This window comes from Quercus suber, unplaced genomic scaffold (assembly GCF_002906115.3).
Source record: "Quercus suber isolate HL8 unplaced genomic scaffold, Cork oak 2.0 scaffold_221, whole genome shotgun sequence".
NCBI lineage: Eukaryota > Viridiplantae > Streptophyta > Magnoliopsida > Fagales > Fagaceae > Quercus > Quercus suber.
The window spans coordinates 1,004,008-1,076,096 of NW_027069679.1; the positions used below are offsets into that span (position 1 = coordinate 1,004,008).

General features: G+C 35.2%; 5 protein-coding genes and 1 pseudogene across 8 annotated transcripts; 1 reads left to right on the forward strand and 5 right to left on the reverse strand.

Annotated features, from left to right (window-relative positions):
• Nucleotides 1-2,277: 2,277 nt before the first annotated feature.
• Nucleotides 2,278-2,982, reverse strand: LOC112035743 (putative L-type lectin-domain containing receptor kinase I.1). Its single transcript, XM_024068575.1, has one exon. It carries the CDS (start codon nucleotides 2,980-2,982, stop codon nucleotides 2,278-2,280), a length of 705 nt encoding a protein of 234 aa, XP_023924343.1.
• Nucleotides 2,983-15,283: 12,301 nt separating this feature from the next.
• Nucleotides 15,284-17,332, reverse strand: LOC112035742 (L-type lectin-domain containing receptor kinase IV.1). Its single transcript, XM_024068574.2, has one exon. The coding sequence runs from the start codon at nucleotides 17,241-17,243 to the stop codon at nucleotides 15,507-15,509; it is 1,737 nt and encodes a 578-aa protein (XP_023924342.2). The 5' UTR covers nucleotides 17,244-17,332; the 3' UTR covers nucleotides 15,284-15,506.
• A 6,861-nt stretch (nucleotides 17,333-24,193) lies between these two features.
• Nucleotides 24,194-40,465, forward strand: LOC112035750 (transcription initiation factor TFIID subunit 10). 4 transcript variants are annotated; one of them, XR_010631544.1, is made up of 8 exons: nucleotides 24,196-24,373; nucleotides 24,462-24,526; nucleotides 24,935-24,997; nucleotides 25,775-25,832; nucleotides 25,914-25,964; nucleotides 29,058-29,215; nucleotides 39,375-39,554; nucleotides 40,017-40,465. XR_010631544.1 is itself a non-coding variant. In XM_065779960.1 (6 exons), exons 1-6 carry the CDS (start codon nucleotides 24,275-24,277, stop codon nucleotides 29,048-29,050), a joined length of 357 nt encoding a protein of 118 aa, XP_065636032.1. In that variant the 5' UTR covers nucleotides 24,194-24,274; the 3' UTR covers nucleotides 29,051-29,287. The 4 variants fall into 4 exon arrangements, 2 of the variants coding, with proteins under 2 accessions (XP_065636032.1, XP_023924351.1); XR_010631543.1 differs by lacking the exons at nucleotides 39,375-39,554; nucleotides 40,017-40,465 and adding an exon at nucleotides 30,081-31,632; XM_065779960.1 differs by lacking the exons at nucleotides 39,375-39,554; nucleotides 40,017-40,465 and having other exon boundaries at nucleotides 24,194-24,373; nucleotides 29,030-29,287.
• On the reverse strand, nucleotides 30,166-32,184 carry LOC112033803 (L-type lectin-domain containing receptor kinase SIT2). The gene has a single exon (XM_024066576.2). The coding sequence runs from the start codon at nucleotides 32,182-32,184 to the stop codon at nucleotides 30,166-30,168; it is 2,019 nt and encodes a 672-aa protein (XP_023922344.2).
• A 5,595-nt stretch (nucleotides 40,466-46,060) lies between the features above and the next one.
• Nucleotides 46,061-48,073, reverse strand: LOC112033812 (L-type lectin-domain containing receptor kinase IV.1-like; annotated as a pseudogene).
• Nucleotides 48,074-55,821: 7,748 nt separating this feature from the next.
• On the reverse strand, nucleotides 55,822-58,084 carry LOC112033788 (L-type lectin-domain containing receptor kinase IV.1). Its single transcript, XM_024066561.2, has one exon. It carries the CDS (start codon nucleotides 58,046-58,048, stop codon nucleotides 56,045-56,047), a length of 2,004 nt encoding a protein of 667 aa, XP_023922329.1. The 5' UTR covers nucleotides 58,049-58,084; the 3' UTR covers nucleotides 55,822-56,044.
• Nucleotides 58,085-72,089: the final 14,005 nt, after the last annotated feature.

A 72,089-nucleotide genomic window follows, 5' to 3' on the forward strand; every position in this document is an offset into this window, starting at 1 on the left:
TTTTCTAAATGAGAATTTCCAGCCATTTTTTTATTGTATGGAAGAATGCTGGTTGACTTGTAGTTGTACTGTCAATAAGAATAGGACCAAGAGTAGTAGAAGTAGAACCAACACCAGATCGAGGGAGCAAATGTACTAGCCTACACTTTCTTATCTGAATAGCCGTATCTTCTAATTGTTGCATCTCTGCAATATACTCATTTGAAACCATAGAGAATGCTTTTATCTCTTTGCTGGGAAATCTCAACAAATGTGCTTTCACCCTAGAATAAGACCCCTGGAAATTCTCCAAATGGTAATTACATCTAAAACATTTTTTTCCACCAAAAATAGTAAAATATTTCAACAATGGAGGAACATTCAGACCATTATCTGGTTGGCTAGTGACGAATTTTTTGGTCAATTTTCGGTACTCATTTAACCTACAAATAATTCGATAACAATTTGTACATTATATTTATGTCATTATCAAATAATAAAATTCATTTACAAACCAAAAAAAAAAAAAAAGAGCCAGAAATTAAGACCCACTTATATCAAATAATATTATATTAATATAGACATATACCAACCATAAGACAAAACAAATAATAACCAAAACAAACCCAGATCCACCCAAGTCATATACTAACCAAAAGACAACAATCTAGAGAGATCCACAGTTCGTGTAGATCACAGTCACTGGCCCATTTGGAGAGACCGACATTGATCCACCCAAAAACGTAAACTATAGTTACAAACTTACAATACACTGACCCACACAACAAAGTAAACAATAGTTACAATACACATAAAAAACAAAAGTTAAATAGGGTCGAAAGTGGCAAGAAAAAGTGAGAAATTGAGAAAGCAGCTCAGTTAGTGTGAGAGAGAAAGCGAGAAACTGAGACCGAGATAGACTTAGGAGGTGTTTGGTAGAGTAGTTTGAGTGCATGAGGTCTTGTCAAGTGACGCTTTAATTTTGCATTTAGTATTTTTTTTTTTTCCTCTTTCATTAAGTTTTATTTACTGTTACTCAAAGGTTTACATTAACTTATTTTACTATTATCTCGTTAATCTCTTATTAATTGCCTAAGCTTACATCACACATTTCTCTCTTTTTCATGTCTTTTAGCATACCCACCATTTAAAATTTTTTTTTAAAAAAAAGAAAAAAAATAATAATTAAGGACTAATTAATATCAATATATATATATATATAAAAGTAGAGATCTTATGCAGAAGTGCATGAGGTTTTGCCATGTGGCACTTTATATGAGTACTTTTTCGTTGCGCCTTTCACCTCCCATCTTCTTATCAATGATTAGTTTAAGCCATATATGCAGAATATTAAAAAATTTGGTTCTACTCTCTTTTCCAACTTCTTGAACTCTTCCATTTTTAATTTCATTAATTTAAAAAAATGAAAGATTTTCTCCATTCAATGTTAATTTTCATGTTCATTTATATATTCCAGTTTCACAAAATATCAAAAGGCCAAAAGAAAAATAGGAATAGAGAGATAGAGAGACAAAGAGTGAGAAATTAGTGTCAAAAAGAGTATGAAATTGGCTTTGGTTTCAGGTGCATATGATCTAAACTTCTTAACAAAACTATCAAAGCTTGATACAATGCTTTAACAACATATGGGGTTTCTAAAAGATGTGTTTTTTGTATTTGTTTATATGTTTGGAAAATGTTTAATCTTTGTAAGTGATAAAGGTACTCAGATGTAAGTAAAATTAAACGTAAGATATGAAATTGTATAAGTTTATATTTCCCTATTCAATTATTGTTTTATTTTTAATCTCTTGGAATGTATATTTAGTTTTGCAAATTAGAAATTATAAACCTTAAATCTTAGATGTCTAGCCTTCAAAAGTTCATGTGTTTTCTTTAAATAAAAAAAAATACTTCTAAAAAAAAAATAAAAGGAAATAATAAAAATTTTTATATTGGAAATGGTCCAACGTAAGAACTAAATATACATGTACACCTGATCAAACAAAAAATGGCATATAGTGGCATTTTTAGAGTCTAATTAATTATGGTTACTTATAAATATATTGTGTTACAATTTTTTTTTATTCATTATTTTAGTGATGTATAATACATAATCGAAATTAATTTTCCAAACATTATAACACACATGAGTATTATAAAATAACTAATAATGAACACGTGCATCGTGCTATACATCTACTAGTTTCTATTAAAGCTCCATCCAAGAATATAGTGGTCGCTACCAACTGCACCAGTAGATGCAGAGAAACCAACATACATAGATTCCGAAAGATATTAAGACCGATCAATGTGTGTTGACAAGAGAGGCTGGTTTGGTTTTGGGATGTTGGTCGGGGCTAGTGTGCCATTCAGTAACTTTTCTGTTCCATTGTAGTCTATCCAAAGATGCATTGGGTTTCCACTTAAAAGCTCCAAGCTTATGTTCTTCCCTTCTTGATCAGAAAAGTAGGTTGCAGTAGCTGATTCAGTTGAGTTTACGCCGTTCACATCAATACCAACATGGTTTTTGTGTATATCGTTTACATCAGTACTTTTAACAGTATCAAGCTTAATAGCCAATACGTGGTTTGTTGGGAGGCCATTATTGGAGGCATTGAAGAGCCCTAGAAACTGGATGCCAATAGCAAGGACAAGTTCCCACAAGGGGGAAAAGGTTAAGGCAAGGCCATGGCCACCCAACATTGGCAGTTGAGGAACTATTGCAAGTACAAAGTTTGTGGAAAATGAAAGAGACCCAAAGGAAGAGGAAGTGTTGAATTTTAATGGAAATTGGTAGAAAGCATAACCAAGTTGTTGGTTTGAAATGTTGGTCAGTTGCAACAGACCATTGGGGTGGATTTCAGCTATTCCATTTAGATGCAGATTGGCTTGATTGAATCCATTGTAGATGAACTGGTCATCTTGAGCAAACATCAAAGGAATCTTAAGGATGAAGTAGAGAGTTATCAGAAAAGGAAGTGATGCAAGCCCGGTCGCCATTTGAGGGTCTATTTGAATACCACATATTGCTGAAAATTGAAAACTAAAAACTAAAAATACTGTAACAAAATAATTTTTAAATGTGTGAATAGTACCGTAGGGCCTAGTTTTAAAGTTAGTTTTGTTGAAAAAAGTACTTGTGGGTCCTGTAAACAGTGCACGGGACCCACATATCAAAACGCAAACGCGCAATTCATTTCATTTTAGCAACATCCAATTGGATACTGAGAAAAATGTACATCCATATTAGCAGAAGGGCTTTGTTTATATTGTCAAAACTCCTAGAAAATGGTGGTTTTCCTTCTTTGCCCCCAAATAGTTCATGTCAAAATTGTTGTGACGAGAGAACAAGGGAACAACTGTCCAAGTCCAACTTTTTAGCAAAAAAAAAAAAAAAAGGAGAAAGGGTCCAAAGTCCAACTAAATGTTAGAGGGATGAACTATGGAGGACTCTGCGGAACAGTCATAATAATCTTTCTAAACTACAAACTAAGAAAAATGGTTATTTGACGAGATGTCATTCTCATCATTTAAAGCACAATAGAGAAATTGTTTTTGGTTTTGGTTGTTTTTTTATGAATAACATTTTACTCAAAACATTACACGCGGCTAAGAAGTTGCACCCAGGCCTCGACCTTGCAAACCTCTATATATTAACATAACCAACAACAACAAAAAAGTACTAATTGTCATAAACTAGTCGAACTCAAGCATCAAAGATACTTGGAGGAATCTCTTAAGAGGGAAATTTTGATGCATCTTCTCATTACATTAGTACCTGTGAATTTTAATGCATAATGATACACTCTAAGAGGGAAATTTTATGGGAAAGCAAGAGAACAATATCGTGAAATTCTAGGTATCAATTTCTTTCTAGGGTCAAACGTTGAAAATGGAGGAAGAAAGAACCTAGGCAATGATACCTAGAGTCTACTGTCAAGGACAATAGGAACCTCAGAATAAGCACTAGGCTTTGCCTGGAATTGACAAACATTGGAACAAAGGTAGAAGACTCTCAACCTAAATTTATAATGGTAAATCCATAGGGCCAAAATGGGCAAATGCCCTTTTCACACAAACAATTTAGCATTTTGTCCCTTTTTCTCAAATTAATTAAAGAAATGTCTTTATTTTGAAACTCGATTTTCTTAAAATCAAGTTAAGCCCTATAATGACATTTTTAAGGAGTTTATAATGATGTTTTAAGGACCTATAGTGGCGTTTTGGAACTCGAGCTCCAGGAAATCGAGTTATAGGTATTAAAAAAAAAAAAATTGCCTATAACTTGAGTTCATGGAACTTAAGTTCCAAAACACCACTATAGATCCTTAAAACGTCACTATAGACTCCTTAAAACGTCACTATAGGCTCCTTAAAACGCCACTATAGGGCTTCAAATTTTTTTTTTTTAACTCAATTTTAGAAAAATCGAGTTACAAAAGAGGGACATTTCCTTAATTAGTTTGCGAAAGAGAGTAAAACGCCACTTTTTTTGCACGAAAAGGGCATATGCCCATTTTGGCCATATCCATTGTAAACTGCTAACATTAGTGAAAATTTGGGTCCTTTAAATAAAGTCCCCAAATTATGATCATTTAAATAAAGTTCTCAAATTACATCAAACATGGAAAGAAAATAAATTCATAGTGAGATTACAACATCAATGGAATTAAATTCAAACAAACATTATCTATCTAATTCTAGCATAAACATTAACTTTACAAATCCAATCATTTGGTTTTAGAAACTATTCTGTTTCTACCTTTACAAACACAACCATAAGCAATAATAATATGTTAACAATCCATTCATTTAATTTTATTTATTCATTACCCTTATAATTTTTTTACTCTTATTTTCTCCATTATTTCTTATCTAACCTTTAGTCTTTCTCCAACTCTTCTCCACCTTTTTTTTTTGGGTCTCCTCTTCTTCTTCTTCTCAATTCTATCACCCACTTTACCATTACTCTTTCTCTAACCCTTCCTCTCTCTCTCTCTCTCTCTCTTTCTCCTTTTTTTTTTTTTTTTTTTCCAAAGCCATTATCATTGCTCTTGACCACATAGGATAGTTGTTCTCAGTTAATGGCTGAGTAACCAAAATTGCACCTGGTGTTTCACCATGATGTAAGAAGAATGGACTCCGTGGATCTTCCATTGGAGTCAGCTCTCGCTGAGAAGAGGAAGATGGAGCAGTTTGAGTGTCTTGAGCATTTGACGCCATTGGAGAAGACTCAAGCTCTGATACCATATAACAAAACAGAGAAAAGAATAACAGAATTCTATGAGTGCACAAAGAGGGAATTGGAGAAAGGAATTGAGAAACTTTCTCTTAATCTTTGTGATAAATGAATCTGTACATTATTTGAGGTTATATACACCTCTGTGCCCAAAACCCCAAAACAGAGAGTAACAAACTTAACAAACTAAACAACCCGTTTGTAATTCAGTTACAACACGTGTGAGAGACGGTTATAGCACGTGAGATGAAAGTGAATAAAAGTTACAAACAAGAACTACAAGTCGTTTAGTTTCTAACTTAAATACTCTTGTATCTGGTAGATGTCGTTTAGTTCTTTTCTTCTTCTTGCTTCAGTTCTTTCTCAGCTTGCTTCTTATTCTTCGATACTTTCTTCTTAACTGGTTTCTTCTCAATTATCTGATAAATCGGCCACCATTAAACTCTATTTTTCCCTTTTACCCCTAAGCTAATTTTCATGTGTAACATTTGACGTAAACAAGTTTATTTTAATCTATTTATATTATGCTTTATATACAATGGATGTGAATATTTTTACTTGTTGACTTGATTTTAAGTGAATTTATTTTTGCCAAGAGCCTTGTAGCTCAATGACATTGTTTTTCCTCATTTATTTGCAGACCCACACAAGCCCAGACATCGTATATGAATATATAATTATTTTGTAATGTGTTATAATTTATAATTTATTCTCCAAGATTTATTGAAAATATATTATGATTAAATTTTTTTAAGAAGAATATTATGGCTAACTATTTTTAAAATAAATATACTCACTTAGCAAATAAAATAAGTATTTTAACAATTAATAATTTCACTTAGCCAAAGTCATACGAGCTGCAAAGTAGAGTTGTCAAAAAAAAAAAAAACCCTCATCAACCCAAAGCAAAGCCGCAAGAAATAATATATATATATATATATATAAAGTCCATTAAAAGAAAGAAAAAAAAAAATGCAAGAGATAGGGAGAAATTAATCACATTTTTTGGCAAACATGAACTAAATAAAGAAAAATTTACAAAGAGAGTAGTAGCAAATTTATAGAAAAGAAGATGGGGAGAAGAAAAGTAAAAAAAAGGAGAGGAATGGTTGGAAGAAAAGTATAGGTAAAGTGGGGAAATAATAATAGGAAGAAGCAGAGCCAAAAATTGAGGTGAAGGGTTGGAGGAAAAGTAAATGATTAGATAAAAAAATAATGGGGAAAATAAGAGTAAAAAAATAGAAGAGAAATGGTAAAAAAGAATTAAATGAATGGATTGATAAAGTTGTTTATGGTTGGATTTGTAAAGGCAATAATTGAATAGTTTTTAAACATTAAATGATTGGATTTGTAAAGTTAATATTTTAATATATCTTTATATGTAATATTGTTTAAATATATAAAAATGATAGGGAAAAAATGATGATAATGTGGTGGATGAGTTGGCACAACAGGAGATTTGCAACATTATTAAAGATAAATACATCATGATTAATTATTTTCAAAAGAAATATACTCGCATAGCAAATATGAGAGAGAGAGAGAGAGAGAGAGAGAGAGAGAGAGAGAGAGAGAGAGAGAGAGAGAGAGAGAGAGAGAGAAGAGAGAGAGAGAGAGAGAGAGAGAGAATTAAGAATTATAATTGTTAAATATTAAACCGCATCAATCCAAAGTAGAGTTCTGAAAAATACAAAAACTATTAACTCAAAAAGCAATGCTGTAAGGAAGAATAAAAAAAAATCTTCAAAAGAAAGAAGATGATAAAAAAATAAAAATAAAAAAAAGAGTTGCAAGAGAGAGAGAGAGAGAGAGAGAGAGAGAGAGAAATCATCTTTTTATGGCAAAGATAGACTTAAATAAGAGAAATATGCAAATGAAATAATAAAAAATTATAGGAAAAAAATGGAGACAAGAAAAGTGAAAAAAAAAAGAATTTCTAGATATATGACCATTAGAATCATTTATTAATTTTTAATCATTGTTAGGAAAAGTGGGTTTTAAAAAATATGATTGTAAGAACATAATTATTTAAAAATATAACCATTGGAAACAAATAATAAGAAAAAAAATTATAAATACAATGTTAAAAGTATAGCAATGAGATGTAGAATGTATTATTAAGTGATTATCTAATCTAATCTAATACTATATATAATAGCAAAGAGCTTTTTTTAGCACAACCAATGCTAGTGCTCTAAGGTTCATGGGAGAAATTCTCTCTTTCAGAGTCGGAAGGAAATAAGTTCTCAATTCAAGAAGAGTCTAGGGTGAGGGATTTTCTCTTAGCAGCCAAATTCCATACAAGAAGAGTGTTGAATATGGAAGCCATTGCAAAGACCTTCAAACTCCTTTGGAGGACGGAAAGGGCTTCAAGATTAGGGATATGGGCGATCACATGGTGCTGTTTAGATTCCCTGAGGCAACGGATATTGATAGGGTTCTCCAAGGGGAGCCATGGATGTTTGATAAACATTTGGTGCCTTAAAAGAATGGAGATAAGTGAAGCCATAAGAGAGTTGGACTTTAGTCGCACTAGCTTCTGGGTGCAAGTCCATGATCTACTATTTCGAAGTTCAACAATGGGAATAGCAAAGGAAATAGTTTCGATAGCGGGTCAGGTGGATATGACGGCGTCTGAGGAGGATATCTCGAATGATTTTAATTTTCTTCGGCTCAGGGTAGCAGTAGACACATCAAAGCCTTTATGTCGAGGGAGAAAGATTACTAGGAGTGATGGTAAGGAGGGTTGGGTTAGTTTCAAATATGAGAGGCTACCTAATATCTGCTTTTGGTGTGGTATGTTGACGCACAGTGACAAAGAATGTGCTTTGTGGGAAAAGAGTAGGGGCAATCTAAAAGCTGAGGATCAACAGTTTGGAAGTTGGCTCCGTGCTTCGACACCAATCCAATTCGAACGAACAGTGATACGCGTGGCTGGCTTTGAGGAGGACGCATTTGAGTGAAGATGGTGAAGTGCATGGGGAAGGCGATGGGTATGGGGCTATACAGGAACAGAACAGGTGCAAGGAAGGAGACAACGGTAATCCGGTGGGCGAAGCCATAGCCGTTATGGAAGGTCGAATTTCTCGGACCACAGTAATGATGGCACATTAAATATGGGATCAACTCATAACAGCCTGGAATTTTCGAATTCAGAAAATGAGATTAAGGAAGCGGATTTTCGGCACAGTTGAAGGACATTGATGAGGATTTGGCTAAGTTTGACAACGTAAAATCTTCAAGGGAGTATCAAGGTTAGTTTCTTAATAATAATTCGGTCAAGAAGTGGAGTTTGAGTCTAATAGGCCTGCATTGGTGGGGCTTGGACAAGTTTAAAAATGCAATCCAAGAACAAGGTAGGCCCAAACCGAGGGGATGGGTTCGTAGAGAGCAAAACAGGAGTGAGCCCAAAAGAAGAAGTTTCTTCTCTGTTAAAAAAAGAGAACAACCAGAGAGGAAATAGACGTAGAACTGGAGTCTGAGGAAGTTAAGAAAAAAATGGCTAAGCGCTGTTCAATGCCATCGGTGGAGGCTGGTTTCCAACCCCACCGGCAACAATGAATCTTTTAGCGTGGAACTGCGAGGGCTTGGGAACCGCCGTGCAGTTGGTGAGCTTGTCGATATAGTGCAAGCGCAAGGTCCCACGATCGTGTTTTTGTCAGAACATGGTCAGATCGAGATTACATGGAATGGGTTCGTTGTCAGTTGAAGTTTGATGGTTGTTTCACTGTTCCTAACAATGGAAGAGGAGGAGGATTGGCTTTACTATGGAAGGATGAGGACGTAGTTTGGGTCAACAGTTTCTCGAATTATCACATTGACGCTATTGTGCATGGAGGTTCGGAGAGGGCATGGCGTCTGACGGGGTTTATAGGTGAACCTGAAACTAGTAGGAGGAGTGAGGGGTGGAGTATGTTGCATATGTTAAGCTCCAAACCAGCCCTCCCATGGTGTTGCATGGGTGATTTCAACGGAACTTTTGGAGGTGGAAGATAAGAATGGAGGTGCCCCATGGTCACACAATCTCATGCAGGCATTCCGTGCACGTCTTAGATGATTGCGGGTTTATCGATTTGGGATATTCGGGACCAGATTTTACGTGGCATGGAAAACGAAGAGGAGAGCTGGTGTGGGAACGCTTAGACAGAGGAGTTGCAAATTATGATTGGCTGAATCGGTTTTCCCGCTGGTAAAGTAAAGCATCTCCAATGTTTCACTTCGGACCATAGACCGATTTTGTTAGAACTAAACCCGAATGGAGAAAGCCACAGGTGGAATCGTAAACCTTTTAGATTTGAAGCGATGTGGACGTCTGACCCGGGTGTAGTAGTACCGTTTCTAGAGCATGGAGTCACCAAGTTGAAGGTACTCCAATGCACAGAGCAGTAACAAAACTGAAATGGTGTAAGAAGAAGCTGAAGGGCTGGAGTAGACAGCATTTTGGAAATGTGAAAAAACAAATACAGAAAACAAAGGAGTTGTTGTGGAAGGCTGAGGCAGAATCCACTAGGACTGGGAATAGTCAGGAGGTGGATAGGTTGAAGACAGAGTTAAATAAGCTGTGTGAAAAAGAAGAACAAATGTGGCATCAAAGATCTAGAGTTCAATGGATAAAATTCGGTGACAAGAATACCAAGTTTTTCCATGGGACAGCCACACAAAGGAAGCGACAAAATTCATTACGGGGTTGAAGGACAATGACGGAGTTTGGCAGACAGAGGAGGGAATTGTTTCAAAAATGCTCATTGATTTTTACTCAAAGTTATTTACCTCATCAAATCCACATAACCTTGAGAGCATTTTAGATGGGGTCCAAGATGATAACTGGGGAGATGAATTCCAAACTTATTGATACTTACAAAGCAGAGGAAGTGGAGATTGCAATAAAGGAAATGGCGCCTTTAAAAGCTCCTGGTCCAGACGGTATGCCACCATTATTTTATCAGACCTACTGGTCCGATGTTGGTATGGATATTACTCAAGCTGTTTTATCTTGTCTTAATTCTGGGTCTATTTTAAAGTCTATAAATCACACTTTATCACTTTGATCCCAAAAGTAAAAAATCCAGAGAAGGTCTCAGAATTCAGGCCAATAAGCTTGTGCAATGTGATTTACAAAATAGTGAGCAAAGTCATTGCAAATAGACTAAAACCTCTTCTCAATAAAATCATTTCGGAAACACAGAGTGCTTTTATTGCTGAGAGGTTGATCACTGATAATGTTTTGATTGCTTTTGAAACTTGCATCATATGAAAACAAGTTGTACAGGTAGAACAGGTTTCATGGCTCTCAAGCTTGACATGAGCAAGGCCTATGATAGGGTGGAATGGATTTTTTGGAGAAAGTGCTTTTGAAGATGGGTTTTCACAATTCTTGGGTAGCTTTGATCATGGAGTGCATCACTACGGTGTCCTATTCAATACAAATGATTTTTTTTTTTTTGGTGACAATCATATTTTTGGAATTTTTTTGCTTAACGATCATACAAGTTCTTTGAAGAGTATGATAGATGCAATGGAAACTACCAATGTAGTCCATAGAAAACTCACATGCACAACTCATATCAAATTACAATAAAAACTCATATCCATAATTAACACACTCAAAGTTCCTACAACTTGCCTTGTAATTGCCATCAATGTTTGACGAGGTCCAATTGGTGTTGAGAATGAACTTCTTGGTCTCTATTGCGATTATAAATTGAGCAAATTCTAAAAACTTGCTCGTATGACACTTGTGTGTTAAAAATCAAGCACCGCCTCTCTCATTCTCTAGAAAATTCTCTTGCATTCCAAATTTTTCTATGAGATGTCTCTCTTTAATTCTTTAGAGACTTCTATGTAGAAGTAAAACTCAGCCATAAATTTTTTGTAATAGTCTATAAGGGGCTAGAAATTAAAATAAAAAATAATTTAGTCTGTTTGGATACCGATTATTGCTGAAAACTGAAAACACTGTAGCAAAATAATTTTTAAATATGTGAATGGTGCCGTGAGATCAATTTCTAATGAAAATTTTGCTAAAAAAAGAGATTTGTGGGTCTCATGAACAGTGCACAAGACCCACTGATAGACGCAAATACACAACGCAAGCGTTGAAAATGCTATCCAAACTCCAAGACTTGTGTGAAGTGAGGTGAAGCATGGATAAGCACCAAGACTAGTGTGAAGTGAAAAAAAGAAAGTCAAGAGTGGTTGTGTCATAGGGTTAGTAGCTAGGTGTCTAGGAGTAAGGCGTCAAGTGTGTGCAATTGTATTGGTCATAGGACCCACTAATAAACACAAACGTGCAATGCAAGCATTAAAAACGCCATCCAAACTCCAAGACCTAGACGTGTGAAGTGAGGTGAAGTACGGGTAAGCACCAAGACTAGTGTGGAGTGAAAAAAAGAAAGTCAAGAGTGATTGTGTCATAGGGTTAGTAGCTAGGTGTCTAGGAGTAAGGTGTCAAGTGTGTGCAATTGTATTGTTCACAAGACCCATTGATAAACGCAAACGTGCAATGCAAGCATTAAAAACGCCATCCAAACTCCAAGACCTAGACGTGTGAAGTGAGATGAAGTACGGGTAAGCACCAAGACTAGTGTGAAGTGAAAAAAAGAAAGTCAAGAGTTGTTGTGTCATAGGGTCAGTAGCTAGGTGTCTAGGAGTAAGGTGTCAAGTGTGTGCAATTGTATTTTGTGAGTAAGTGACGTGTGCAGAGAAAGAAAGGTGCTATGCGTGCACTAGTGTTGGTGAGTCAAAGCATCAGTGCTTGTAAAGTGTTGTAATTTAAAGAGTCCAGTGTTTAATAAAAGGTCTCTCCTTAGTGTTTTGTTCAACATTGTGTATGAAGATTTCATCAACTTGTTCATAATCGAAATTTATAGCTTCATTTTCATCTTGCTCATCTTCAACAATCATGTTATGGAGAATTTTGGATGCTTTCATGATGTTTTGGAGTATTTCAAGATTGAAAAAATCGTGTAGGTCCACACACAAATGCAAATTGTGCTTGAAGCACTCCCAATTACATTACATGCTTTACATCCTTCCTATATGCCTCTTGAGATTTTGCAAATAATTTTCTTTTTTGTCCACGTGGAGGTAGGATTGTTTTTACAAATGTTAACCACTTTGGATATATGCTACTAGTAAGGAAGTATCCCATTGTGTAATCATTATCATTGATTAAGTAATTAACTGAAAGAGCATGTCCTTGTGCGAGCTTGGAAAATATATGAAATTGCTTTAACACGTTAATGTCATTATTTGACTTAGATAATTCAAAAAAATGCATATTATATCCAAAGATCATATGATGCCATCGCTTTCAAAATAATAGTTGGCTCACATCTTTCCTTGTAGCTGGACAATTTTTCATTTTTGATGCATCCAATCAATGTTCCCAAACATCCCCGGAAATCCACGGCTTTGGACATGGGCTAAAAATCTAGCAATTTCTTCATTGGTTGGTGACCTCAAGTATTTCTCTGAAAATATCAACCATCACTACAACAATGCTAGTGCCATTGCTCTTACTAGTTGATTTGAATACAACAATTCTTCTTTTTTATTTTATTTAATTTTGAGAAAAGAATATAATAGTGACAACTAAGAACCATGATTTGAAGTGAATTAGAATTTAATTAGGGATGAAACCTCATCACCATAATAATTGTGAATCTCAAGGTAGAGATTCAACTATTGATTATTATTTACCTAAATTGAGGGATTTGCAATTACAACGAAGTCATCACTTATTTTAATTTATAAACAAAAAAAATTAAGAAAATCAGATAAAAAATTTATTTTTATTAATAAGTAATAAAATACATAACTTTGGTCCTCATTAAAATATTAAAAAAAAAAATGAAGATTACAATAATTAAATTGCTAGTTACAATCTAAGAAAAAGGTAAAAATATACTCACTAAATTACAAATTGCATCATCCAATTTTGCTTAGAATTCAATTCAATCTTGTAACTTTTAGTTTGGTCATTTCAGTCTACCCAACTTTAATTTGTGTTCAATGTAGTCTTTTTGTCCACTCCATTAGGTAGGTTGCCTTTAAGTTCCCCAAAATGACTACGTTTTGTTATTTTTGAAATTCTGAAATTAAAAAAAATAAATAAAAATCTAGAAAGTTTATTAAAAAAAATTATTTTTTCTTTTTTTTCTTTTCCAATTTAAAGGATATGTCTTGCAAGTCTCTTGGATGCTTGAAAATTTAAGAACCTTGATCTCAAGGTGTGCCATGGTAATTAATAAGTTCACAGGGTTGAAATATGCCGGTATACAGATTTGATTCCAATTTAGTAGAAAAAAATTTCTTCGGAAAAAAGAAAAAGAAAAAAACCTTTTCAGTACTACTCTCTCAATTCCTTTCCATGCCCTTACACCACTGCAATTCATTATAAACCATTCAAGCAACTATATTGCGAAAGCAAACTTTATTTGTGTAGTTTATTGATTTCAAAAGTGTGTTGAGTCCGGCTTAGAATTTGCTCGAAGACAAAAAATTTTCGATATGCTCAAGATAAGGTGTTTATGATCTTTTACCCATCTCTTTTGCACCAAATTGAATTTTTGAGTGAAACTAGTTTCATTGGAAAGTGGATATCCGGGGTTTCAAAATAGACACATTTGAAATTTGATCTAATTTGGAATCTAATTTGGATTTGAATCAAGTGAGATATTGAGATTTAAAGTTGACACATGAATGTTAAATTTGAGAAGTACTAGAGTGAAAAATTGCACAATTTTGAGTCCGAATTTTGATAGGAGAAGATTTCCTGCTAGGTTTTAACTCTACTTTATGCATTTATATAGATCACTTATTGCACAACTTTTAAAGGCAAGGAGGCTATACTAGAGCAAAATAGTGCTATTCAAAGAGAAAAAATATGGCCTCATGGATTGACAAACACAGTTCGTGGAAAGTATTCATAATAGAAGAGTTTAAGCGATTTGGAGCTGATTGTGGGGTCACAAGAGTAAGTTACCTATTGGGTGTAGAATCTTGAGTCATGGGTATATCTCAAATTGTAAAGCTTCGATTCTATTAGTTAGTTACTTCTTGGGGCTGGGGTTAAGCCCCATATTGGTATCTTTGAATGCCTTCATAAGTTTTCCACTTCGTCAACAATGGACTGGGTTAGAACACCTTGATTATAATTGTTGCCTTGTTTACTGTGGTTATTAATAATTAACTAGAAATCAATCTGCATTTGTAATGTTAATTTTCAAAGTTGATTAGTTCCCCATAAAATCGACCAAGGGGTCTAAATTACACCTTTCACAAACAATCATTTTCACACATAATGATTACTAGCTGTGGAATTTCACTTTTAATAATCTAAAACTTGATCAACCACACGATCTGTTTTTTTTTTTTTTTTTTTTTTTTTTTTATTTGTTAAGTTTGTTACTCTCTGTTTTGGGGTTTTGGGCACAGAGGTGTATATAACCTCAAATAATGTACAGATTCATTTATCACAAAGATTAAGAGAAAGTTTCTCAATTCCTTTCTCCAATTCCCTCTTTGTGCACTCATAGAATTCTGTTATTCTTTTCTCTGTTTTGTTATACGATTTTCAAGAGGTACTTTAGAGGGAGCAAAAACTAATATGTTTTTTTTTTCCATTTTTAATTAGACGTTGACAACCTACTCGGGGAAAAAAAGAGTTAGCAGATAAGAGATATATTTTATTTTGTTATAAAAATATACTATTATGACCAGGACCTTTTTACACACATGGGGCTTAAGACAATTGTCTAAATGGCCTATATGGTGGAGTCTGGCCTTTGCAATGATCCTCATTGTTAAATTAGTAATGAATTAGTTCAAAGGGTTTATTTATGCAAGTGTGGAATGGTTAGCATTAAGCATTAAGTAACTCTTTGATATATCTATCCAGTAAATGTTACTCCCAACTCCTTTTTATGACCTTATGGCAGTGCAATTCGTTATAAACCATACAACGAGCTATTTTGTGAAGGCAAATAATAATATTCATGCATAGTCATTGTTGGCTGTGGGTTTTAAGTTTTCTAAAATTTGATGAGCCACCTAATCCAGTTTCTGCAATACACTATTGATTTATAGTTATAATGCTTACAACAACTGTATTGATCTTATTGTAGTAAAGTACTACTTAGATCCTAAGTAAATTGCTAACAAATATGAGATTCTACAATAAGTAAACGAAGCTGTATACATCACATTCTTCACTATTTCATTTTTTCTATTCTCCCCTGAAGGTAATCCCTAATCAGTGCTAGCAGATCAATATGCGTCTGATTCATCTACTACTATATAGCACAGAATCAGTGCTAGAGGAGGCCGTCAAACCCTTGTCAAATGATGAATTAATTGACAATAAGATCTCAGATGCTTCAACATTTGTAAAGTTACCAAAACTAGTACTCTCATGTGGTAATTCCTGCAGTTCAGCGTTGCCATCCAAAAACTGCATCACTTGCCTCATGCTAGGCCTCACTGCTGGCGTTGGGTGTGAGCAAAGCAAGCCAAGTTTCAAAACCAATTCCATTTCCTTAACTGCATAATTACCTTCCAATTTTGGATCACTAGCATCAAGGATGGCTCCTTTTCTCCAGCACCCGAAGACCCAATCAACCAAAATGGCCTCTTCTGGCAGTCCTCGAATATCTACAGGCTTTCTTCCACAAGCTACCTCCAGCATGAAAGCCCCAAAAGCAAACACATCAGTGCAAGTGGTTGCCCTTCCTGTTCTAGCAAGCTCGGGAGCCAAATAACCCACTGTTCCAGCCACATTGGTGGTTTGAGGAATGGCACCGTGGTCGTATAATCTGGCAAGGCCAAAATCTCCAAGCTTCCCATTTAATTCAGCATCCAATAGAACATTGCTGGATTTTACATGTCTATGTAGAACAACCTGTTCCCACTCTTCATGGAGGTAGAGAAGGTCAGACGCTACTCCTTTGATGATTTGAAATCGTTGAAGCCAGTTAAGTTTTGTCCTTCCATTTCCATGTAAAAACTTTTCAAGGCTTCCACTGGGCATATAATCATAGACCAAGAGGAGTTCACCCTTTCGCCGGCAATATCCTAGGAGCTGCACTAAGTTCCTATGCCTCAGCCTGCCCATGCTAACGATCTCAGCCACAAATTCCTTCATCCCTTGTTTGGAATCATGGGAGACTTTCTTGACTGCAATTTGTGTATTGGAAGAACGAAGAATTCCTTTATAAACCTTTCCAAAACCTCCTTCTCCAAGAAGCTCCTTGTCTGAGAAACCTTTGGTTGCTTTGTAGATATTCTTGTAGCTGAACCTGTGAGGACCATACTCGCTTTCCCAATCTTCTAGTATTTCTGCATATTTCTTTCTCCTCAGAACGAAAATAGCTGCAGTGACCGATATCAGCACGACCACTACTGCTATGATCAAAATCATGATAATCTGTCCTTGCCTATCTTTACTTTTCCTCTGTCGGGGAGGTTGAGGAAGCTTCGAAACGTCAAGGCTTTGTGCTTGTCCACTTTTATTAAAGCTCCATCCAAGAATATACTGGTCACTTGTAACTGTACCAGTGGCTGCAGAGAAACCAACATACATAGATTCCAAAAGATACTGGGACAGATCTATGCGTGTTGACAAGAGAGGGCGGTTTGGTTTTGTGATGCCGGCTGGGGCTAGTGTTACATTCAGTAACTTTTCTGTTTCATTGTATTCTATCCAAAGATGCATTGGGTTACCACTTAATAGCTCCACGCTTATATTCTTCCCTTCTTGATCAGAAAAGTAGGTTGCAGTAGCTGATTCAATTGATTTCAGGCTGTTCACATCGATTCCCACATGGTTGTTGTCCATATCTTGAACATCCTGACCCTCTACAGTATCAAGCTCAATGGCTAATACGTGGTTTGTTGGAAGGCCATTCTTTGAGGCATTCAAGAGTCCTAGATAATTGCTGGCTACACCATTGGTGAATTTCCAAGAGGGACTGATGGTGAAGGCAATTCCATGTCCACCTTTCGATGGTGTTTCAGGAACCATTGCAAATACAAAGTTTGTGGAAAATGAAAGAGACTGAGTTAAACCCGAAGAAGTGTTGAATTTTAGAGGAAGTTGGTAGAAAGCATAACCAAGTTGTACACCATTTAAGAACATTGTAGAGGACCTTAGCATCCCTTCAAATGAACAGTATAAGTATCTAGATGTGGCGGCTTTAAAATTATTTTTGGAATACCCATGGAAATGCGTGAATTATACAAATTTTAATAATAAAAAAACTTGAATATATTAATATTACAAAAAAAAAAATAGAATTTTATAATTTTCTATTATGAACAAAATAAAAAAGCAAAAAGAAATTAATGAGAGGTAAAATGAGAACTAAAAATGCTAAGATAAGAGTAATAATGTGTGAGAGAGTCTGAAATGATGTTAGAGAAGTTTAAAATGCAAGAAGTGAGAGAAGATAAATAAAAATATTAGAACATAACAGTTGAAAGATTATTGGTGATACGATGAATTTTTTATGAGATATTAACATAGGATCATATACTACAGTCAATGGGTTATGCTAAGTGCTAGATTGCTAAGCCAGCTGGAAATATTGCTATTGTTTTTTTTATTTTTTATTTTTATTTTAATTTCTTTCTTTCTTTCTTCTAAACTCTTTGTTTTTCCGAAAGTATGAGTCAAGATTGCCCCAGATCCAGATCATTGATTCCAACAAGGATGTGTCTGGTAGTCATTAGTTAATGCAAATGAAGCTTGTGATTCCAATTTTTTATTTTTATTTTTATTTTTATTTTTACATTTTCGCATATTTTAATATTAAGGGATTAGTTGGATCCCTATGTTCAATATGAGGTAAGAAAACCAGTTTCTAACCTTTAGATCTACTATCTCTAACTAATCCTCAGTAGTTTATTTTCGTTTATTATATAAAAAAGAAAAAAAAGAAAAAAAAGTGGTTTATTTCCACAAGAATGAATCATGTTATGTCCAAGTGAAATCAATTAGATTCAATTACATGCAATAAACGTGATAGCACAAACAAATCACCAACTAAGTTAAATGTAGCGGAAAATAAATTTGACACAAGTGATTTGTTTATGAATGAGAAAAATCACCGAGGCAAAACTCCACCGGGTGAATTTAAGGTCACCACTACCGAGAATCCATTATTATCAAAACAAGCGATTACAAGTAAAAGGAATCTCAGTACCTAATATCAACCTACAGTTGAACCCAATTGGATTTGTAATGTAGTGACAATCTTTTCTTTCAATGAACGGCTCCTAGTACGTGACTAACTAATCAATGCATGGATTCAAGTATGAGACTAAGTCCTAACACACCAACTTGAGGAAGATGTTGGCTGTAAAGTTTTTTAGTTCATCTAAACGATGAAGATCAATAAGCTCCTTGGTTATAAAACCCCTGACGCAAAGACGCAGTAGCTTCTACAGAGAATATGATGAACTAGGAAAAATTGTCTCTGGTCACAATATGCATGAGTAATCACTTTGCACCAAGTTACATAACCTTACATCACCTTTAATGGCCCTTAAAATAATCCTTATATATATCTAGGGTTATAAGAAATGAAATTCTACACAAATATCTTGGATATGCGTGAAAAACAGATCTGAAAATCTGAATTTCGTGATTCTCGATAGATACTGTTTTTGTCTAGCAACTATCGAGATTCCTTATTAAACCTCAATAGATATTATCTGTCGAGATTTCACTTCTTCACTTGTTTCTTAAACAGATTTGCATAGTTTCAATACTAAGCTTGAACTCTTGTTCCTTGAAGTATTAAACCCATCCTAGATCTACCCAATTACAAGTAAAGTGTGTTTTGTCAAAGGATTAGCCAATTTACAATAACATATGTTCTAACAAGTTCCACATATGTCCTAACACTTCTGTGCTTTGTTTTACCGAAATGAAGAGATTCAAGTTGTAAAAAAGTAGGCATTTCCTTTTCGTTCATGTTGTTATCAATCAATTGAAACTCCAAGATGTATTCAACCTTTCTATATCTAATAATGTTGTATAATTATAACTGGTGCAGGTTAATCCAACTTCTAAGACTATATTAATTTCTAACTATACCTTCGTTTAAAATGGGTTTGCATGGGACCTAAGTTATGTGGTGTTTTGCAAGTCTTCCACCAGTCTTTCGCTAGTCTTCAAAGCTTAGGTTTCTAAGAAGAGAATTTTTTGCTTTGACAGAGAAAAATTGGCTTCGAATGAAGTTGATTTTCATTTGGAGATATGAACAACACAAGTTTGAGATGAGATTGGGTCGCATATTTCCAACCTTAACCTCAAATAAAAGTGACATTTTGGAACTACATTGCATTTTCAAGTTCAATAATAGAAAAACTAACAAGAGTGCAATAAATATCTTTGCTTTTATAATGCGTAAGATGATTTATTCTTCTAAGTTATGTGGCATTTTGCAAGTCTTCCGCCAGTCTTCCGCTAGTCTTCAGTGCTTAGCTTTCTAAGAAGAGAATTTTTTGCTTTGACAGAGAAAAATTGGCTTCGAATGAAGTTGATTTTTATTTGGAGATATGAACAACACAAGTTTGAGATAAGATTGGGTCGCATATTTCCAACCTTCACCTCAAATAAAAGCGACATTTTGGAACTACATTGCATTTTCAAGTTCAATAATAGAAAAACTCACAAGAGTGCAATAATATGTTTGTTTTCAAAGTGCATAAGATGATTTATTCTTTTTTTTTTTTTGTATATTATTTTTTTGTCAATATCATGAAACAAAATTTGTATGCTTTTCTTCAAACTTACGTGGATTTGAATTTGTCATTTTTTTTTTTTTTTTGACAAACTTTGTCATTATTTAATATATATATATATTAGTTTTTTTTTTTTTTGGGTTACTTTATCCTATTTTTTTACCTAATTTTTTTTTTTAAATTAAGCTTACATTAATGTTAATACATATTAGCTATCATTTGATACTTGATAAGAACAAATAGAATTAGAGTCTTACTTATACTTAAACTTGTTTGTTAAATGGATTAGTTGAAAATTTTGTACTGTAATCAAATTAAAATTAAATAAGAATTAGATGGATTTGATGAAGAATTTGGATTGTAATCAAATTAAAATTTTATCAATTTAGAAATTATAGGAGAAGAAAATTATATATATATATATATATATTTTTTTTTAATCTAAAAATCTAAAAAAAATTCTGCAATTAAAGATGCATTAGAAGTCGTGTAGTAAGTAAAAAAAAAAAAAAGTTGTTGCTTTTTTTATAATACACTACACGTAAAAAAAATAAGGATTAGATGAAGAATTTGGGTTGTAATCAAATTAAGATTAAATAAGGATTAGATGGATTATATGAAGAATATAGATTGTAATCAAATTAAGATTTTTATCAACTTAGAGATTATAGGAGAAGAAAATTTTTATATATTTTTTAAATCTAAAAATCAACAAAAAACTTCTGCAATTTGGTGAAGCCACTTGACACAACCACGATGTCTGTAAGGTTGAATTTATTTAATCATGTATTGACTTTATTCTGTGCCAAATTTGTTTATAATTTAGCAATTAGATACCCTGTAAGGGTAGTGTGTGAAAGAGTGTGAAGAAAACTTAAGGTGTGTGCAATTCAAAGGAGTCTCGCGACTGGCTCGTGATTGGCAAGTCACCAGAATGGCACAAGTGTGAAGCATGTAGAGGAGCTGAAGGGTCACGACAGCTAGAGCAGTATAAGACAAAACTTCCAGTCGGGCTAGACAGTTAGCTCGCGACTCAAACTCGCGACTCGTTCTAGTCGCGAGCCCGAGTTGCCAGAATGCCTTGTTCGGTTGAAATGTAGAGGGTTTCTAGAGAGAATTTTAAAAGAGAAACCCTAGAGAAAAATAAGATTGACTCATCCACAATCTTCATCCTTTGATTCTCTAAATTCCTTTACTCTCACCCTCTCCATTGACATATCATTGAAAGGTATATTTAGCTAAATCCTTATCTCACATACCTATATTAGTGAGGAGATATTTTGGTGCTTGGGAAGCAGTTCAGAAGGGACCAATTCATTTTGGTAGATGCAATGAACGATTATGGGATCCGGTAAGCTAGAGAAGACAAGGTTCGGTGTAACCCTATTGGAGCAAGAAGCTTGAAGGACTTAGGTGCACTAAGTAGATTAGACTTGGAGGGTCTTCAGCGACTCATGTATCTCAATTTTATTCTCTAGTGGATTATTGACCGTTTGAAAGGTGGCGGAGAGATTTTTCGCCGAGTACTTTAGTTTCCTCTTCGATAACACATCGCCATGTTATCTTTGTATTACATCTCTCTCCTTTGCTCTTTACCTTTTAATTACTGCTATGATTATATTTAATTATGGTTTAGAGTGTGTTACCAATTTGGATATACCTTATATTTCATATTCCGCACATATATTGTTTGATTATAAGCTTGTGTTAGTAATTTTATATTAGGGGTCTAAACGTTCATAGGAGTTTTACACACTATTTGAACTTTTAGCGTCTAAACCCAATTTTTATTATATAGTATATGATATATATATATAGAGCTAGAAAAACTTTCACCTTTTAATTTTCTTTCCAAAATGTTTGGGGATGAAAATTTAAGTTTTTGAGGGAATAGAAATAAATGAGTATTTTCTCCTACCCATTACATTTCCTTCCACAATCCCACTTGGTGTGCTGTCGCAAGCAACCAAAATAAAACCTATACTCCTAAAAATATATGTAGTGGTGTGAGTAAGGATCGTTCCACGGAGAGTATCTAGCGTAGTTTTATGCTACGTGAACCAGGATTGGGGGGGGGGGGGAGGGTGAGTATAATGAAAACAATTTTAAGAAAAACAACTAAGGAACAATTCAAATTTAAAGATCAAAATCAATCAAAAGAACAAACCTTGGTCTAAGTCAACATCCACCATTGGAATTTTACAACTAATCATCGATGCAAGTATATATCAATTCACACTTTGAATATTCACTGTTGGAACTATTTTCCTATTTCTCCTTAGTCCCAGTTAATTAGAAAACAGACAATCTAATATACCCTAACTACTAAACAACCCAAGACAAGCGCTAAATGTTTAATTTAGTAGTAACCTTAAGAATTAGAGGGATCGATGAAGCTAAACAACACAAGCACAAGCGGTTGCATTTAATTTAGTCTAGCATTCTTCCTAAGATCTAATAATTTCTGACGTAGCCAATCATTAAATCTTGGTTGCTTCACAAAATAGAGAGATTGAACAATTACGGATTTGATATCTAATCTAGCAGCAGATTGCAACGAATGATAAATTAGTAGGCCTTCTAGAAATTAAATGAGAGAATCATGAAAATAGGCACAGAAGAACATCCGATATTCAAAGCATAAATTGAACAATAAAAAACAAATCAGATCTCACAGTTTTATTGATTTTGAGGCTTCCGTTTCCTTCAACCAAGTATAAAAGTTTAGCCAAGCCGAGCCATGATGAAAACTCGAAGCAGAAAATTAGAGAAGAGGGAAGAGAGAGGTGTTGTTGTAATATGATTTCTCCTCCCCCTTTTACACATTAATTCTCCCTTTCAGAAGCTTACAAAATCTCTTAAAAGTATTCTAAATAATAATATCCAAATCTGACTAATTAAGGAAAATTTTAAAAATAAAATAAAGTCCTAATATAACTAGGAAAGTGGTGTTTTCAGTTGGAATTTTCATGCATCAGATATGGAAACTTCTGAAAATAAATCGTGTCAAATTCGTGTATTAAAATTGCAAGCTAAGGAATATTCCAGAATGTTAGCAGTGGAGGTGTAGCAAATTGAAGCCCGATTTTGACCTTAATTCAGCTAGTATCTCTCAAAAATCAAAACATGAAAGTTGTAGAGATTTTTCTTGGTGTTCCATAGCATCTTAAATCATCTCAATCGGAGCTCAAATGAGAGAGTTATGCCCAGATTACGAAACGATGTCAAAACTGTCCAGAATCGCCCAATTAGCTTCGTTTTGCACTTAACGCCTCCATTTGCATCATAAATCAAAATATAAGAGTAATGAGTACATTTAGGCACCAAATGAGTGTAGAAGACTAAACATTAAAGAAGAAAAATATGACATTTTGCATTCTTATTACCACTTAAACTTCTAAATAAAGAAATGTTCTTTCCATCCCCATTATTTAAACTCCCAAACAAGAGAATGGAAGGAATATTTTAAAATTATTATTTTTATTCTATTTCCTCGTTCCGATCGAAGTGTTAAAGATTAGTGGAATGTGGTGAAGATTTAAAGTCAAACGAAAACATAAGCAAGAAAAAGAATATAGACTATTGTTAAAGAAGTGCGATGTCAAGTATGTCTAAAAAAACAATTTTGGGTGTTACTACACTAATGCCATGTAGACTAGGGACTAGTAGTTAATAATATATGCAGTTAAAAGATTAATCTAAATTTATAACATTCCAAAAAATCATTTGAATACTTAAAAATTTGTTGTAGTGGTAGCATCACTCAAACAAAAAGTAATTAAAAATTTAATTCTTATGTTATTAATGTGACAGACTATAAGTCTTTTGTAATAACTTTAATATTTTTCATAAACTCTAAATGAAACTCTATTATCAAAGTAACAACTTCCATTAGCTTAACATATTACTTCGATTTAAAGTTTTAAGACTTGGATTAAGTCTAGTGCCCAATTATACTGTACCATCCAAATAATGACACATGTCTAATAGTAGACAGATGACATCATTCAAATAGGTTCAATACAACTGGACACTACAATACATAATCCTTACCCAAAACTCTGAAAATTTCAATTTATTTTAATTTGTTCAAATCATCCACCATAATTTGGGTTTAGAAGTGGGTTTAGGCTGCAAGAATTTGATGGGCTCTTATAATGAGTTACTGGGTTTATCAAAGAATGGGCCTGAACCCATCTAATCATCTTCCCCCATTTTAATTTCCCACGATTTCTTCATCAAATCTCTGTTTGCTGGCGGGGATTTGGTGCGAGAGAGAGAGAGAGAGAGAGAGAGAGAGAGAGAATGAACCAAAATCAGCATCAGCAAGCGAGCGATGGCAGACACGATGATGACGCTGCGCTCTCTGATTTTCTCGCTTCCTTAATGGACTACACTCCCACTGTAACTCTTCTCTCTCTCGCTAAAATTTGAATTTATTGTTTTTTATAATAAAATTTTAATGGGTTTGTATTGAATTTTACTTTCTCAGATACCAGACGAGTTGGTGGAGCATTACTTAGCCAAGAGTGGATTTCAATGTCCCGATGTTCGATTGTACGTGTTATTTATTTATTTATTGATTTTTTCCAAATAAAAATTGAAATGAAACAAATTTTAAGATTTATGTTGTCAAGGTTCTTTGTCTGTTTCTGAGGATTTGAATAAATATTATCAGTGTTTGCTAGTTTTTCCTTTTTGAAATTTAGTGCTTAATTCCAAATTTTGATGGGAATTAACTAAGGGGTGTGCTTTCAAAGTTCTTGTAGCCATGGTGCTCAGGGTGAGGAGGTGGGTTCAAGTTCTTATACATTTGAGTAACTTTACAAATAAAGAAAAGTTCAAATCTTGCTGAAGACATTAAAGAAGAATGGATTTTGATGTTATATTTATGTATGTTTTTGGGTTTTTCTTTTAATGCTATATCTTGTCTGATTAAATTTTATTTGGCTTTTATTTTTGCAGAATTAGGCTGGTGGCTGTTGCCACGCAAAAGTTTGTATCTGAGGTTGCAAGTGATGCTCTTCAGTATGCTACTCAACTCTTCTTATACCATTTCATCATGTAGATACATTCATGCACATACATGTGGATACACGGCACGCCAATATATGTTTTCAAACTCAAAAAATATGATCCTTTTCTATGATTTGGGAATACAAACTGGAATGCAACAAGTATTTTAGGTTTTGAGGGAGAGGCATAAGGGTGGGTGTAGAAGTTGGGGAAGTCTTTGTAATTGACATATTATTTATTTCTTTATTTATTTTTTTATTTTTTTTATGTTTCTTTGAAATAAAACACCAGTAATTTCAGAGATGCAAAGTGGAGTTGGGCTTACTACTTTATCTACTACATGCTTGGCTTCTTATACTTCAATCAGCTATTTCAATGTCTGCATTGAATATCTACATACTAATTGACAAATAACACATCCTTGAACTAAAATGGGTGGTGAATATTTTTTTATTAAAAAAATTAAAATTAAAATTTTGAAAGTCTGAGTATATGTTGACTGTAATCAGATAACAAATACCAACTGGTGACCCAACTTAGACCTCGTATGGGTGTGTGAAGGAATATAAGCTTTGTGACATAGATGCTGTATATCTGGCTTTGAATGTGTGTTTTCTAACAGTTTTCTGTGTTAGTGTGGATCCAATTTAGATGTCAATTTGATCCTAAAATTTTTTCATGGAAGAGCTATAGGTCATCCTCAATACTAACAACTTGAAATTCCAGTCCTTGGCAGTTGCTTTTCTAGTTTGTTATTTGATGTTTAACCTTGTATGACATCTAATATAGGCAATGCAAGGCAAGACAGGCAGCAGTTGTAAAGGACAAAAGGGATAAGCAGCAAAAGGTGCTCTGCATGCACTCTTTGTGTTCATTTGCCTTTATATCATGATTATTGCTGGCTTGCCTAAGTTTTTCCTGGGTACAGGATAAGCGCCTAATATTGACAATGGAGGACCTCTCAAGATCACTTCGTGAGGTAAGCATTGAAGTGTTTTATGACATTTATATGAAAGTTTTACTGTAATTATTATTATTATTATTATTATTATTTATTTCCTAAGATGTATGTGTGTGTGCTAGGGTCCTTTTACGGTATAATATCATTTAGGATTTGTTTAGTAATGTTTTTATGTGGATTTTTATTTTTTTATGGAGCCTTTAAATAGGCCTACAATTTGTAAAACAAGAATAGATGTCTATTATCAATCAAATTTTAGTTAGTTTATTTTTTATCATATGGTGGAATCCAAAATTCTTTCTTGTGGATTCAAGGAGTCCCTGATGGAAATTTTCCATTTTGCATTAATTGGTATAAGAACTTGTTGACATTCTGATATGGGGAAAGCAAAATGAAGGAAACTACCCTATTGACAGTGATTGTGTGGGGTGCAGACCCTCAAGGTGGTAATTTATGCTAATGATGAGTGATTGACTTGTGGACTCTAGGAGATTTTCTACAAGCTTATCGATCTATGTTTAAATTCAAAAGAGATCACAAATATGGTAGGTATATTCGTATCAGATTCTGCGCTCATGGCCAAACTCTTGATCAACATGTTCTTAATTTTAATGATATCTCATGCTTTAATGATAGATCATACCAATAATTCATAGATTTGATCATTGATCTTGAGGATTGTTTTGATAATGCAAAATTCCTTAAGGATTTCAAGGTGCAACTTGTATGAAGCAAGCTTGAGAGTGATGTGGAAGATTGGTAGAATGATATAGAATACTTCAAAATGTGAAGAGCTAAGCCTAAAATTTATTCATTGCCAAGAATGTGGAAGGTGATGGTAAACTTCTTCTTTACATGTGATTTTGATGAAATATTGCTTCATACAAGTCAAATTATATGGTAATTAATTCATACAGTATGAATAATAACAAGAATTATGGCTTTCACTTATTAAGGGAAGAGCCAGGTTTAGAGTTCAATAATGTCCAACCAATTTTGAAAGAAATATCAAATATGTTGAATGTGATGAACAAGTTAAGATTGAAGGCCAAAATAATGTTTTGAAAGAAATTTTTGAAGAGGCTAAAGAAGAAAATTCGAATTGATTGAGGAGAATGGTGAAACTCATGGGTGGAAATTGCTGAGAGTAGTTTGGAAGATTTATTAAAGTCAAATATGATGTTGAGCTTATAACTCTCAAGTCTTTGGATCCTATTGACAATACATCAAAGATCATTTGTTTTCTAGGAGTACAAAATTTTAATCTTGTCTTCAATCCTTTATCGGTTGAGAAGAAATTTTAAGTTATGCCATCATAAGGATACAAGTTCCAAAGTTGGATCAAGTTATTGAAATATTTGAAGTATCTATTTAATTCCTTTGTCTGGTTAGACACATTTCTGTGTGGCGATATTCTCTAGAATCTCCTGTTGTTTGAGTTGAGATACGGGCCTTTCATTACAGTAATTGGGTTGGTTTAGTGAGAAGCCTAACCCTATGATACGATCCTCTATACATTGTGTGTGTTTTTTTTATTATATACATCAAAATCATGTATGAGAGGTGTCACACAATCTTTAGAGATCAAGATTTGTTTCGTTGCCCCTTTTGAAATGGTGGCTAGGATGTTCTCTCATAATATTTCATGTAATATTCTAATTATAATTTTAGAGAGGTTTCCTTGATAGATCATGATTTAATTCTGGCACATCCTATGTCTGATGGTTGTTCTTTCATTGTTGTATACATCTGCATCGATTTGATTTGTAAGTTAATCCACAAAACGAGGTGGAATTTCAGGATGATACTTGGTCTAGCGAATCCTATAAGGGTAATGATTAAACTTTCAATATTTTTTGGTTTGTTAGATTTGAACCTAATGCTTATGCAACATTGGTCTACCTTTGTACCAACTAAGCCAAGGCCAAGGATGGTTCACAAATTTTTTTTATTGCAGTTAGAACTCAGTTGTAATGTTGGATAGGGTTCTTTTTTGGAAAAAATATTGTTTCCATCTTTAAAGTTTGCATGAAGTTCATTTTTTGTCCCTAAACTATCAAAAGTTCTTTTTTCATCCTTAAACTATTGAAAACGTTAACACTTTATGTCATTTTGTTGACTTTCGTTAACTTTCTATCCTATATGTCTAACAAAATGCCTAGGTGGCATCACTAGATGAAAAAAAAATTCTTCCTTTCCTTTCTTACATTGTCTTGGCAACCAAATACAAATTAATTACAATCTCACCTAACCATCCTTACTCTGCCTCATTGCTGTGCACTTCTTCAGCGTTGCAACCACCACCACAACACCTCACTGTTGGTGTGATGGGATTGAGATCTGCTTGCATCCCGTTGGTGGTGGGATCACAATCTCCCCCACACCCACCTCTCTTTTTTATTTGTTTTCTATACTCTTTTATTGTACAACAATTGTATCTGAATGAACATTTGTGGAAAAGAGAGAGATTGGGGAGGATATATACCAATGAAAGAATAGAGGTATGATGGATTTCATGGTTGCTTGGGTATAAACAAAGACATGACTGCCTTGTTCCGCCATGGGCAGCCATACTTGGTGAATCTGACCACCCCCTGATTTGTTTTGGCCATACGGTACGTATCCAAAAAAAAAAAAAAGTTTCAGCCATACGGTAAATGTTTTATTTTTCATTAAACCTGTGCTACTAACAACTGACACATTTTATATGACAAATTTATGCACTTAATTCATTAAAAAAAGTGAGACATTTTACTGGGTCTCTAATTGGGGTTGTGGTTAAACACCCATGGAAACATAGATTAACCTGACATTACATACAGAGACACAAGCCAGCAATATATATCCTAAGGGCATATGGAATATTATTGTCCCAGCTTTGAATTCATTTGTTTGAAAGTTGCAGTAGAATTAATTGAATGCCAGTTATGTCTCTTTGTTGGTGTTTGGAATTGTTTTTGATATATTGTCTCTGATTTAGATGTTCTATAATTTATTTCCCTGATTTTGTTATTATTATTAGTATTTTGGTCATCATCATAATCAAGAACCTGATCCTTGGTCACTTTTCCTTTTTTGGTTAGTTATCCATTGTTTTTTATTGATGAGCAGTATGGTGTGAATGTGAAGCACCAAGACTATTTTGCTGATAGCCCTTCAACTGGGGTGGATCCTGCTTCAAGAGATGAATGAACTTTGGATTGAATCTATAGAAGAGGGTTTCAAGTTCTTTTACATTATGTAGGGATTGCACAAATACTGCTATATAGGTGGGTGATGTTCATTCTATCTTACATGAATATTTAATAGTTATCATAATTAATACTTTGTTTTTAATCTTAGATTTGTTTGTCTGCACCCCTGATTTCTTGCAGTAAGGTAGAAATTTTGACATGCTGTATCTCTGATATACAAATTCGTTTCAAATAGTTTTATCTGTTTTGAGTAATCAACTTAACACATGCATGTGCGTGCTTTGCATGTGTTGTGTGCATGCAAACACACATGGTCTCATGTGAAAACACACACAAGAGAGACCATACCTATATCCATACTTCTTTAATAGGGATGAACTTGCAAATCTCTTAGATGCTTTAATATGTAAGAGCAGTGACCCTCATGGTGTGCCACGGTAATGAATAAGTTCACTGGGTTGAAGTATGCAAGTGTAGAGATTGGGTTCCAATTAGGTAAACTTGTTGATCTGTGTATTTAGTACTCTCTTTTTCTTTTTTCTTTTATTATTTTAAATAGAGAACTTTTTTCTGATGCCACACCAACTTCTTTATATCCCATTTTGCCACTGCAATTCAGTATAAACCGTACAGCTAGCTAATTTTTGAAGGTAATCAATAATTTTCATACAAATTGATTGCTGGCCGTGGGTTTGCTACATTCTAAAATTTGATGAGCAACCCAATCTGGTTTCTGCAACTCACTTCATTAATTTTGATCTATAAAGCTTGCAACTACTGAATTAATCTAATTGTAGTACTACTCAGAGCTCAAGTAGATTCCTACTAATATTATATTTTATATTGTTACATAATGATACTATCATATTCTACATTAAGGAAAAGAATTATACATCATATTATTCACGAGTTCCTTTTTATCCTCTTTGCACCCCCGAAGACAATGTCTCTGTGTGCCACTGGTTGATTTGGTCCCGAGCATAGTTCCATGATGTTGTCTACCCATAGCATGATATGCAAGTAATTCAACGACCACACTTGAGGATTGAATCTGTGCTAGAGGAGGGCGACAAATACTTGCCAAATGATTGAGGAATTGACAACAAGATCTCAGATTCTTCGACACTTGTAAAGTTACCAAAACAAGCACTGTCATGTGGTAATTCTGGCAGATCAGCGTTGCCATCCAAAAACTGCATCACTTGCTTCATGCTAGGCCTGGCTGCTGGCGTTGAGTGTGAGCAAAGCAAGCCTAGTTTCAAGACCAACTTCATTTCCTCCACCACATAATTACTTTCCAATCTAGGATCACTAGCATCAAGGATGGCTCCTTTTCTCCAACACTCGAAGACCCAATCAACCAAAATTACCTCTTCAGGTTGTCCTTGTGGCTCTATAGGCTTTCTTCCACAAGCCACCTCCAGCATGAAAGCCCCAAAGGCAAACACATCAGTGCAAGTGGTTGCCCTTCCTGTTCTAGTAAGCTCGGGAGCCAAATAACCCACAGTTCCAGCCACATTGGTGGTTTGGGTATTGGTACCGTGGTCGCATAATCTGGCAAGGCCAAAATCTCCTAGCCTTCCATTTAATTCAGCATCTAATAGAACATTGCTTGCTTTTACATCTCTATGTAGAACAACTTGTTCCCACTCTTCATGGAGGTAGAGAAGGCCAGATGCTACTCCTTTGAGGATTTGAAATCGTTGAAGCCAGTTAAGCTTTGGTTTTTCATTGCCATATAAGAACTTGTCAAGGCTTCCATTGGACATATAATCATAGACCAAGAGGAGTTCACCCTTTCGCCGGCAATATCCTAGGAGCTGCACCAAGTTCCTGTGCCTCAGCCTACCCATGCTAATGATCTCAGCCACAAATTCCTTCATCCCTTGTTTGGAATCGTGGGAGACTCTCTTGACTGCAATCTGTATATTGGAAGAACGAAGTGTTCCTTTATAAACCTTTCCAAATCCCCCTTCTCCAAGAAGCTCTTTGTTTGTGAAACCTTTGGTTGCTTTGCAGAGATTCTTGTAGCTGAACCTGTGAGGACCATACTCGTTTTCCCAATCTTCTAGTATTTCAGCATATTTCTTCCTCCTCAAAATGAAAATAGCTCCAGTAACCAATATCAGTACAACCACTACTGCTATGATCAAAATCATGGTAATTTGTCCCCGTTTATCTTTACTTTTCCTCTGTCGGGGAGGTTGAGGAAGCTTCGAAACATCGAGGCTTTGTGCTTGTCCACTTTTATTAAAGCTCCATCCAAGAATGTAGTGGTCACTTGTAACTGCACCAGTGGCTGCAGAGAAACCAACAAACATGGATTCCAAGAGAATTTGAGACATATTGATGTGTGTTGACAAGAGAGGCCGATTTGGTTTTGGGATGCTGGTCGGGGCTAGTGTTACGTTCAGTAGTTTTTCTGTTTCATTGTAGTCTATCCAAAGATGCATTGGGTTGCCACTTACTAGCTCCAAGCTTATATTCTTTCTTTCTTGATCAGAAAAGTAGGTTGCAGTAGCTGATTCAATTGATTTCAGGCTGTTCACATCGATTCCCACATGGTTGTTGTCTATATCTTGAAATTCTTGACCCTCTATAGTATCAAGCTCAATGGCTAATAAGTGGTTTGTTGAAAGGCCATTATTTGAGGCATTCAGGAGTCCTAGATAATTGCTGGCTACAACATCGGTGAATTTCCACGAGGGACTGATGGTGAAGGCAATTCCATGGCCACCTTTTGATGGTGTTTCAGGAACTATTGCAAATACAAAGTTTGTGGAAAATGAAAGAGACTGAGTTAAACCCGAAGAAGCGTTGAATTTTAGAGGAAGTTGGTAGAAAGCATAACCAACTTGTAGTTCTGAATTGTTGGTGAGTTGCAATAGACCATTGGGGTGGATTCGAGCAGTTCCATCTAGATGCAGATTTGCTTGATGGAAGCCATTGTAGATGAACTGCTCATTTTGAGCAAGCATCAATGGAATCATATGGATGAAGTAGAGAGTAACCAGAAAAGGAAGTGACGTAAGCCCAGTCGCCATTGAAAAAACTGGGAAAAATGTACATTCCTATGAACACGGGCTTTGTTTGAAATGTCAGAGTCAAATGTCCTAGAAAATGGTGGTTTTCCTTCTCTGTCCCCAAGTATTGCATGTCAAAATTATTGTATTGTGAGAAAAAGGTCCAAGTCCAACGTTTTAGAACAACAACCACTTCCTTAGCTTCCTTATTGTATTGTGAGAAAAATTATTGTATTGTATTGTTTTTTTATGAATAAGATTTTTACTTAAAACATTACAGGCGGCTAAGACTAGGAAGCTTCCTTAGCTTCTTTTTGTTTTGTTTCTGGCAACCTTCCAGCCTCTTTGGCCTATGTTTGTAAGGAAGATGCCCTGTCTCTCTCTGTTTCTGTCTGATATATAATATTGCAGTTTACCACCAAAAAAAAAAAAAAAAAAAAAAAAAAAAAAAGACTAAGGAGCTACATATGCAATTTCTAAATACAGCACACAAGTGGGGGCGGTGTTATGTGATCTTCCGGGGGTTGATGAACCCCCTAACTTTATCTTTAAAATAAACTCCATCTTTAAAAATAATTTTGCACATTGTGATCATGGCCCAGCCTAGCATAAAACTAAACAACAACAAATAGCAGTCCATCCAAAAACATATCTCTCTCTCTCTCTCTCTCTCTCTCTCTTTCACACATAAATCTTATCTCACATCTCTTCTCTATTTGACTTTCTCGATATCTTCGACTTTAAGAGTAAATAGTGAGTGTTTATGAGTTGTTTTTTATGAGTGTTTATGAGTTGGTAGTGTCTCTCTTTGTTGTAAAATTTATATTTTATATGTGTGATTGTGTTTGATACTAATTGTGTGCATTATTATGTATGAATGAATGTGGCTATGTGGGTCAATAATTAATAGAATGTCGGTTGGTTGAGTTTTACCATTTAGTTTAAAACATTTTCATAAAAATAATGACAATTGCATAAAAATAAAAAATGTTGTACAAACTTTACAAAATAAATTTGTCACACCTACTTATATTGACAATAGACAATGACAATTAATAATGAACTATCATATAACGATTTCAAAATAAAAAACCCATAGAAATAAATTGTAATTTTTTTTTTTGTGCGTCGTTAACTCTATATATTCAAGTTCTCTTTTTATTAAATTTATTTAATTTAAGTTTTTTAATGACCCTTTAAAAAATTTATGGAGCCACCACACAAGCCTCAAGCAACAAAATAGAAAGTAAAAGTTATCATAAACTAACTTTGAACTCAAACATCAAATATAGTAGAAGGAAACTTTAGCGTTAATATCAGAATCTCGTGACTTTGAATGACGATACACTAACATGCACGTCAAATTATACAAAAATTATTGTCTATTTAGAAGAACCTACTTTCTTATTTTAGCTAATCAAATTTTAAAACACCCACAAATGATTATCTATTCTATATTATATTTTATTAAAATATCAATTTTTTTAAAAAATATTTTTATCTTTACATACAACAACCATGTCCACTCTCTTCATTCAGCACCAGGAAACCTAAAGAAAGAATATAAAAATGGTTTGCATAAGCTACCGTGGCTTATATATATATATATATATATCTTACCAAAAAAAAAAAAAAAGTGACATGTATATATTTGCACAAATATTGTTGCAAAATCCCATTTTTTAGGCTTCGTCGGCTATATTTGAATTTGGGTTTTTTAAAAGTGGGCTTGGGCTATGAGAGTTTGATGGGCTCCGATAATGGGTCATTGGATTTGGCAAAGAGTAGGCCGGAGCCCATCTAATATTCTTCTCCTATTTTAATTTTTTATTATACAATTTATTTTGTTAAAAATTAAAAATATTGTAATAAAATAATTTTTAAATATGTAAATAGTATGGTGAAACTCATTTTTAATATTATTTTTCTAAATAAAGTGATTGTGAGTCCTGTAAACACAGTACCTTCTGTCTCTTAAAAGCTGAAATGCATGCAAAAAAAAAAAAAAAAAACCGGCCAGAGGCTGGAAAATAATTCCTATCCAAACGTATACTTCATCCATCTCTGTTTGGCGGCAGGGATTTGGTGCGAGAGAGAGAGAATGAACCTAAAGCCAGCAACAGCAAGCGAGCGATGGTAGACACGAATATGAAGCTGCGCTCTCTGATTTTTTGGCTTCCTTAATGGGCTACACTCCCACTGTAAGTGTTTTTTTTTTTCCTCTAAAAATTTTGAATTTACGGTTTTTTTTTTCATTAAAATTTTAATGGGTTTGTATTGAGTTTGACTTTCAGATACCAGACGAGTTGGTTTTCTGTTCTTGAGAATTTGATAAATGTTATTACTTGTTGGTAATTTTTCCTTTAGAAAATTTTAGTGTTTTTAATTCCAAATTATGATGGAATCAACTAGGGCATGTTTTCAAGTCCTTATAAATTTGGTTTTGGTTAAAGCTCTAGCTTAAATGCCACTTTTACTTCTTTTAAGGAGGTGGGTCCAAGATCTTACAAAATTTGAGTGACTTGCAAATGAAAAAAAGTTTTTAAGTCTTGCCGAAGATATAATAAAGAAAGGATATTTGATGGGATATGCCTATTGGGTTTTTCTTTTAATGCTGTATATTGTCTGATTAAATTTCATTTTGGCTTTATTTTTGCAGAATTAGGCTGGTAGCTGTTGCTACTCAAAAGTTTGTATCTGAGTTTGCAGGTGGTGCTCTTCGGTATGCTACTCAACTCTTCCTATACCATTTCATCACACGCATCTAGATACACCAAAATACATATGCAAACACTTAGAATGTGATCCTTATGATTTGGGAATATAAACTAGAAGGCAACAAGGATTGAAGGTTTTGGGGGAGAGGCATAGGGGTGGGAGTAGAAGTTGGTGAAGTCGATTTACTTGACATATTTTATTTTATATGCTTCCATCCAAAGAAATACTAGTGATTTTGGAGGTGTAAGGGGGTTTGGGCTTACTACTTAGATGCTTTCAACAGTTAGCTACTATGTGCTTGGCTTTTTATACATCAAAATCTGCATTGGATATTTACATTTGCATAATATTAGACAAATAGGCAATAGCACCACGACCTTGAACTAGAATGGTGGTGAATATTATTATATTGAAAAATGAAAATTAAATCTTTGAAAGTCTAGACTCTAGAGTATGTGTTGTCGGCAATAAGATAACAAAAACTAACTAGTGACCCACCTTGCTTGGATTTATAGTGCAAACTTAGACCTCGTTTGGGTGTGTGAAGGTATAGAAACTGTACGACATAGATGCTATATGTCTGGGTTTGAATGTGTGTTTGTTCTTTGTTAGTTTGGACTTTGGATCCAAATCTGATGTCAATTTGATCCTAACATTTTTTCATGGAAGGTCTAAATAATGACTTGAAATTACACTCCTTGGCAGTTGCTTCTAGTTTGTTATTAGATGTTTAACCTTGTATTACATCTAATATAGGCTATTCCAGGCAAGAAAGGCTGCAGTAGTCAAGGGCAAAAAGGATAGGCAACCAAAGGTGCTCCACTTGCACTCTGTGTGTTCAGTTGCCTTTATATCATAATTAGTAAATTGCACGTGTGATGCATGGATAATGTTGTAATATATTATTTAAAATAATTTTTGATAATTTTTTACATAATTGCTAGTAACCTGTTTTTAACGAAAGGATAATAATATATTGGGTTATTTTTCTCTGAGTTTCAATAGCTTAAGAACAACCCTTTTGCAAAACCAATTCCCTCACCACAAATCATTTAGGTCCTATGAATTGAAGAATGTAGTCAACCTTGTCACATCAAATAATTTCAAATGCATAATTCGTTCAACATCGCCAATCTCATGTAGGAATGGCAATGGGTTGGGTTCGGGTCAGGTTTCTTTATGCCCGAACTCGACTCGCGGGTCCAACCCTGAAACCCGAACCCGCCTCGTTTAATAAACAAGTTTTTTTTTTTTTTTTTTTTTTTTTTTAACATCTAAACTCGCCCCGTTGAGCCTCGTGGGCTCTGCCAGCCACTTCAGGGCCTTAATCCATGGCCATACAATCTTTAAAAAGAAAAAAAAAAGGTTTCCCTTTCAAACTTTGAATCACAAACCCAGATTCACAATATCACAAACACAAACTCACATATTTGAGAGAGGACATGAACCCAAAATAAAAATGAACCCAAAATAAAAATTGGAGAACTCGGTCCACCAAGCCTCTATCTTTGATCTCGGACTCCTACTCGGCCTTTCTCTATCTTAGACCACCAAGATCTCCAATGATCAGTGGTGGTTTCAGCCATCAATCCCACCTCTAGGCCAAAGCTCAGGCTTGACCTCAACACGACCAAGAGCTCTTCCGATCATCACCAAAAGGCCTCTCTACTTGTCACGGCCTAAACCTTGCACATCTCTCTTTGATCTAACCTCCGTGCTTCTCCCTAGAAAATAGCAACCACCACGTGATGAGAGTGAAGGTGAGGGTGACTGGGTGAGACCATGTAAGGTGGCTTGAGAGAAAATGAGACTGAGAGTTATTGAGGGTGAGGTGAGAGCACTGAGAGGCTGAGGCGGCTTGAGCTAAGAGAGACATCAGAGAAATGAAAATAGGGTTAGGGTTTGATATAAGTGACATATATATAGGTAGGTATTTTAATAATTTTGCTTTAAGTTTAAATGGGTCAGGTCGGGTCCGAGTTTTTACCAAAACCTGGACTCGACCTAGACTCGCTTCAGGCTTTTTTTCTTTTTCTAAAACCCAAACCCGACCCTATTCGTTATCGGGTCGGGAAAAACTAGACCCAATAGGGTCGGGCCGGGCCGGATACCTGCGGGTCAAGCATAAATTGCCATCCCTAATCTCATGGAGTGATTCATTATGAAAATACATATGAAAGATGCATCTTCAGCAACTTTTGTGATCCAATTTTATTCTTCCAAACAGTCTCATTTTGAGAAGAGTATTTTCCAGATTACATGTATGCACAACAAAAGGAGTTCAGAATATATGAGGATATTTAGCTTCTACAATAGACCCAGCTGATTTTATAACTGCTGCATTATTAGAAATGATTTGGACAACATTTTGAAGTCCAACCTTAGCTATGCATTCTAGAAACAACTGAGAAATATAGTGCTTATCTTTGTACTCTTTTGTACCATTAATGGTTGTTAAGAAAATAGGCCTCCTTTTTTATGTAACCATAAAATTGATAAGTGACATTTTTTGTGCATTCGTCAACCTATCACTTGCTATACTCAAACCCCTTTGTTTCCAAGTATCTTTTATTGTCCTCAACAACATCTCAACATTTCCCCTTTTCTTTTGCAAAAGGTTGTTCTGAAGCTATTCTAACTCGAAGGAACATAACCTGATATATTATCATTTGCTGCATTTTTCATAATCTCACTAAATTACAGGTTTCTAGCAAAATGGAAGGGTAAGCTAGTTGAATAAAGTGTTCTAGCAATGAGACTATCTAGATGATCTTGACATTTATTGTTAAAAGCCTTTTCTAAATGAGAATTTTTAGCCATTTTTTTATTGTATGGAAGAATGCTGGTTGACTTGTAGTTGTACTGTCAATAAGAATAGGACCAAGAGTAGTAGAAGTAGAACCAACACCAGATCGAGGGAGTAAATGTACTAGCCTACACTTTCATATCTGAATAGCCGTATCTTCTAATTGTAGCATCTCTGCAATATACTCATTTGAAACCATAGAGAATGCTTTTATCCCTTTGCTGGGAAATCTCAACAAATGTGCTTTCACCCTAGAATAAGACCCCCGGAAATTCTCCAAATGGTAATTACATCTAAAACATTTTTTTCCACCAAAAATAGTAAAATATTTCAACAATGGAGGAACATTCAGACCATTATCTGGCTGGCTAGTGACAAAATTTTTGGTCAATTTTCGGTACTCATTTAACCTACAAATAATTCAATAAAAATTTGTACATTATATTTATGTCATTATCAAATAATAAAACTCATTTACAAACCAAAAAAAAAAGAGTTAGAAACTAGAACCCACTTATATCAAATAATATTATATTAATATAGACATATACCAACCATAAGACAAAACAAATAATAACCAAAACAAACCCAGATCCACTTGATAGGCTACAATTTGAATAACCCCTTGTGATTAAACCAATTAATTAATTAGCCAAGTTATTAATTAATCAATTTAACATGCAAATATGTGGAAGCATAAACAAATCACCAAATAACTAAATATGCAGCGGAAATTAAATGACACGGTGATTTGTTTACGAACGGGGAAAAACCTTGCGGCAAAAACCCTATCGGATGATTTTCAGGTCACCACTCCCAAAACTCCACTATTATCAAATCAAGCGGTTATACGTAAAGGAATCTCAAGTACCTTACCAACCTACAGTTGAACCCTTACCCCAATACCTAATTGGACTTGATCTGTAGTGACAGTTCCCAACTTTGATGCACGGCTCCTAAGTACGTGACTAACCAATGCGCGGATCCCCGTACGCGACTTCAAAACACCAACTTAAGGAAGAAAAGTTGGCTGCAAAGTTCTTCAGTTCATCCTACACGATGAAAATCAGGAAGATGCTTGGTCACAAAACCCTATAGTGCAAATACACAGCAACTTCTTCAGAGAAGATGAACTAGGTCAAGAACTTCGTCTTTGATCATAATTTGCTTGAACAGAGATTACTCAATGATTTTGCAACTTGTGTCACACTTGACGGCTCTTAAAACAATCCTTTTATATGTTTAGGGTTTGGAGAAAAGAAGGCCCAAAAGCATATTCACGGATCCCAAGAAAATTAGATAAAAAAATCTGAAATTTTAAATCTCGACAGATAGCAAGTGTCGAGGTAGCTATCGAGCAGGTGTCGAGCTTTAATGAATTTGCACTTCAACTTGCTTTTTCTTGGACAAACTTGATGACTTCAACACTTGACCTTGAAACCTTGTTCCTTGAAGTATTAAAAACACCTAGAACTACCCAATTACAAGTAGAGTGCGTTTTGTCAAAGGATTAGCCAATTTACATAAATAAGTGACATATGTTCTTAACAAGTGAAAACACATATGTCCTAACAATCTCCCCCTTTGGCAATCCAAAAAAAAAAAAAAAAAAAAAAAAAAAACCGCCAGAGGCTGGAAAATAATTCCTATCCAAACATATACTTCATCCATCTCTGTTTGGCGGCAGGGATTTGGTGCTCGAGAGAGAGAGAGAGAGAGAGGGAGCCAGAGAGAAGAGAAGAGAGAGAGAGAGAGAGAGAGAGAGAGAGAATGAACCTAAAGCCAGCAACAGCAAGCGAGCGATGGTAGACACGAATATGAAGCTGCGCTCTCTGATTTTTTGGCTTCCTTAATGGGCTACACCACTGTAAGTGTTTTTTTTTTTTTCCTCTAAAAATTTTGAATTTACGGTTTTTTTTTTTCATTAAAATTTTAATGGGTTTGTATTGAGTTTGACTTTCAGATACCAGACGAGTTGGTTTTCTGTTCTTGAGAATTTGATAAATTTTATTACTTGTTGGTAATTTTTCCTTTAGAAAATTTTAGTGTTTTTAATTCCAAATTATGATGGAATCAACTAAGGGCGTGTTTTCAAGTCCTTATAAATTTGGTTTTGGTTAAAGCTCTAGCTTAAATGCCACTTTTACTTCTTTTAAGTAGGTGGGTCCAAGATCTTACAAAATTTGAGTGACTTGCAAATGAAAAAAAGTTTTTAAGTCTTGCCGAAGATATAATAAAGAAAGAATATTTGATGGGATATGCCTATTGGGTTTTTCTTTTAATGCTGTATATTGTCTGATTAAATTTCATTTTGGCTTTATTTTTGCAGAATTAGGCTGGTAGCTGTTGCTACTCAAAAGTTTGTATCTGAGTTTGCAGGTGGTGCTCTTCAGTATGCTACTCAACTCTTCCTATACCATTTCATCACACGCATCTAGATACACCAAAATACATATGCAAACACTTAGAATGTGATCCTTATGATTTGGGAATATAAACTAGAAGGCAACAAGGATTGAAGGTTTTGGGGGAGAGGCATAGGGGTGGGAGTAGAAGTTGGTGAAGTCGATGTACTTGACATATTTTATTTTATATGCTTCCATCCAAAGAAATACTAGTGATTTTGGAGGTGTTAAGGGGGTTTGGGCTTACTACTTAGACGCTTTCAACAGTTAGCTACTATGTGCTTGGCTTTTTATACATCAAAATCTGCATTGGATATTTACATTTGCATAATATTAGACAAATAGGCAATAGCACCACGACCTTGAGCTAGAATGGTGGTGAATATTATTATATTGAAAAATGAAAATTAAATCTTTGAAAGTCTAGACTCTAGAGTATGTGTTGTCGGCAATAAGATAACAAAAACTAACTAGTGACCCACCTTGCTGGGATTTATAGTGCAAACTTAGACCTCGTATGGGTGTGTGAAGGTATAGAAACTGTACGACATAGATGCTATATATCTGGGTTTGAATGTGCGTTTGTTCTTTGTTAGTTTGGACTTTGGATCCAAATCTGATGTCAATTTGATCCTACCATTTTTTCGTGGAAGCTCTAATTAATGACTTGAAATTACACTCCTTGGCAGTTGCTTCTAGTTTGTTATTAGATGTTTAACCTTGTATTACATCTAATATAGGCTATTCCAGGCAAGAAAGACTGCAGTAGTCAAGGCAAAAAGGATAGGGAGCAAAAGGTGCTCCACTTGCACTCTATGTGTTCAGTTGCCTTTGTATCATAATAGTAAATTACATGTGATGCACAGATAATGTTGTAATATATTATTTAAAATGGTTTTTGATAATTTTGTACATAATTGCTAGTATCCTGTTTTTAATGAAAGGATAATAATATATTGGGTTATTTTTCTCTGAGTTACAATTGCTTAAGAACAACCCTTTTGCAAAACCAATTCTCTCAACACAAATCATTTAGGTCCTATGAATCGAAGAATGTAGTCAACCTTGTCCCACCACAAATCATTTGAAACCAATTTTTTCACAATTGTTGCTTTTCCAACATCATCTTCCCTATAAACTGACCATCGCTGACAAATGACCATGTTTTGAAGACTTCTTATGATTTTCAATCTCTTAAGCATAACTAATGTTGAAGCAAATCATGTTTTAGCAACATCAAATAGTTTCAAATGCATAATTCGTTCAACATCACCAATCTCATGTAGGAATGGCAATAGGTCGGGGTTGGGTAGGGTTTCTTTATGCCCGAACCCTACCTGCGGGTCCAACCCCGAAACCTGAACTCGCCCCGTTTAATAAACGGGTTTTTTTTAAATATCTGAACCCGCCCCGTCAGGCCTTGTGGGCTCCGCCAGCCACTTCAGGGCCTTAATCCATGGCCATACAATCATAAAAAGAAAAAAAAGAAAAAAAAATGGGTTTCCCTTTCAAACACAAAATCACAAACACTGATTCACAATATCACAAACACAAACTCACAAATTTGAGAGAGGACATGAACCCAAAATAAAAATTGGAGAACTCGGTCCACCAAGCCTCTATCTCCGATCTTGGACTCCTACTTGACCTCTTTCTATCTTAGACCACCAAGATCTCTGATGATTGGTGGTGGTTTCCATTAATCTCACCTCTAGGCCGAAGCTCAGACTTGACCTCAACACGACCAAGAGCTCTTCCGATCATCACCAAAGGGCCTCTCTACTTTTCATGGCCGAAACCTCGCACATCTCTCTTTTATCTAACCTCCGTGCTTCTCCCTGGCAAATAGCAACCACCACGTGATGAGAGTGAAGAGGGTAGGTCGGTGAGTGAATGAGAGTGAGGGTGACTGGGTGAGACCGTGTAAGGTGGCTTGAGAGAAAATGAGACTGAGAGTTATTGAGGGTGAGGTTAGAGCACTGAGAGGCTGAGGCGGCTTAAGCTAAGAGAGACATCAGAGAAATGAAAATAGGGTTAGGGTTTGATATAAGTGACATATATATAGGTAGGTATTTTGTTATTTTGCTTTAAGTTTAAATGGGTTGGGTTCGGGTTTAGGTTCGGGCCGGGTTTTCACCAAAACTTGGACCCAACCTACGCTTCTGGTTTTTTTTTTTTTTTTTTTTTCTAAAACCCAAACCTGACCGGGCTGGGAAAAACCTGACCCATTAGGGTCGGGTCGGGCTGGGCCGGGTACCCGCGGGTCGGGCATAAATTGCCATCCCTAATCTCATGGAGTGATTTATTATGAAAATACATATAAAAGATGCATCTTTAGCAACTTTTGTAATCCAATTTTATTCTTCCAAACAGTCTTATTTTGAGAAGAGTTTTTTTTAGATTATGTGTATGCACAACACAAGGAGTTCAAAATATATGAGGATATTTAGCTTCAACAATAGACCCAGTTGACATTATTAGTAATGATTTGGACAACATTTTGAAGTCTAACCTTAGCTATGCATTCTAGAAACAACTGAGAAATATAGTGCTTGTCTTTGTACTCTTTTGTACCATTACTGGTTGTTAAGAAAATTGGCCTCCTTTTTAATGTAGCCATAAAATTGATAAGTGACATTTTTTGTGCATTCGTCCACCAATCACTTGCTATACTCAAACCCCTTTGTTTCCAAGTATCTTTTATTGTCCTCAACAACATCTCAAGATTTCCCCTTTTCTTTTGCAAAAGGTTGTTCTGAAGCTATTGTAACTCAAAGGAACATAACCCGATATATTATTATTTGCTGCATTTTTCATAATCTCAATAAAATACAGGTTTCTAGCAAAATGGAAGGGTAAGCTAGTTGAATAAAGTGTTCTAGCAATGAGACTATCTAGATGATCTTGACGTTTATAGTTAAAAGCCTTTCTAAATGAGAATTTCCAGCCATTTTTTTCTTGTATGGAAGAATGCTGGTTGACTTGTAGTTGGACTGTCAATAAGAATAGGACCTAGAGTAGTAGAAGTAGAACCAACACCAGATCGAGGGAGTAAATGTACTAGCCTACACTTTCTTATCTGAATAGCCGTATCTTCTAATTGTTGCATCTCTGCAATATACTTATTTGAAACCATAGAGAATGCTTTTATCCCTTTGCTGGGAAATCTCAACAAATGTGCTTTCACCCTAGAATAAGACCCCTGGAAATTCTCCAAATAGTAATTACATCTAAAACATTTTTTTCCACCAAAAATAGTAACATTTTTGAACAATGGAGGAACATTCAGACCATTATCTGGCTGGCTAGTGACAAATTTTTGGTCAATTTTCGGCACTCATTTAACCTATAAATAATTCAATAACAATTTATACATTATATTTATGTCATTATCAAATAATAAAATTCATTTACAAACCAAAAAAAAAAAAAAAAGAGAGCCAAAAACTAAGACCCACTTATATCAAATAATATTATATTAATATAGACATATACCAACCAAAAGACAAAACAAATAATAACCAAAACAAACCCAGATCCACCCAATACATATAGTCATATATTAACCCAACGACAACAATCTAGAGAGATCCACAGTTTGTGTAGATCACAGTCACTGGCCCACATTGATCCACCCAAAAAAGTAAACTATAGTTACAAACTTACAATACACTGACCCACGAAACAAAGTAAACAATAGTTACAATACACATAAAAATAAAAGTTAAATAGGGTCGAAAGTGGCAAGAAAAAGTGAGAAATTGAGAAAGCAGCTCAGTTTGTGCGAGAAAGAAAGCAAGAAACTGAAACCGAGAGAGAGACTTAATGGTTGATGGTGATTGCAAGGTGATCTTGGGTTGCCGGTTAGTGGCTTAAGCAGCGAAGATGTACTAGGTCCAGAGCGAGAAAAGCAAAGAAGAGAAATTGATTTAGAATGACTAGGGTGGAGTTTAGGGTTATTTTTGAGGTTTACTACACGAGATCGATGGAGTTGCCAGGTGTGATTTTTTTTTCCCTGGTTTTGGCATTTTCGTGTCTTGACCATGTTCGCAGCATATCCGAATTAAAAAAAAAAAATAGGGATTTTGGATCACTGGGTACATACTTGACACTTTGTTTCTGGGGTAATTTTTAGTTACTTTCGGGGCACGGAGAATGGTGCTCTTTTCTCTTATATTTATAATAGGGTTAATTTATTAAATTTATGGTGGGGCCCACCATGAATGTAATAGAAGAGAGCATTATTTTACTATACTCCGAAATTACCTAAAAATTTTCCTTTTTTCTGTACACTTGTCAGACAAGTATGTTGGCAATATTGTTGTGTCCGTGCTTCCTAGATGAGAATTGTGGCTTTCAATTATTGGGTGATGAGCCAAGTAAGAGTTCAATAATGTCAAACTAATTTTGAAAGAAAATTTCAAAGATGTTGAACGTGATGAACAAGTTAAGATTGAAGGCCAAGATAATGTATGCAAGAAATAGTTGAAGAGGCTGAAGAAGAAATTTTGAGTTGATTGAGGGGTGTTGGGAGGACCACAATTCAACTCCCTACAATTACTCTAAAATCAAGCCTGTGAGGTATAATGTTGAATACTATAAAAGATTTGAGTGTATCTTTCTTATCACCAATTAGTTTTGAGGTGGAATGACATAGTTCATGGTCTGACAAATGGTTTCAAAGCCAAGGTCATGGGTTCGAGTTAGGAGAGTGTCATTGTGAGGGAGGGATTGTTGGGGGACCACAGTTCGACTCCCTACAATCATTCTAAAAACAGGCTCGCGAGGCGTGATGTCGAATGCTATAAAAGATTTGAGTGTGTCTTTCTCATCATTAATTAGTTTTGAGGTAGAATAGCACAGTTCACGGTTTGACAAGGGGAATGTTGAAACTTGTGGGATTGAAATTGTTGGGAATAGTGTGGAAGATTTATTAAACTTTAATATGATGTTGAGCTCATAACTCTCAAATCGATCCTATTGAAAGTACATCAAAGTTCATTGATTTTGTACGAGTAGAACATTTTAATTTTGTTTGCAATCAATGTTTGTTTCCTTGTCCCTTTTGAAATGGTGGCTAGGCCTAGGATCCCTCTCTCATAATATTTCATGTAAGATTTTATTTTTAAAGTGGTTTTCTTTGATAGAACATGATTTAATTCTGGCACCTCCTATGATTTTTTGGGTTGTTCTTAATTTGTTGGATACATATGCATTGGTTTTATTTGTAAGTTAATCCACAAAATGAGGGGAATTTTAGTATGACACTTGGTCTAGGGAAGCCAAGAAGGGTAATGATTAAACTATCAATATTTTTTGGTTGGTTAGATTTGAACCTAATGCTTATGCAACATTGGTCCACCTTTGTACCTATGCCAAGGCCAAGGATGGTTCACCAAATCGTAGTTAGAACTCAGTTGCAATGTTGGATGGGTTTTTTTTTTTTTTTTTTGGCAAAAATATTGTTTCCATCCTTAAAGTTTACATAAAGATAAGTTTTTGTTACTTAACAATCAAAAATTCTTTTTTTTGTCTCTAAATTATTGAAAACGTTACACTTATATCATTTTGTTCACTTTTGTTAGTTTTCTGTCCTACATGTCTAACAAAATTCCTAGGCGGCATCGCTTAGTATAAAATGAAGCTCTAGACAAAATATAAAATAAAAAAGACTTCCTTTCCTTTCTTACATTTTCTGAGTAATTAAACACAAATGAATAACCTCCACAACACCTCAATGTTGGTGTGACAGGATTGAGATCTGCTACTTAGAGCTCAAGTAGATTCCTAATAATAGTAGATTCTATATTAAGGGAAAGAAACTGTATACATCATATTGTTCACAAGTTCCTTTTTTCTCCTCTCCACCCCTGAAGGCGACGTCTAAGCTTTCTGTGTGCCACTGGTTGATTTGGTCCCAAGCATAGTTCCATGATTTAGTTTACTCATACCATGATATGCAAATATTTCAACGACCATACTTGAGGATTGAATCTGTGCTTGAGGAGGGCGTCAAACCCTTGCTATTTAGTGAAGGAATTGACAATAAGATATCAGACGCTTCAACACGTGTAAAGTTACCAAAACAAGCACTGTCATGTGGTAATTCTGGCAGATCAACATTGTCGTCCAAAAACTGCATCACTTGCCTCATGCTAGGCCTAGCTGCTGGCAATGAGTGTGAGCAAAGCAAGCCTAGTTTCAAAACCAACTCCATTTCCTCCACCACATAATTACCTTCCAATCGAGGATCACTTGCATCAAGGATAGATCCTTTTCTCCAGCACTCAAACACCCAGTCAACCAAAATTACCTCTTCAATTAGTCCTTATACCTCTACAGGCCTCCTTCCACAAGCCACCTCAAGCATGAAAGCCCCAAAAGCAAACACATCAGTGCAAGTGGTTGCCCTTCTTGTTCTAGTAAGCTCTGGAGCCAAATAACCCATAGTCTCAGCCACATGGGTTGTTTGGGGATTGACACCATGCTTGCTTAATTTGGCAAGGCCAAAATCTCCAAGCCTTCCATTTAATTCAACATCTAAGAGAACATTGCTTGGTTTTACATCTCTATGTAGAACAACATGTTCCCACTCTTCATGGAGGTAGAGAAAGCTAGATGCTATCCCTTTGAGGATATGAAATCGTTGAAGCCAGTTAAGTTTTGGTTTTTCATTGCCATGTAAGAACTTGTCGAGGCTTCCGTTGGGCATATAATTATAGACCAAGAGGAGTTCATCCTTTTGCCGGCAATATCCCAGGAGCTACACCAAGTTCCTGTGCCTCAGCCTGCCCAAGCTAATGATCTCAGCCACAAATTCCTTCATCCCTTGTTTAGAATCATGGGAGACTTTCTTGACTGCAATGTGTATTTTGGAAGAAGAAAGTGTTCCTTTATAAACCTTTCCAAAACCTCCTGCTCCAAGAAGTTCTTTGTCTGAGAAACCTTTGGTTGCTTTATAGAGATTCTTGTAGATGAACCTGTGAGGATCATACTCGCTTTCCCAATCTTCAAGTATTTCTTCATACTTCTTCCTTCTTATAATGTATGCAGCTCCGATGATTGTTATCAGCATGAGAGTTATTACTGGAAAAACTATGATCATTTGTCTTGGTAGCTTTTTTATTTTCCTTTGTCGAGGAAGTAAGGGAAGCTTTGAAAAATCAAGGCTCTGTGCTTGTCCATTTCTATTAAAGCTCCATCCAAGAATATAGTGGTTGCTACCAACTGCACCAGTAGATGCAGAGAAACCAACATACATAGATTCCAAAAGATATTGAGACAGATCAATGTGTGTTGACAAGAGAGGCTGGTTTGGTTTTAGGATGTTGGTCGGGGCTAGTGTGACATTCTGTAACTTTTCTGTTCCATTGTAGTCTATCCAAAGATACATTGGGTTTCCGCTTAAAAGCTCCAAGCTTATGTTCTTCCCTTCTTGATCGGTAAAGTAGGTTGCGGTAGCTGATTTAGTTGAGTTCACGCCGTTCACATCAATACCAACATGGTTGCTATCTATATCGTTTACATCAGTACTTTTAACAGTATCAAGCTCAATAGCCAATATGTGGTTTGTTGGGAGGCCATTATTGGAGGCATTGAAGAGCCCTAGAAACTGGATGCCAATAGCATGGGCAAGTTCCCACGAGGGAGAAAAGGTTAAGGCAAGGCCATGGCCACCCAACATCGGCGGTTGAGGGACTATTGCAAATACAAAGTTTGTGGAAAATGAAAGAGACCCAGAGGAAGAGGAAGTGTTGAATTTTAATGGAAATTGGTGGAAAGCTTGACCAAGTTGTTGGGTTGAAATGTTGGTCAGTTGCAATAGGCCATTGGGGTGGATTTCAACTATTCCATTTAGATGCAGATTGGCTTGATTGAATCCATTGTAGATGAACTGGTCATCTTGAGCAAACATCAATGGAATCTTAAGGATGAAGTAGAGAGTTATCAGAAAAGGAAGTGATGCAAGCCCGGTTGCCATTGAGTAAAGTGGGAAAAATGTACATCCATGTTAGCACGGGGGCTTTGTTTAAAAATGTCAAACTCCTAGAAAATGGTGGTTTTTCTTCTTTGCCCCCAAATAGTTCATGTCAAAATTGTTGTAATGTGAGAACAAGGGTCCAACTGTCCAAGTCCAACTTTTTAGCAAAAAATAAAAAAGAAAAATAAAAAAAAGGAGAAGGGTCCAAAATCCAACTAGATGTAACTATGGAGGACTCCGTCGGACAGTCATAATAATCTTTCTAAACTACAAACTAAGGAAAATGATTATTTGACGAGATGCCATTCTCATCATTTAAAGCACAATAGAAAATTTGGTTTTGGATTTGTTTTTTTATGAATAACATTTTACTTAGACATGGCAAAACGGGCGGGTTGGGTCAGGTTCGGGTCGGGTCAATCGGGTTACGGGTCAAACGGGTCACAGGTCAAAAACGGGTCATTTTAAGCGGGTCAAAATCGGGTTCGGGTCAATCGAATTGCTGGTTGGGTCGGGTCGGGTCGGGTTGACCCGTATTTTTCACATGAATTTTATTTTTTTTTAATAAAGAAAACAACATGTATCTGTCATTTTGAAAGTTATGCAACAAATTAATTGATATAAAATGCATTATTTTGAATTTACCACTTATATCAAGAATGAACTCAGTTAAACTTATTTATACTTATTCAACAATTTTAAAATTATACAAATCCTAACATTGCTATCTAAAACAAAATAACACAAATATAAGTAAAACAAATACACAAGTTTTATTTCTACACAATATCAATATTCCAAATATAAAACAAAATTATGAATGACTTATTAGATAACTCATTTGATAAAGAATAAAAATATATAAGAAATTTACAATCTTGAAAATTAATTTTATAATCTATTATCAGTTGTGGTTGACACTCTATTTCAATTTGAGATATACTTTAAAATTTGATTGCTTACTTATTTATACATGGTCTTTTTTATGAATATCATATTATTGTTAAGCAACACACACTCTAGGAAATATCATAATTTATTTTGAAAAGCCGTTTATTTTGGACATAAATTATTAAAAAATAGGTCTAAATATTCATAATTTATGCTAATTTGATACTTTAGCTTCACTATTTTCACACTTGTGAATATTTCTCACGTGTCTACAATTTTAAATCTATATTTTTAACTCTACTGTAACCAGATTATCTTGGCATGTACTTTGCTATTTGATATCTAAAAATATTTACTCATTACAGAATGTTCAACCATTTATTTTTCAATTAATTTGCATATAGTTATGTAAATGTATCAATTGTTTCCTTAAAGTTTACAATAAACAATTAAACCAATATTGTCTTAGTTTTACTACTTTTTTACCCCAAAAAAAAAAAGTTTTAAAAAAATGATTCGGGTTCGGGTCGGGTCGCGGGTTGGGTCGGGTTGACCCGCAAAAAACACGGGTCGAGTCACGGGTCAACCCGTTTTTGCTTCGGGTCAAAAAAAATTGGGTTCGGGTCGGGTCGGGTCAGGTCAAAAAATTCTGACCCGTTTTGCCATGTCTAATTTTACTCAACATTACACGCTGCTAAGAAGCTGCATACAGGCCTCAACCCTGCATACCTCTATATATTAAACACAACCAACAACAACAAAAAAAGTACTAATTGTCATAAACTAATTGAACTCAACCATCAAAGATGCTAGGAGGAATCTCTTAAGAGGGAAATTTTGATGCATCTTCTCATTACATCAGTACTTGTGAATTTTAATGCATAATGATACACTCTAAGAGGGAAATTTTATGGGAAAACAAGAGAACAATATCGTGAAATTCTAGGTATCAGTTTCTTTTTAGGGTCAAACGTTGAAAATGGAGGAAGAAAGAACCTAGGCAATGATACCTAGAGTCTAAGAATAAGCAGCAGGCTTTGCTTGGAATTGACAAACATTGGAACAAAGGTAGAAGACTCTTAACCTAAATTTATAATGGTAAATCCATAGTCAACTGCTAACATTAGTGAAATTTGGGTCCTTTAAATAAAGTCCCCAAATTATGATAATTTAAATAAAGTTCTCAAATTACATCAAACATTGAAAGAAAATTAAATCATAGTGAGATTACAACATCAATGGAATTAAATTCAAACAAACATTATCTATCTAATACTAGCATAAACATTAACTTTACAAATTCAATCATTTGGTTTTAGAAACTATTTTGTTGCTACCTTTACAAACACAACCATAAGCAATAATAATATATTAACAATCCATTCATTTAATTTTATTTATTCATTACCCTTCTAATTTTTTTACTCTTATTTTCGGACAAAATTGCTTTTTGGCATTTTTAAAAAAAAAAAATCCAGCATTTTGCATTTTTTTCCAAACTAATTAGGAAAATGCCCCATCTTTTTTAAACTCGATTTATGATAAATCAAGTTATAAAAAAAAAAAAATTTTTTTGCAACCCTATAGCGGCGTTTTTAAGGACTTATAGTGACGTTTTCAAGACCTATAGTAGTGTTTTGTAACTCGACCTCCATGAAATCGAGTTATAGGCAATTTTTTTTTTTACCTATAACTCGATTTCATATAGGTCAAGTTATAAAGCGCCACTATAGGTCCTGAAAATATCACTATAGGCTCCTTAAAAACACCGCTATAGGGCCTAACTCGATTTATCATAAGTTGAGTTTCAAAAGATGGGTATTTCCCTAATTAATTTGGAAAATAGGGCAAAATGCTAGATTGTTTTTTAAAAAAGGGCAAAAGCCCATTTTGTCCTCTTATTTTCTCCATTATTTCTTATCTAACCTTTACTCTTTCTCCAACTCTTCTCCATCTTTTTCTTTTGGGTCTCTTCTTCTTCTTCTTCTTCTCAATTCTATCCCCCACTTTATCATTACTCTTTCTCTAACCCTCTCTCTCTCTCTCTCTCTCTCTCTCTCTCTCTCTCTCTCTTTTCACTTTTCTTGTCTCCATTTTTTTTCCTATAATTTTTTTATTATTTCCTTTGCATATTTCTCTTATTTAAGTCTATCTTTTGTCATAAAAAGGCGATCTCTCTCTTTCTCTTTCTTGCAACTCTTTTTTATTTATTTTTATCATCTTCTTTCATTTAAAGATTTTTTTTTTATTCTTCCTTACAGATTTGCTTTTTAAGTTAATAGTTTTTGTATTTTCACAACTTTACTTTGGATTGATGTGGTTTAATATTTAACTATTATAATTCTTAACTCTCTCTCTCTCTCTCTCTCTCTCTCTCTCTCTCTCTCGAATTTGCTATGTGAGTATATTTCTTTTGAAAATAATTAATCACAATGTATTTATCTTTAATAATGTTGCAAATCTCCTATTGTGCCAACTCATTCACCACATTATCATCATTTTTTTCCTATCATTTTTATATATTTTAAACAATATTATATATAAAGATATATTAAAATATTAACTTTACAAATCCAATCATTTAATGTTAAAAACTATTCAATTATTGCTGTAAGGACTGTATTTGATCCTAGGCCTCAAACAATGAATTTGTAGAGAGTGGGTCAAAGAACTAGGTTTTAGTGCGTGGATAACAGTTAAAGTAGGTTTTCATGACAAACAAATAGAAATGAACCAGGTTTGTACAAGAGAATTTATCCTCGGCACAATTCGAGGAGCTCTGTTCTAGTAAATATTGGATGAGAATGGTTACGGGAGTTGTTGAGATTGCTAGAGTGCTTTCTCTGTTTCTTCCCCCCCCCCCCCTCATCCCTCTTTTCATGAAGGCCAATTCCATTATATAGCTCCTTTAGATGATCTTGATCCTATACTTGTTGATCTTTTGGGCCACCACTTGAGTGATTGTCTCATCAGACACCCTTTCTGGCCTTCTGTGAGTTGTAGTTGCTGAGGCAGCTCTGTTCAGGAGTCTTTGCCACATAAATGCGGTGAGAAAGTTAGCTGCAGGGCATTCAATGCGGTGTAACAGCTTTCCCTTAGATATTTTTGAGTCCTTATCCTTCTTGTACGTTCATGATGCTCGTCCCTATCATTAGAACTTCTTGGAAGGTCACTTTGATCATTAGAATCTATATCCAATTTGCGTTAGCTTATTCGAGGAGATATTTCTTCTCGGACTCGGACTACTTGTGATCTCGGCCAAAGCCCCATGCTCTCGACCGAAACCCAAGAACCATTTGTATGATCTGGGCCCATGACCCCACAATAGCCCTTCAAAACTCCGATTTTTTCCTTTCATCTGAGGAAAAAGTGGGTATTGAATTCTTAAGAGTTAATTCTGCTTTGATCTTTGATTTACACCTAGGGGAGTGTCGTTTCACATGCCCCCTATTTGTACTGTAAATTGCTCCTTTCAGAGCTACCAATCTAAGGATTTGGTTATAATATTGGGTCTGTCTTGACACTTAGTGAGAAACAAATAGATATCATGGAATTTTAATTCCCCAAAGTATGTGGTCTGAGGAGCCATGCATAACTAAGGTTCCGTTTGAATACTTTGAAAGTTGTCACAGAGGGTTAACTTTCCCACATCATCTGGTCTGAGGATCGATGCATGATTGAGTTATAGTTTAAACACTTTGAAAGTTGTCATGGAGTGTTAACTTTTCCACATCATCTGGTCCGAGGACTGAGGCATAATGGAGTTATAGTTTAAACACTTTGAAAGTTGTCATGGAGTGTTACTTTCCCATATTATCTAGTCCGAGGATCGAGGCATGATGGAGTTATAGTTTAAACACTTGAAGAGAGATGTCATGGAGTGTTAAGTTTCCACATCATCTTGTCCGAGGACCAAGGCATGATGGAGTTATAGTTTAAACACTTGAAAAGATGTCAGTGTGTGTTAATTTCCCTAAAGCAGGAGGTCCGAGGACCCGGCATAGCTAAGGTTCTATTTGACCACTTCAAAAGATGTCAGTGTGTATTAATTTCCCCAAAGTAGGAGGTCCTCAATCCGAGGACCGGGCATAGCTAAGGTTCTGTTTGATCACTTCAAAAGATGTCAGTGTGTGTTAATTTTCCCAAAGTAGGAGGTCCAAAGACCCGACATAGCTAAAGTTTTTTTTGACCACTTTAAAAGATGTCAGTGTGTGTTAATTTCCCTAAAGTAGGAGGTCCGAGGACCCGGCATAGTTAAGGTTCTGTTTAACAACTTCAAACTTTAGAAGATATCAATATATACCTTCTAGAACTAGCCTCGATGCGGAGCCCTTGTGGTTCACTGCTTCGTCAACGTAGGCCTTCCAAGATAAAGGCTCTTGTACGGAGATTATGCCAACTGGTTTTCCATCCATGTGCCGTGTCTCTGCCACTTCTTCCAACAGGGGTTCAGCAAATTTGGCCACCAGATTCGTGAGGATTTGACCCTTGATAGAGGTACGAAGCATGTACTTGATGTCAAAAGCCCCTAGAACTGTGTCTCATTTAGCAATCCTTTCCGTGTAATCAGCACTTCGAAGAATAGACCTTGGCCTCATGTAGTGACTTGCTCACATGGTAAACTGGCCACCATGATTGCTTTCTCCAGGGACTCTTGTTGATGGGAGCTTGATCCTACCATAACCAATCGTTGCACTCACTATCACACGAGTTCTTTCCATATACAGCACTAATTGTAAGGATTGGATTTGATCCTGGGCCAAAACAATGAATTTGTAGAGAGCAGGTCAAAGAACTAGGCTTTAGTGCGTGGATAACAGTTAAAGTAGGTTTTCATGACAATCAAATAGAAATGAACTAGGTTTGTACAAGAGAATTTGTCCTCGGTACAATCCAAGGAGCTCTGTTCTAGTAAATATTGGATGAGAATGGTTACGGGAGTTGTTGGATTGCTACAGTGCTTTCTCTGTTTCTTCCCCCCCTCATCCCTCTTTTCATGAAGGGCCAATTCCATTATATTGTTTCTTTTGGATGATCTTGATCATATACTTGTTGATCTTTTGATCCATCACTTGAGTGATTGTCCCATTAGACACCCTTTCTGGCCTTCTGTGAGTTGTGGTTGCCGAGGCAGCTTTGTGAAGGGTCTTTGTCACATAAATGCTGTCAGAAATTAGTTGTAGGGTATTCAATGCGGTGTAGCAGCTTTCCCTTAGATATTTTTAAGTCCTTATCTTTCTTGTATGTTCATGATGCTCGTCCCTATCATTAGAACTTCCTGGAAGGTCACTTTGATTATTAGAATCTATACCCGATCTGCGTTTAGCTTATCCGAAGAGATATTCCTTCTCGAACTCGGACTACTCGCGATCTCGGCCAAAGCCCCATGCTCTCGGCCGAAGCCCAAGACCCAATTGTATGATAAGGGCCCATGACCACACAATTAACTTTACAAATCCAACCATAAACAACTTTATCAATCCATTCATTTAATTCTTTTTAACCATTTCCCTTCTATTTTTTCTCTTCTTTTCCCATTATTTTTTATCTAATAGTTTACTTTTCCTCCAACCCTTCACCTCAATTTTTGGCTCTACTTCTTCCTATTATTATTTCCCACTTTACCCATACTTTTCTTCCAACCATTCCTCTCCATTTTTTTACTTTTCTTCTCCCCATCTTCTTTTCTATAAATTTGCTACTACTCTCTTTGTAATTTTTTCTTTTATTTAGTTCACGTTTTGCCAAAAATGTGATTAATTTCTCCCTATCTCTTGCATTTTTTTCTTTCTTTTAATGGACTTTATATGTATATATATATATATATATATATATAATATATTATTTCTTGTAGCTTTGCTTTGGGTTGATGAGGGTTTTTTTTTTTTTTTTACAACTCCACTTTGCAGCTCGTATGACTTTGGCTAAGTGAAATTTTTAATTGTTAAAATACTTATTTTATTTGCTAAGTGAGTATATTTATTTTAAAAATAGTTAACCATAATATTCTTTTAAAATTTTTTTAATCATAATATATTTTCAATAAATTTTGGAGAATAAATTATAAATTATAACACATTACAAATAATTATATATTCATATACGATTTCTGGGCTTGTGTGGGTTTGCAAATAAATGAGAAAAAACAATGCCATTGAGCTACAAGTCTCTTGGCAAAAATGAATTTGCTTAAAATGAAGTCATCGAGTGAAAATATTCACATCAATTGTATGTAAACCATAATATATATAGATTAAAATAAACTTGCTTACGTCAAATGTTACACATGAAAATAAGCTTAGGGGTAAGAGGGAAAAATAGAGTTTAATGGCGGCCGATTTTCAAGAGGTACTTTAGAGGGAGCAAAAACTAATATGCTTTTTTTCCATTTTTAAATAGACGTTGACAACCTATTCGAGGAAAAAAAAGAGTTAGCAGAGAAGAGATATATTTTATTATGTTATAAAAATATACTATTATGACTAGGACCTTTTTACACTCATGGGGCTTAAGACAATTGTCTAAATGGCCTATATGGTGGAGTCTGCCCTTTGCAATGATCATTGTTAAATTAGTAATGAATTTTTTTTTGGAGAATGAATTAGTAATGAATTAGTTCATAGAGTTTATTTATGTAACTGTGGAATGGTTAGCATTAAGCATTAAGTAACTCTTTGATATGTCTATTCAGTAAATGTTACTCCCAACTCCTTTTTATGACCTTATGGCATTGGCAGTGCAATTCATTATAAACCATACAACGAGCTATTTTGTGAAGGCAAACGGTAATTTTCATGCATAGTCATGTTGGCTGTGGGTTTTCAGTTTTCTAAAATTTTACGAGCCACCCAATCTAGTTTCTGCAATACATTATTGATTTATAGTTATAAAGCTTACAACAACTGTATTGATCTTATTGTAGTAAAGTAGTACTTAGATCCTAAGTAAATTGCTAACAAATATGAGATTCTACAATAAGTAAACGAAACTGAATACATCACATTCTTCACTATTTCATTTTTTCTATTCTCCCCTGAAGGTGATCCCTAATCAGTGCTAGCAGATCAATATGCGTCTGATTCATCTGTCACTATATAGCACAGAATCAGTGCTAGAGGAGGCCGTCAAACCCTTGCCGAATGATGAATTAATTGACAATAAGATCTCAGATGCTTCAACATTTGTAAAGTTACCAAAACTAGTACTCTCATGCGGTAATTCCTGCAGTTCAGCATCGCCATCCAAAAGCTGCATCACTTGCCTCGTGCTAGGCCTCACTGCTGGCGTTGAGTGTGAGCAAAGCAAGCCAAGTTTCAAAACCAATTCCATTTCCTTAACTACATAATTACCTTCCAATTTTGGATCACTAGCACCAAGGATGGCTCTTTTTCTCCAGCACCCGAAGACCCAATCAACCAAAATGACCTCTTCTGGCAGTCCTCGAATCTCTATAGGCTTTCTTCCACAAGCTACCTCCAGCATGAAAGCCCCAAAAGCAAACACATCAGTGTAAGTGGTTGCCCTTCCTGTTTTAGTAAGCTCTGGAGCCAAATAACCCACTGTTCCAGCCACACGGGTGGTTTGAAGAATGGCACCGTGGTCGCATAATCTGGCAAGGCCAAAATCTCCAAGCTTCCCATTTAATTCAGCATCCAATAGAACATTGCTGGATTTTATATCTCTATGAAGAACAACCTGTTCCCACTCTTCATGGAGGTAGAGAAGGCTAGATGCTACTCCTTTAAGGATTCGAAATCGTTGAAGCCAGTTAAGGTTTGTCCTTTCATTTCCGTATAAGAACTTTTCAAGGCTTCCATTGGGCATATAATCATAGACCAAGAGGAGTTCACCCTTTCGCTGACAATATCCCAGGAGTTCCACCAAGTTCCTATGCCTCAGCCTGCCCATGCTAATGATCTCAGCCACAAATTCCTTCATCCCTTGTTTGGAATCATGGGAGACTTTCTTGACTGCAATTTGTGTATTGGAAGAACGAAGAGTTCCTTTATAAACCTTTCCAAAACCTCCTTCTCCAAGAAGCTCCTTGTCTGAGAAACCTTTGGTTGCTTTGTAGATATTCTTGTAGCTGAACTTGTGAGGACCATACTCGCTTTCCCAATCTTCTAGTATTTCTGCATATTTCTCTCTCCTCAGAACGAAAATAGCTGCAGTGACCAATATGAGCACGACCACTATTGCTATGATCAAAATCATGATAAGCCTATCTTTACTTTTCCTTTGTCGGGGAGGTTGAGGAAGCTTCGAAACGTCAAGGCTGTGTGCTTGTCCACTTTTATTAAAGCTCCATCCAAGAATATAGCGGTCACTTGCAACTGTACCAGTGGCTGTAGAGAAACCAACATACATAGATTCCGAAAGATATTGGGACAGATCAATGCGTGCTGACAAGAGAGGCCGGTTTGGTTTTTGGATGCCGGTTGAGGATAGTGTTACATTCAGTAACTTTTCTGTTTCATTGTAGTCTATCCAAAGATGCATTGGATTGCCACTTTTTAGCTCCACGCTTATATTCTTCTCTTCTTGATCAGAGTAGGTTGTGGTAGCTGATTCAGTTGAGTTCACGCCGTTCACATCAATACCAACATGGTTGCTGTCTATATCGTTTACATCAGTACTAATAACAGTATCAAGCTCAATAGCCAATATGTGGTTTGTTGGGAGGCCATTACTGGAGGCATTGAAGAGCCCTAGAAACTGGATGCCATTAGCATGGGCAAGTTCCCACGAGGGAGAAAAGGTTAAGGCAAGGCCATGGCCACCCAACATCGGCAATTGAGGAACTATTGCAAATACAAAGTTTGTGGAAAATGAAAGAGACCCAGAGGAAGAGGAAGTGTTGAATTTTAATGGAAATTGGTGGAAAGCATGACCAAGTTGTTGGGTTGAAATGTTGGTCAGTTGCAATAGACCATTGGGGTGGAATTCAGCTATTCCATTTAGATGCAGATTTGCTTGATTGAAGCCATTGTAGATGAAATGGTCATCTTGAGCAACCATCAATGGAACCTTAAGGATGAAGTAGAGAGTTATCAGAAAATGAAGTGATGTAAGCACAGCCGCCATTGAGAAAAGGAGGAAAAAGATATATCTCTCTAAACAAATGGCTTTTGGTTGTTTAAATTTAAAATGTCTCAAAGACTCCAAACTCCTAAAATATCATTTTTTTGACTTGATGAAATTCAGAATACTGTCTCAATATTTCCTGAGCACACCATTTAAGAAAAGTGTACAGGACTTTAGCATCCCGTAAGATGAACAGTATTAGTATCTAAAGTCGCGGGTTCTCGGTGGGGACGGTTTACTCTTTCCTCCACTGTAGTAGTGTGTTTCCCTCTTTAAGGAGGATGCTGAGGTCCCTATAGCAGCTTTGCTACTAGGAGGGTATTAGTTTTATACAGTTTGTAGTCTGGAGTGAGTTGTTTTTCAGTTGGAACAGTATTTCAGAATGGAGGACTTGACTAATAGATGGCGGAGTCTCTCGCTAACAGAGGAGGAGGAGGCAAAGGTGGATTTGACGAAGGGAAAAAAGACAACAGGTGCTTTCTTGGCTGCGAAATTCTTTACTTGGAGGAATGTAAACGTTGAGGCAGTGGCGAAGACTTTCCGACCATTATGGCGTACTAGAGGAAACTTTAAGGTATGCGAAGGAAAAGACAATGTCCTATTGATTGACTTTGAGAAGGAAGCAGATGCGGAGAAGGTGATTCAGTGGCAACCTTGGGCGTTTGACAGGCATTTGGTTGCGGTACAGCGATACAATGGATCGATACAAGTCCAAGATTTAATCTTTAAGTCGACCACGTTTTGGATTCAGATCCATAATCTTCCTTTTCAGTTATTGACGGTAGAAGCGGCGCTTAGTATTGGGGAGACCATTGGAGTAGTGCGCCAACCAAAGGACCTTGGAGAGATGAAAGGTGGGAATTTTATGCGAGTGAGAGTAGAAGTGGACATAACAAAACCATTGTGTAAAGGGAGGAAGATATCATGGGATGATTCTGGGGAGGGTTGGGCAGTGTTCATGTACGAACGGTTGCCAAACATATGCTACTAGTGTGGGCTTGTTTCGCACGATGACAAGGATTGCATGTTGTGGCTGAACAATAGAGGTTCAGTACGAGTTGAGGAGCAAAAATTCGGCCCCTGGATTAGAGCGCCGCAGTTCAACCATGTGAGAAAAGCAGTTATTGAAGTGCAGGGTTTCGACCAACCACGAAGGATGACGACACAACCGGTGGTTCCCAGCGAAGTGAGATCGGACCAAGAGGTAATGGGTTTTTGAGGAAGAACTGATACGACGATCTCAATTACTGAAAAGTCGGTGCTTGAAGCTTGAACAGTGGCGCCGAAGGAAGGTTACGGCGGTGGAGTTGAGAGGAGAGTTGGTGAACGTAAGCATGACGTGGAGGTTTGAGAATCACGGATGCACATCCCAGATTTTGAGGAAGCATTAAATGGGATTGATAATGCAATCAGTAACGGCCCTGGGAGTTCGAAACTCAAGGCTGCTATCCCTGAAAAAAGGGCAAATCGGATTGATAGCAATTTAAAGCTGGTTGACGTTGAAATCATGGAGGAAAATCCGGGTTGGATGAATGATGAGCTGGATCGGAATGGAAAGCAAGAGGATTTAAATATGGAAACAATGATGTTAGAAGCTGAATTTAATTTGGGCTGGGTGGATATGGGCTCCAAAGGAGTAATAAGTAAAGGTAGGCCCAATAAGAGTGGCAGCAAGGGGAAACAAAAAATAAGGCCCAATGTTATAATGGAGAGGGCTGGTGGTGACATGTCAGATAAGGGGGCCGTGGGCTTAAGTGAGGGTCCTGGAAAAGAAAGGCAAGACAAAGGCCATCAACTAATATGGATCCATCTTTGAGTATTGGAGTAGGGACGAAAAGAAAGCATGAAAGTTCTAATAGAGACTCTCTTGACGTAAACTTGCATGAAAAAAAGAAGAAAGTGATCGAGATGAGTAACTTGGTAGTAGTGGCGGAGGTTGCTGGGCAACCCTGCCGGGAACAATGAGTCTCCTAAGCTGGAATTACCGGGGGCTTAGGAACCTCTGGACAGTTAACACTTTGGAAAAGGTGGTAAACAAAGAAGAGCCCATCATAGTCTTCTTAATCGAGACGAAATCAAGCAGAGAGTGGATGAAGAAAGTAAAGGAAAGGTGTAAAATGAAACATAGTCTTATTGTTCCTAGCAATGGTAGTAGGGGTGGAATGGCAATGTTGTGGAAAGAGGAGGTTAAACTAGACGTACAGACTTATTCTGATGATCATATTGATGCATGGGTGGATGGGGGAGCTGAGGTGGGGTGGTGGCATCTAACTTTTTTCTATGGCAATCTTGAGACAGCAAGACGAACGGAATCATGGGCAAAGCTAAAACATTTGAAGAATACTTCTTCTTTGCCATGGTTGGTCCTGGGAGATTTTAACGAAATTACGGGTCTCTCTGAAAAGGAAGGAGGAAGTATGAGACCTCGGAGACAAATGGAGATTTTTGTTGACGCCATAAACCATTGTGGCCTTAGAGAAGTGGATTATGTGGGTCCTAGGTTTACCTGGATATACCAACGTAAAGATGGAGAACAAATAAGGGAGAGGTTGGATAGGGCATTGGCAACCCAGGAGTGGATGGATCTATTTCCTACAGCAAAACTCCACCATCTCTCTTCTTCGGCATCTGATCACTCTCCTCTCTCTCTCTCTCTCTCTCTCTCCATTTAAAATACCAGCAAAAGAAAAGGAAAGTACGAAGGATGTTCAGATTTGAATCCATGTGGCTCAAAGATAGAAGATGTGAAGAAATAGTTAAGACAATATGGGAGGAAGAGGAAATAATAGCCACAGATAGGGTGCTAGAAAGATGTTTGGAAAGATGTAGGGCCGAGCTGTCGGCATGGAATAAGTCAGAATTTGGGCATGTGGGTAGAAAGATATCAGAACTACAAAGTAGATTGGAAGGGTTAGAACGGCTACTAGCATCCACAGAGCAGATACGAGAACTAAAGAATACCAAAGTTGAATTAAATTGTTGGTTGGACAAAGAAGAAGCAATGTGGAGGCAAAGGTCGAGACTTAACTGGTTCCAGGGGGGTGACAGAAACACAAGCTTCTTTCATGCTAAAGCCTCAGCACGACAAAAGAAAAATCTAATAGTGGGGTTGATGGACGCCAATGATGTTTGGCAGGAAGATGATGCGAGAATGGAGGAAATTGTTGTGGAGTATTACAATAATCTGTTCTCTTCAAGTAACCCGGACGACTTCTCTGAATTACTGGTTGCAGTTCAGCCAAAGGTTTCCTTGGCTATGAATGAAGAGCTAACCCAAGTTTTCACTAGTATAGAGGTTTGTTCAGCACTAAAGCAGATGTACCCTCTTAAAGCTCCAGGTCCAGATGGTATGCCTCTGCCTTTTTACCAACATTTTTGGAGTACTAGTGGTGCTGTGGTAACAAAAATGGTGCTTGACTTCCTCAATCACGGTATTATTCTTCCAAATTTTAATGAAACTCATATTGTGCTTATCCCTAAAGTCAAGGATCCCAAAAGAGTCACTGATTATAGGCCTATTAGCTTATGTAATGTTGTTTACAAACTTACTTCAAAAGTTTTAGCTAATAGGCTTAAAAAAATCCTTCCTACTATTATCAGTGATACCCAAAGTGCTTTTGTACAGGGGAGGCTTATTATTGACAATATTTTGATTGCTTTTGAAACTATGCACCACGGAGGAAAGGAGGGTGAGATGGCACTTAAATTAGATATGAGTAAGGCATATGATAGAGTGGAATGGATATGTTTGGAGAAGATTATGGAAAAGTTGGGGTTTGCAGAGAGGTGGAGAAGTCTTATTATGCAGTGTATTACTTTTGTCACCTATGCCATTAGGATTAATGGAAGTCCTAGAGGTCGCATTATTCCATCTAGGGGCATCCGTCAAGGAGACCCCGTGTCACCTTATTTATTTCTTCTTTGTGCAAAAGGATTATTAGCACTGATCAAGGCAGCGGTAAACTCTGGAAGTATGGAGGGAATTGCTATATGTAGAGGAAGTTCGAAATTATCTCACCTTTTCTTTGCAAATGACAGCCTCATATTCTGCAAAGCTTCTCTGAAGGAATGTGACTCCCTTCAAAGAGTTCAAGAAGTTTATGAGAAAGCTTCTGGCCAACAATTGAACCGGGCTAAAACTTCACTGTTCTTCAGTAGAAACACGTCCAGTGAGATCCAGGAGGAGATTAAAAGGAGATTTGGAGCTCAAGTAATCAAGCACCACAAAAAGTACCTTGGTCTACCATCACTTGTGGGGAAGAATAAAAGGGCCACCTTCAATGACATTAAAGAAAAGATTGGTAAGAAGTTAGCCGGATGGAAGGAGAAAATGCTGTCTAAAGTGGGGAAGGAAGTTCTTATAAAGGCTGTGGCTTTTGCTATTCCAACCTACACTATGAGTTGTTTCAAATTACCGGACTCCCTTTGTGATGAGATTACAAGCATGATCAGGAATTTTTGGTGGGAACAAAGACAAGAAGAGAGGAAAATCTCTTGGATTAGTTGGGAAAAGTTGTGTGAACCCAAGGCAAGTGGTGGATTAGGCTTTAAGGACCTTAAAATGTTCAACCTTGCACTCCTAGCAAAACAGGGTTGGCGGTTGGAGGTGGGACATGAGTCACTTGTGTACAAAGTCTTGAAAGCAAAATATTTTCCAAGGAGTGATTTTATCAATGCCTCATTGGGTCACAATCCTTCCTATACTTGGCGCAGCATTATGGCGGCACAAAATATTGTCAAGGAAGGTCTAAGGTGGAGGATAGGTGATGGGGCAAACATTCGGGTGTGGATGGATAAGTGGTTGCCTATGCCATCAACGTACAAAGTAAATTCTCCTCGGTGGTTTTTGCATGAAGACACACGGGTCCAAGAACTGATAGATACCACTATTGTTAGTTGGAAGAAGTCAGTAGTTGAGACTCTGTTTCTTCCCCACGAGGCAGAAGCGATTTTGGGCATCCCTTTAAGCTCTCGGTTCCCGGCCGACAAGCTAATATGGATTGAAACTCAAAATGGCATCTTCAGTGTGAATAGTGCTTATAAACTTGCAGTGAAGTTGGCGGTCAGTGGGTCACATGGAAGTAGCTCGAACAGTAGCTCTTTAAGGCGATTCTGGAAAAGGATTTAGAGCTTGCCAATCCCACATAAGGTACGTCATTTCGGTTGGAGAGCATGCCGTGAAGCTTTGCCTACCAAAAGGAACTTGTTGAAATGTAAGGCGATACCGGAAGATATTTGTGAGATTTGCAAGGAAGCCTCGGAGACAACTAGGCATGCTTTATGGAGCTGTTTGAAAGCAAAGGAGGCTTGGGATTGTTCTAAGGTGACAGTGCAGGTTGCAAGGGCAGAGGGTGTCTCTTTTTTGGATTTCATGTGGCAATTGATGATGGTTGATGGAGGTAGTGATGAAGCAGCTGCAAGGGTGGTTACAATAGCATGGACGTTGTGGCATAATAGGAACGAGATGCGAAACGGTGGGGTACGGAAGTCTGGACAGAGGTTGGTACAGTGGGTGATGGAGTACTTGGCCGAGTATGGAGCTGCTATGGAGCTAACTGACTTAGAGGGACCGGTGGTGGAGCTCCCAGTGACTTGGACTCCTCCAAGGAATAGGTGGTTCAAGATTAACGTAGACGGAGCTATTTTCTCAAAACAGAAAAATGCAGGAATAGGGGTGTTGATCAGACATGAGTGGGGGAGAGTAGAAGCAGCTATGAGCAGAAAGATTGAGGCTCCTTTAGGTTCGGTGGAAGTAGAAGCCAAACTCTTGAGGCGGGCCTGATGTTAGCACGAGATGTTGGACTTCAAGATGTGGTTCTGGAAGGGGACTCTTTGAGTTTAATAAATGCATTATGTGGGACAGCCCCACCACCAGCCTCTGTGGAACCTATTGTCATGGGTGTATGGGATTTGTGTAGGGAATTTAGAAGGACAGCTTTTTCACATGTACGTAGACAAGGGAACAAGCCTGCACACCTTTTAGCTAAGCACGCGTCTTGCGTTGTTGATTATATTTGTTGGATTGAAGAGGAACCTTGCTGTATTGAGCAAACTCTTATCCATGATATAATGTCTTTTTCAAGTACTTAATAAAATCTCAGTATTCTTATAAAAAAAAAAAAGAATTATACCAATTCTAATAATAAAAAAACTTGAATATATAAATATTACAAAAAAAAAAATAGCAAATAGATAAAATTTTATAATTTTTTTTTACTAACAAAATAAAATAGCAAAAAGAAATTGACAAGAGGTAAAGTAAGAACTAAAGGTCCATTTTGATACCGCTTATTTTGTTGAAAATTGAAAACACTGTGGCTAAATAATTTTTAAATGTGTGAATAGTGTTGCGGGACCCATTTTTAATTAAAAAATTGCTGAAAAGTGAGATTTGTGGGTCCTGTAAATAGTGCACGGGACCCATTGGTGTGTATTGTCCACCGCTTATTTTGCTGGTATGAATAGTGCACTAACAGACAAAGTCAAAAGAAAACGTGGGTCTCAATAAAATAAAAAATAAAATAAAAAAAGAAAAAAAAAAGAGGAAAATGCAGACGCCAGCATTTTCATCCGTATCCAAATCAACACTAAAAATGCTAAAATGAGAGTAATAATGTATGAAAGTCTGAAATAATGTTAGAGAAAAGAAAAATGGAAGAAGTGAGAGAGAGAGGGAGAGCAACAAAGGATACGTGCTACGATTGTAAGCCGAGAGAGAAATGGTATCTCTCTTGATACCATTTTTAGGAAAAAATGAAATTAGAGATTATTTTTATGGAATGAGTTGAACAAGTTAATTGATTAAGGTTTTTTTATTTTTTATTTTTTTTTATGACCTCTTTGTTAAATTTTTGTTCATTTGTTGTTGTTTGGTCTAATGTTGTTGTTGTTTAGGCTATTTTTGTTGTTATTTGGGCTAATTTTTATTGTTACTATTTGGGATTTTATTTTATTTTTTCTTAAAGATAGTAAGGATTATGTTTGGGAGACCAAAATTATATATATATATATATATATTTTAACTCAAATTCTTGTGATTCTCAAGTGAAAGAGTTCAAAAATTTTAAATTAGAAAAAACAAAAGAGCTATGTTTAAATATAATTATATATATAATTTTTTTAAATAGGCATAACTCGTGTGAATAACCTGAGCTCAACGTAAAGCCGTCCCTAGATAACAAGACTTTCAATGTCAAAGACAATTGTGTATACAAGATTTTGGAGGTTGCCTTTTCAACTCTATAGCCTTGTGTGAGGATTTTATTTATTTATTTATTTTCTTCCTTCAATGGTTCAAATCAACTTCTTATATCAATTTTATGGGAGAAATGAGCATTTGTCTCTAATTTACAAATCATACAGCAAAATGCCCTTATTTTGAAACTATTTAGCAAAATGTTATTGTTTTTAAACTCGATTTTAACAAAATTAAGTTATAGGTGGAACTCAACATTAGTAATGTTGAGTTCTTTGCATATTTTGTTACTTAAATGTTTTGAAAATTTAAGTGAAACTCGACATTATTAATGTCAAGTTTCGCTTAAAAATATACACATAACTCGATTTTGAAAATATCGAGTTTTACACATAACTCAATTTTATTACAATTGAGTTTAAAAAATAGGGGCATTTTGCTAAATAATTTCAAAACAAGAGAATTTTGCTGCATAGTTTATCCATTTTCCCCTCAATTTCACCTGCTATAAGCGTTCAAAACATATACTTCAAGATTGCTTTTTAAACGCTATAGCCTCCTTTGACCAAATTTTTATCCTTCAACAATTCAGATCAACTTTTTCTATCCGTTTGACTTGTTCAAAGCGGTCAAAACATATACCTTACAACATTAAATTGCGTTTAAATTGAATCCTCAGTAGCAACAACTTTTCAAGACTCGAAATTTGTTTGAAAATCTAGAGGCCATGTTTAATTTAGATTTTGCTGGCAGTGGTCTTGCCCTTCTACTATATGTTCCTACATATGAAAGTGAAGGTCTGGAATGTAAATCAGTTGAAACAAAAAATTCAACCATTTTGTCTTCATTGTGTCCAAAATTTCAAGGTAACAGTTAAATAAGATGTAGAAGACTTAAAATTATTTGTATAATATCTATTAAACTTCTTTGCAAAAGGAATTTTCAACCTTCTACTTTCATCATGTCCAAAATTTCAACATATGACATATAGGTGATTAGATAATTAGATCAGCACATAAATAGGCGATAGGCAAGATTAAAATATCTTCCAAGATTACCAATAAGCATTTAAAAGGGGAGGCACTCCACACTTGCGTGAGATTCAAAATTAACGTTTGTGAGGGTTCCTCACAACTTGCGTCTAGTCTAACAGCACGAGCATCCAAGTGAACGACCGCTTTCAATTCATATCCATAAGTGGGAAGCTGATAATTCTCCAACCAAAGATTGACACTACATCAAGAGAGAGATACTTACCAATCCAAAAATTCGTACGTTTGCAGCTTATATATAAGAAGTTACTATTAGAAGTTATGGCATCCCAGCGGACCCCAAATGCAGTTAAAAGTAGACATGGCAAAAAGGGCGGGTCGGGTCAATCGAGTCGTGGGTCAAGTCGGGTTGCGGGACAATTCGAGTTGACCCGTATTTTTCAAACAAGTTTTTTTTTTTTTTTTTGAAATAGATACAATTTGTCAATTGTTTCTGAGTTCCTTAACTGTGATTAGATTCTCATTGGTGATACTGTTACCACTTACTAATTACCACTAAACACTTGATACCTAAATTTGGTGCAACTCTTGTTCCAACTTTCTAGAAGCTAATCTTGGTATAATCTTTGATCTGTTTAAAGTAGGAAAAAAAAATGAAGGTCGCAAGTAAAGAATGACAAACTAAAATGGAGTACATAACATATTAAGTGAAGAAGAATAAGTAAATATCTTATAAGAATTACACCTCAATCTCAATCTACTCAACTTTGGTAGACATGGCAAAATGGGCGGGTCGGGTCGGGTTGGGTCAATCGGGTCGCGGGTCAAAACAGGTCACGGGTCAAAACGGGTCAAACGAGTCGGGTCAGAAAATTCTGACCCGTTTTGACATGTCTAACTTAAAAGTGAGCAAGGATCAGGGTTTGAGGCCTTAAGCGAAACTTTTAAATTGGGCCTCTTTTACTATTTAAATATTTACTTTATATTATTAACTTTATATAAAATATTTTTATTTAAGTTTTATTTTTCTTGCTTGTTAAGATGCAAAATTATTAATTAAGTTTTTGTATTCAACTTCTTTTAAAATATTCTTTTTAATTGATAATAATTGCTATTATTTCATTGTTATCTTCTAACTCTGTTTTATAAATTTATTGTTCATTTGTAAGATTTTTAACTCAATTTTTAGTTATTTTTTTTTTATTGCTAGTGACAAATTAATCTAGAGATCTGTTTTGAGATTTGGTTTAAAAAGCTTTTAAAATTTTTTTATACCAAATTCACAAATTTATTTAATAAAATCAAATAGAATAAATACTTTTCAAAAAATAAAGATTAAATAACGCCTAATTGGACCAAGAAACAACGAATTAAGTAGCTAGTGTTACACTATTCTTTATATTTTAAAATAAAAAAGAACAAAACGATAAATCTAGAAGAGTGTAGTCATTGTAATACAACCACTAGAGGAGCCTTTACTCTTTACCAAACATTTGCCTCAAAAACCCAGAGAACCTCTACCCACGTTCTTTGAAAGGAAAAAAAAAATTGTCTTCTTTCTCCTATTCTTTTCTAAATAACCTAGAGAAAGTAAAATAAGAAAGCTATTTTACAAAAAGGTAAAATATTGGCTTTGTTTTACCTCTTGAAGGGACTATCGATTGCCGAGGGAGCTGCTTGTAATTGACCACCATTTTAGGTAGAGATGGAAGATCTAGTGGCAATTTTGATTATCTAGGAGAATATTTCAACCTCTTCAGGTAATCAGTTTTAGTTTAGGAGTTTTGTCACGACCCAAATCCATGGAACATGAATTTAGATGCATGACTAACTTGCTGAACTTATATTACTCCATAAACATAATTAATCCAAAATAAATTAAACTCCAAAGAAACAATACTCTAAAAAAAAACCTCTTACAAAAATCTAAACTCCACAAATTAGAAATAATCTCCACTATATAAAACATGAATTATTAAATAAAGGTAACTAAAATTTTATAAGTCTTCAAATAATACTGAAGTTGCCTACAACTTCCACGCTCTACCTTCCACGCTCTACCTGAAAACAGTAATTAATGGGGTGAGCCACACATCTAGTAAGTAATTATACATAATACACAATGGAATAGAGTCAAGCGAAGCACGAGTATTTTGATTTTTATCAAACTCATTCAATGATATCAAAAATAATTATTCCAAAACATATGATGAATTACTTAATACATATATAATCACATCTTAAAACCATTTGAAATCACATACATATAATTGATCAGAGCACAATGTCACATATACACATCACATATTCTCACATACAATCCTGTGAGCGGATTTACACATATATCTGATCAATTCTAAAAAAAAAATACTCATTTTGAGTCACATATCACAAAACAAAATATATACAAAATAGATTAATTCTCTTAATATTAACAATTATTCCAAATAATAAAGGCATATCGAATATCACAATATTGAATTGAAACCAAATTAAAGGATGCTTGACTCTCTGAGGGAATGAATAAGAACTGAAGAGTTTATATAAATATTTTTACAATTCTTGAATAAGTTTGAAAACCCCATTTTGCTAAAAGAAACGTCTTAAATACCATTTGGAAAATAAGAATATGACTTTGAAATCACTTAGTTTTAAACAAACTTAAAGGACAAGAACCTTTTTAGAAAACTTACTTTGAAACTCAATTATTTTCTGAAAATAGTTTAGTTTAGAAATCATCTTTTTAATGAGATTTGGACATTCAAAACGTTATATAAAATTTGAAGTTTCTCCTTAAAACATTGTCTAAAAGTCGAAGTTTCTCTTTCAATGATGTAAAAATAATGCTTTCGATAAACTTTAGAAAACGTAAGCTTTAAAATATAACTTTTGAAAACCTTTAACTTCTAAGAACCTAAAGAATAAAACTTGTGCATATTATGCATAATTACTTACCTCTCTTGCTAATACTTCTGAACACAACTGAACACTTTAAGAAAACTCTCTATATATATATATAGTGAAAACCTTTATACACACACACAAATATATATATATATATATATATAGTGAATATTTACACATTCCTTTAAGAAAACTCTATATATTCTACTTTTTTGGGTGCGTAAAATTATAAACTACTACTCCATAATGATAGTGGCTAATTAATTATATATATATTTTTTAGTGATATCATTTGTAATGTTCTTACAATTATCATATATTTACTAACTGATAATTTGCATAACAAAGACGATAAATGAGAGGTAGCATTGTTCATTAGATTTTCAAAAGTAATAGTCTATGAAAATTATAAATATATATATATATATATATATTATAAATAAGGTTAAATGAAATATCAAAAAATGGAATTTTAAATTTTCTAACTTTTCTTATGTAATTTCTACTACTATAAGAGAACATCTCTTTTTTAGTTATGTTTAATATGGTTTCCATAGTTACAGTATGATTAGTTTTAAATTTAAATTTAGTACTATGATTGTATTTAATTGTTGATTGTAGATTTAATTTTTTAAGTGAATTTAACGGTTTATGTTACTACACTGTAAAGTTTTTAACGTTCTCCACACGGTAATCTCTATTTTACTTTTTACTTCTCCTTACAACCTCTTTGTTATCCAATCAATGATTACTATGATGCTTGGTTTTTTTTTTCTTTATCTACTCTTTATTACTTTGTATTGGTTTTTTTCTATACCATCTCTCTCTCTCTCTCTCTCCATTGGCAACTTATCGTTTTCCAAAATTTGATGATGATTCTATGACATTAAATTTGCATTATTAGTTTTTTTGTTTTTTTTTGGTAGTGTTTCTAACTTGATANAAAAAAAAAAAAAAAAAAAAAAAAAAAAAAAAAAAAAAAAAAAAAAAAAAAAAAAAAAAAAAAAACTTAAAACACAAAACTAAATCCTATGAACCAAAATAGAGTTCTAAAGAATACAAAACTTTACCAAGCTAAAATAGTGATGCAAGAAAAATAAAAATAAAAATCCACCAAAAAATTGAGGGAGAAAGAGTGGGAAATAACCACTTTTTTGTGAGAGAAAATTATGTAAAGAATCGAATAGTGAATGATAAATTTATATTAAGAGGATGATAATAAAAAGAAACAAAATAAAGGAAGATAAAAAGAAAGAGGAAGAGTGATATCAAGGTAGAATGTTTGGGGAGATGAAAAGGTAAAGAGAATGAGAAAGGTTGGAGAAAGTGTAAACGTTAAAAAAGAAAAAAAAAAGACTACAATTTGATGAGCACAATTTTCTTTTATTTGAATTTAAGTAATGTGGGAGGACTTTTGTCTCGGCCCCCAATTAGGCATTGTTCGCTTTGGGATGGGCAATGATCGACATACGTCCCACCCATACGAATTTGCTCAATCCCACATTGGGGATAGACGCCTCCCACTCATGCCTTATAAGCCTTTGGCCTAAGGATGAGTGTACCACTAAGTTTTAGTGACAGATTTTTTTGTCACAAATATGGTAACAAAAAATTGTTTTAGTGACAAAATATTTTGTCACTAAATGTAGCGGAATTTTGTAAGAAATGGTTTTAGTGACGAAAATTTTTGTCGCTATATGTGCTTGGATTTTCTTAAAAATAGTTTTAGTGACAAATTTTTTCGTCATTATATGTACCTGAAAATAGTTTTAGTGACGAAATTGTTCGTCACTAAATATGATTTAATAAACTGAAATGGTTTTAGTGACGAATTATTTTCGTCACTAAATACTATTTTTAGCGAGGAAAACATTTAGCGACAAAATATTTTTGTCGCTAAAAGTTTTTTTTTTTTTTTTTTTAACAAATCGGACTTTTGGTGACGAAATTTTTCGCTGCCATGACCTTTAGCGACGTGGCTACAGTGACGAAATGAATTTTGTCACTAAAAGTCCAATTTCGTCACTAAAGGTTCTTAGTGACGAAAAACTGGACTCTTAGTGACGAATTTTTTCGTCACTAAAAATACATTTTGTTGTAGTGTTAGGTCCACAAAGCCCAAAACAATGAATTTGTAGAAAATGAGTTGGAAAACTGGGCTTTAATTGAATCAAACAACAAGTAAAATAGATCTTTATAACAAAGGAATGAAGATAACAAATTTACACTAAGGAAAGACGGCCTCGGCAATGTCCAAGGAGATTGGTTCCTATATATTTTTTATTACAAGTCTGATTCCTGATTGCTATAGTGTTTCTCCTCTTAATTTTTCAATCCCTCTTTCTCTAGGGGTCTCTTACGTTATATATCTCCCTCTTAAGGATCTTGGCCCTCTATTTGTTGATCATCCAAACCACTAGTTGAGTGTTTGTCCCATCGGTCACCCTCTCTGGCCCTCTATGAGTTGGGATAGCCAAGACAGCACTGTTCAGGGGTCTTCTCCACATAAATGCGACCAGAAAATTAGTTACAGAGCATTCAATGCTGTGGCAGTAGCTTTTCCTTAGATATTTTTGAGATTCCATCCCTCTTGTACGCTCATAATACACGTCCCTATCAAAAAATGGATTTTTAAATTTTCTAACTTTTCTTATGTAATTTCTACTACTATCAGAGAACATCTCTTTTTTAGTTATGTTTAATATGGTTTCCATAGATAGAGTTTGATTAGTTTTAAATTTAAATTTAGTACTATGATTGTATTTAATTGTTGATTGTAGATTTAATTTTTTAAGTGAATTTAACGGTTTATGTTACTACACTGTAAAGTTTTTAATGTTCTCCACACGGTAATCTCTATTTTATTTTTTACTTCTCCTTACAACCTCTTTGTTATCAAATCAACGATTACTATGACACTTGATTTTTTTTTCTTTATCTACTCTTTATT

Bases quoted from the DNA above. Each gene is read 5' to 3' on its own strand.
- LOC112035750 (XM_024068583.2), top strand. From the start codon at position 24,275: ATGAACCAAAATCAGCATCAGCAAGCGAGCGATGGCAGACACGATGAT. The intron at 24,374-24,461 runs GTAACTCTTCTC...TTACTTTCTCAG, and splicing joins TAATGGACTACACTCCCACT to ATACCAGACGAGTTGGTGGA. The intron at 25,965-29,057 runs GTAAGCATTGAA...ATTGATGAGCAG, and splicing joins TCTCAAGATCACTTCGTGAG to TATGGTGTGAATGTGAAGCA.
- LOC112033803 (XM_024066576.2), bottom strand. From the start codon at position 32,184: ATGGCGACTGGGCTTACGTCACTTCCTTTTCTGGTTACTCTCTACTTC.
- LOC112035742 (XM_024068574.2), bottom strand. From the start codon at position 17,243: ATGGTTCCTGAAACACCATCGAAAGGTGGACATGGAATTGCCTTCACC.
- LOC112035743 (XM_024068575.1), bottom strand. From the start codon at position 2,982: ATGGCGACCGGGCTTGCATCACTTCCTTTTCTGATAACTCTCTACTTC.
- LOC112033788 (XM_024066561.2), bottom strand. From the start codon at position 58,048: ATGGCGGCTGTGCTTACATCACTTCATTTTCTGATAACTCTCTACTTC.